The following is a 72,089-nucleotide window of genomic DNA, read 5'->3' on the forward strand; positions in this document are numbered from 1 at the left end:
AAGCTTTTTATGTATCTATTGATATAATCATATGATTTTTGTTTCTTTCATTATTGATATAGCCAATTATGCTAATACTCAATGATTTTTAAATTATCTATCCTTTGAATACAGAGAGGCTTGAAGAGACTTACATGAACTGATAAGTGAAATGAGCAGAACCAGGAGATCATTATACATTTCAACAACAATACTATATAAGGATCAATTCTGTTGGAAGTGGCTATCTGTGGCAATGGGAGGATCTAATTCAGTTCCAATTCATCAGTAATGAACAGAACCAGCTACACCCAGTGAAAAAACACTGAGGAATGAGTGTTGATTGCTTGAATTTTTGTTTTTCTTTCCAGATTATTTTTACCTTTCTAAATCCATTTTTTTCCTTGTGCAACAAGATAACTATATAAATATGTACACATATATTGTATTTAAGATATACTTTATCATGTTTAACATGTATGACACTGTTTACCATCTAGAGGAGAGGATGGAGGGAGGAAAGGGAAAAGTTGGAGCAGAAGTGATTGCCAGGGTCAATGTTGAAAAGTTACCCATGCATATGTTCTGTCAATAAAAAGTAATAATAATAATAAAAATCTATCCTTGATCTATTTCCCAATTCAATTGTTTTCTTTTTTGATGAGACATTTCACATTTTTTGACCAGTTGGCCCAGCTCCATTACTATATTTGAGCAGAGCGCTCCCAAATCTGCTATTCTGCTTTTGCTGCTGCCTTAGTTTGCTGGTGTTGGTATTGCTGCATGCAATGGACTCTACTCTCACCACCACCTCCATGCCATAAACCTTTCCTGGTGACAGGACCTTTTCTTGGGGAAGAGAGAGAGAGAGAGAGAGAGAGAGAGAGAGAGAGAAAGAAAGAAAGAAAGAAAAAAGGATGGGAGGATGGGAGGAAGGAAGGGTGTGAGGAAGAAAGGAAGGAGTAAAAAGGAGGGTGTGGGAGGGAAGGAGGGAGGAGAAAATGAAAGGAGAGGAGAGAGTGAGTGAAGAAAGAAGGAAGGAAGAAAGAAAACAATAAAGGGAGTAAGGGAGGGAGGGAGGGTGAGGCAGGAAAGGAGTCAAGAAATAAGGAAGAAATGAAATAAGGAAGAGAAGAAATACATCAGAAAAAAGAAGAAGAAAAGGAGAAGGAGAAGAAAAAGAAAAAAGGAAGAAGAGGAGAATTTACAAAGAAATGGAAGGAGGGAAGAAACTATTGTGTAATTAAATTACTGTCAAATAAAATGTTCATACCAAAAATACATTTCTCAGTTTTCATATTAGTACTGGAAACCCTTTTCATGAATTTGGCAGTAATTTCCAAAACTTACAATAAATGAATCCCTATTGTTCAGACTATGACAAGCTTTTAGACTGAACAACTAATACGAGTTCATATGAGAGAAACTCCTGCAATTTGTCCCAATGCTTTCTTGTGCAGCAATCAGCCTTTAGTGATCATTTGTACTCCTACGTGTATCTTTGCACCTATCACTATCTTATTAATTCTAGCATATGCTGCTTCTTTCTTCTGGAATTCTAATGAGGGTGAAATTCGTAAAGGAAACTGTCCCTCTGAGACTTAACTTTCAGGAATTAGGATTATAGTATTGAACTGCCAAGCCTTGACTATAAAAACCTGTTATTCATGCATTCATCTCTAATGCAGAAGCAATTAAAATTCCTATTCTGTATTTCTTCTCTACATTTCAGAAACCATCTAGTGGAAATGATTATGGACCCTTTCATCTTAGAAATTGGAATTTGTTTCCAGGACCATAGTAAATTTCTGATGAATCACCTGCTCTCCTATCTTCCAGCATAATTCTAGGAAAATAAATGTATAATTCTAATTAAGAGATCTTGATTTTATTTTAGATAGTGACAATGAATGTATAACTTTGTCAATTCACTTAACCTTTCTGCAAAACTCAAATTTCACCATGGAGAATGTAATGGTAATGATAATTATTCAAGTTATATAATGAAAGAGTCCTGATAAGCCAATAAAAATAAAAGAGAAATTCTTCTGAATTCCAAGGAATAACTTAATATTTCAATGAGCATAATTATTCCCACAAATGATGCAAATTACAGCTTCTCCATTGATTAGTATGTTATCTTTAAGTGTAACTGTAATTTCAAAATTCACCAGCCCACATCAAGTACTTATGTTGCACATCTCAGAACTTCTCTAGATCCAATTTGCCACTATGCATTTCCTTCCTTCCTCTCTTCATCTAGCAGATTATTACCATTATTTTGAAACTCAACTCTGACACTGTTACCTAGTGTGTTAGTTCTATTTTCCTGCTTTGCGTTATCTGGAGATTTGATTAAGTGTCTAGACATTTATAAGATTTCTGTTCACATACAACTTGCACACCATGACCTCTCAGATCAGTTTCAATGTTTTACATTCCGTGAAACCAAGATATAGGAGGAAATATAAATAAATGTATATTTCTTCACTGCACAAAATTAAAAGAAAGAGAATAAAGCTCAGAAATCACCCAGAATGTCCCAAGTAGTTTGAAGTAAAAGTGAAAAACCATGGTATAAAAAAGAGAGGTGACAAGAATAGTCTCACCTTGTGCAATGTAATAGCTAAATAAGGAACTGACAGTAATTAAAATGAAGACACATACTCTCAAATCTGTTCCCGATATAGATAAATCAACATAACATGGGTTACACCTTCCTCATTTACCATGCCAATATAATTGACAGAACAATACCTGAGGCTATCCCTATAGGATAGAATTTTGGCTCTTCCTAAGTGAGAAGTCTGAATTCTTAAAGTTGTCTAGAATATACTAACTTCAAAACAGTAACTATAAATCTCACCTTCCTCCTCCTCCCCGCCCAAAAAAAAAAAAAACAAAAAAAAAAAAAACTATGTTATGATTTATTCTTTTGTTACTTCTCACACTTTCATTTACTGTTCAAAACTTAAACTATGGTTCAAACAAATCCTTCACTTTCTTTTCATTATTTTAGGTCCTTTGTGTATGGTAATAAAATTCAAGATTTGAGGAGCATCTCAAAAGTATACATTATTTTCTATTATAAAATGCATTTCCATAAAATATAATTTCATTTCCATATTCTAGTCTCTCAGAAATAAAAGTGTCTCCTTGTTAAGGCTAGCTCTTTAGGATTTCCCCTTCATTTTATTCCCCTTCAATTTGTTGTACAGCTTCTCCCTTTAATTATGTAGTCATTCATCCTAATTTTCAGAATTTTTTCAAAAGCCTTTTTTTTTTCTTTCTTACTACCAGAGACAAACAGACAGACACAGAGAGAGATAGGCACAGATATACACACATGGAGATGCAAAGAGGCAGAAATGGGATGGGGGAAGGGAGAGCCAAGATGGTGGAGAGGACACACACATCTTCCTAAACTCTTCTTTTCCCTAAATCTATTTTAATGATATTTAGTCTTGGAATTAGTGCTAGACTGTGATAATCCACAAATATTGGGAGTACAACACATTACCAATAGAAGAGAATCTCTAAATTTGCCAGAAAAGATCTTATTTGCTCACAGACAGGGACAGAACAGAGGTAGACCAGGCACAGTCTCAGGAAGGTAATGAGAGCTTTGTCACACTGAGCAGACCAGAGAGGGGTAGGGTATGATCTCAGCCAGCAGAAAATCTGCAGGGAGAACATTACCACAGTATGAGCTACTTTGCCCTGGCAGCAAGCCAGTAGATCAAGAGAGAAGCTATAAACACAGGTGGTAAAGGTTATAACCCTGAAATGCTACATTCTCTTGGGATTTGACTATACTTGCTCAGCACCTGAAGTGATTCAGCATGATCCAGGCACAGCTGCAGTTGTTGGTCCCAGGCCAACCCTAGTAGCAACCTTTCCATTGCTGCTGATTTCAAGACCTGATTTCAGGTTCCAGTGCAGCCAGTGAGTATTGTCCCACTGACCCTTAACAGCCACTTCCTGTTGACACTAGAGCCAGCTTGGAAATACCCCACTGCCACTGATAAGCAAACCATAGTTTTTTGTTTGTTTGTTTGTTTGTTTTGTTTTTGTTTTTGTTTTTTCTTTTTTATCAAAATGAGCAAAAAGGCAAAGCACACTCTAACTATTGATAGCTTTTATATGGAAAGACAACAGACTTCAAACCCTGAGGAGACTAAAAAGAGTTAATCTCTAGATCCAAAGGTGAATATGATCTGGTCCCCATAATACAAGACTCTCATAGAAGAAATTAAAAATGATCTTAAAAGAAAGCTAAAAGAAAAATGGGGAAAGGAAAGGAAAGCTTTGCAAGAGGGTCAGGATAAGTCATTAAAAGATAGAGTGGATAAAGAAATGAAATCTCTGAAAAACATACTATGCAAATTGGAAAAAATAAACAACTCCCAGGAAAACAGAATTTGTGAATAGGAAAAAGTAAACAATTCCAAGGAAAACAGAATTTGTGAATTGGAAAAAGAAAATAACTTTTTAAAAATTAGCAAAATGGAAAAAATCCATAAAACAAACAAACAAAACTCATTTAAAAACTAAATTGGATAAATACAAAAAGAAATAAAAAAGCAAATGAAGAAAATAATTCATTAAAAATCAAACTTGAACAAATAGAAATGAATGACTCGAAGAGACACCAAGAATCAGTCAAGCAAAACAAACAAACAAAAAAAGTTAAATACCTACTTGGGAAAACCACAGAGCTGGAAAATAGATCTAGGAGAGGTGATCTAAGGATTATTGGACTCCTTGAAAATCAAGATGAAAAAAGAGCTTAAACACTATTTTTAAGGAAATCATCAAAGAGAACTACCCAGATGTAAAAGAAAGAAAAGGTAAAATAGACATTGAAAGAATTCATTGATTTCCTACTGAAAGAGATAGCAAAATCAAAACTCCAAGAAATATTGTGACTAAATACCAGAACTATCAGACCTAGGAAAAAATACTACAAGCAGACAGAAAAACAAACAAACAAACAAACAAACAACAACAACAACACAAAAAAACAAACAAACAAAAAACACAATTCAAATACCAAGGAGTCACTATAAGAATCAGTCAGGATGTAGCAGCATCCACATTAAAGGATCAAGAGCCTGGAATCTGATATTCTGAATGGCAAAAGAACTTGGTATGCAGCCAAGAATAATGTACACAGCCAAAATGAGCATTTTCTTCCAGGGAAGAAGATTGACATTCAGTGAAATAGGTGAATTCCATTTATTCCTGATAAAAAATCAGACCTAAACAAAAAAATTTGACCTCCAATTATTGAAATCAAGAGAAACATAAAAAGGTAAAAATCACTCTTGAGAACTGTATTTCTGTTATGAGTATACATAAAGGGTACATGTATAATTCAGTTTTATTGTTATAAAAAAGACACTAGAAGTGGAAAGGAAATTGTAGCAGAAAAAAAGAAAAGTGGAGGTAAAAAGAGGGAAACTACATATCACAAAGAGGCAAATGAAACCTATTATATCTGAGGTAATGAAAGGAAGGGAATGAACATAGTATGAATCTTAATTCTCATCAGAATTGACTCAAAGAGAAAATATTAGACATATTTGGTTTACGTAATAACTTCTCCCACCTTATTAAAAAGTGGAAGGGGAAAAATGAAAAGGGAAGGGTTAGGGTAAATGGAAGGGAATACAGAAATAGTAAGGAAAAGGTTTAAGAAAAAAGGAGGGATTTCAAAGGAGAGGGAGGGATTCTAAATAAGAAGTGCTACATAAGGCAAGTGGTATCCATAAGTCTGATACTGGGGAAGGGGGTAAGGAGGAAAGGAAAGATAAAAGCATAATTTGGGGATAATAAGATGGCAGAAAATACAGAATTAGTAGTTTTAACCATAAATGTGAATGGAATAATATACTCCCCCATAAAGTAGAAGCAGATAACAGACTGGATTAAAAGCCAGAATCCTACAATATTTTGTTTACAGGAAACACATCTGAAGCAGGGTGATATATACAGAATAAAGGAAAAAGGCTGGAGCAGAATCTACTATATTTCAGGTGAAGCCAAAAAAGCAGGATTAGCCATCCTGATCTCAGATCAAGCAAAAGCATAAATTGATCTAATTAAAAGACATAAGAAAGGGCACTATATCTTGCTAAAAAATAGCAAAAATAATGAATCAACATCAATACAAAACATATATGCACCAATTGGTATAACATCTAAATTCCTAAAGAAGAGGATAAGAGAACTACAAGAACCAATGGACATCAAAAGTACAATAGTGGGAGATTTCAAACTTGGACTCTCAGAATGAGAAAACCTATAATCCCTCTCTCTCGTATCCCACAATTCCTCTCTCTCATATATAAGAGACAGACAGAGTCTCTTGGTCAGATTTCAGCTGAATTACGCCAGAAGCCATCTCTACGAGGCAAGAGAGATCCATTCCATTTTTCACTTGGCTAGTTGGAGGACTGAAGGACAAACCTTTGGATTTGAAGACATTCGGAGGGAGCTCTTGGAACCAAGCAGAGAGATAGGCCTCTGAGCTAACCAGGCTATATTAGAGACAATAAAAGATCTGAACTTTTATCACCTGGCTGCCTTTTGGGTGATAATTTACTCTTAACTGAAACTAAGGCTACCTCCAGAAAACCTCCCTGAGAAACCTGTTTTCTCCCAAAGAGAACCATGTTTATATTATTTTAAAGAAGAAAAATAACACCCCAATTCACTGTTACATAAAAATTTTAAAAAAATAAAATAAAATCTTTTATGAGCACTTTCAAGAAACCTCTTTGGGTCTGAGACCAATTACTATCATTCTTCAAAATTTCCTCTTTGGATATTTTGTCCTTGTCTGAGTTGGTATTTTCATCTTCCCTGTCACTATAATAGCTTTCTGTGGTCAAGGTTCTTTTCCGTTTCTTGCTCATTTTTTTTTTCCTTTTTATTACCCGATTTTGAGATAGCTGCCAGCAGTTTCTTAGGTCAGCAAACATCCCCGCCTCTAGCTTCATGGTTTGACAAATTTGTCTTGACATACTGTCTCAAGTAGTAGAACCAAACATAAATTGGACCAAATCATCAATGTTCATCATGTTTTGGTGGCTTTAAAGGATGTCTGAACCTCTGTGCAACTCTGGCTCTAATTTTTATTTTATTACACTATTACTCATATACTTATCTTTGAAGCCAAATTGGCCCATTTGTCCAACACACCATGTTTTCTTTCCTTCCTCTGTTCATTTGTACAAGATCTATTCTATATCTGGTATATTGTATTTACTCAATCTTTGGAATCATTATATCTCATATTAAATCAGTTAAAAAAACTCACCTTCTATTTGGCCTTATTTTCTAAAACATATGTTATATACTCCAGTACCATTCAACCCTTTCTGGAATATTATTAGGATTATATATCTAGATAAAGCTGGATAGACCACAGAGTGATCTTGTTTAATCCCTTCATTTGATAATATACTGAGATTGTAAAAATTAAGTATGTTATCTTAACATTACTCTTCTAACTCCTTATTTACAACAGCATGTATAAGCTGAAATTGATTTTATATTGGATTATGATCTTTTCTCTATATATTACTTTAAAATTAATAAGGTAACAGTATGTGTATCTATCTATGTATATATGCATGTGTGTATGTATACATACACACACACACACACACACACACACATATATATATATATATATATTCTAATCATATTTAAAGTATTGTATTCAATTCTTAGTAATACCTTCTTAATGGTAAAGGCTAATTCATTTTTATTTTTTACTCCCCAATATTTAATACAGTGCTTTTAACCAAAAAGGTCTGCAACCCTTACTTATTCAATTGAATTGGATTAAATTGATTAAAAGAATAGAAGATAAAGAAAGTTGAGGACATCCAGCTGAGGAGAGCTAGTAAGGTATCAAAGGGAAAATGCCTTATGTAGCTTCCTCCTTAAAAAGGAAGAAAGAATTATATAGATTATGTGAAGGGAAAGTGTTTTAAAAAAAAGTGTAAGGGGGAGGTTGGATGGAAGGAGAAATACCATTCCAGCCTTTGGGATAGATTGTGTAAACATTCATGAAAGAAGACAGCCTCATCTCAGGGAAATGTCAATGGTTCCAGTTGACATTTAACCCTGTTCAAAGAGAAAATGTAGAATAATGGGAATAGTATTCAGGTTTCAGTCAGATAATGTGGGCTGAAATCATGATTCTGCCATGTACAATGTAAATATAGGGAAGTTGTTTTAAACTATCTTTGTCTTAATTTCTCAATCCATAAAATTATAGGACGCAGGTTGGATGATGTCTAAGGAAACTATTAAAAAAATTATCTTAGATGCTGTTTCATGTGAATACCTAAATATCTATTATTAACAGATGAGAGATATTATCTAATCATCTAAATTGCTTTCCAAAAAGCCTGAAGATGTGAATGCTTAAAACACTAAGAAATTTTTCTTTCTTATTCCTACCAGTAGAGTATTGTATTTTTTTTGTTATATGGAGTCACCTTCTATTTCTCCCCTCTGGGGGCTGCTTTGGAAAGTGTCCCAGTTTAGATGATATTTACTGATGTTTTAAAAGAGTTGTTTAAAATCATGTATCCTCCTCAAAGCACCAGTGGTCAGAACACACTTATTCATCAACATGTCAAGAAATAAAACTTAAAGTAAAATGTATCTTTACTCTTTATGTTTAGCTCAGGTCAGCACAATGGGTTTCAAGATTAAATGAAGTTTCAAAGAAAACCCAAAAATCATTTCAATAGCATGTGAAGAATTTTTGCTGTGAAATAGGAAAGTGTTTGAAGAGACATTTTCAGTAATTCTGTTCTTCAAGACATTTATTTTTGGAAAGAGTTAGGTTATTTTCTGGGAGAAAAATTCTATTTTTTTAAAAGAAATACAAAGAGTTAGATTTGACATTATGGTTCCAACTTGTAAGATACCAGAGAACTTTAGTAAAATGCACCAGAATCTTTAAATCACCTTAAAGTATTCAATTCTTATTTCCACTTGAAAAAATGAACTCTGTACTTTGGTTGCCTAGAAAATTTGCAATGCTTATTTGACAATCCTCTCTCAGTGTTATTATGTTGACACATGGTACCAATCGATCCTTTTTAAATTACCCATAAGTTAGAATTAGGGTATTCTCCCAAAGAGATATTAAAGAAGGGAAAGGGACCTGTATGTGCCAAAATGTTTGTGGCAACCCTGTTTGTAGTGGCTAGAAACTGGAAATTGAATAGATGCCCATCAATTGGAGAATGGCTGGGTAAATTGTGGTATATGAATGTTATGGAATATTATTGTTCTGTAAGAAATGACCAGCAGGATGAATACAGAGAGCACTGGTGAGACTTACATGAACTGATGCTAAGTGAAATGAGCAGAACCAGGAGATCATTATACACTTCGACAATGATATTGTATGAGGATATATTTTGATGGAAGTGGATTTCTTTGACAAAGAGACCTAACTGAGTTTCAATTGATAAATGACGGACAAAAGTAGCTACACCCAAAGAAAGAACACTGGGAAATGAATGTGAACTCTCTGCATTTTTGTTTTTCTTCCCGGGTTATTTATACCTTCTGAATCCAATTCTCCCTATGCAACAAGAGAACTGTTCGGTTCTGCAAACATATATTGTATCTAGGATATACTGCAACATATCCAACATATAAAAGACTGCTTGCCATCTAGGGGAGGGGGTTGAGGGAGGGAGGGGAAAAAAATTGGAACAGAAACGAGTGCAAAGGATAATGTTGTAAAAAAAAAATTACCCTGGCATTGATTCTGTCAATATAAAGTAATTATTAAATAAAAATTAAAAAAAAATGAAATTCTACTGAGAAAACAGATAAGCAGACTAAAAGTAGTAGTTTCTCTCACTCTCTCTCTCTCTCTCTCTCTTTCTCTCTCTCTCTCTCTGTGTGTGTGTGTGTGTGTGTATGTATGAGAAAGAGACAGAGAGAGAGAGACAGAGTAAAAGAGTGAGATAAGGGAGAGCTAGAGCAAGAGAGAAAGATTGGGGGAGGGGAGGAGAAATAGACAGACAGAGACAAACAGGCAGACAGAGAAGGCAACTTGAAAGTGAAAGGCACTAGAAATAGAAGGTAACAGGAAAGGACTAATAGAAGTTGATGTAAATGATCTGAGTCTTTAAAAAAGTCAGGCATGGCTCTTTTCAACAGATTTGATCTTGTTTTTGTTATTTTTTTAAAGCTTTTTATTGTTCAAAAGATATACACAGATAATTTTTCAACATTGACCCTTGCATACACTTGTGTTCAAATTTTCTTCTTTCCTCCCCACCTCTTCTCCTAGATGGCAAGTAAGCCAATATATGTTATACATGCTAAAATATATGTTAAATCCAATGTATAAACATATTTATACAATTATTTTGCTGCACAAGAAATATCAGATCAAAAAGGGAAAAAATTGGTAAGAAAACAAAATGCAAGCAAACAACAGCAAAAAGAGTGAAAATGTTGTGGTGAGATCCACGTTCAGTTCCCACAGTCCTCTCTCTGGGTATAAATGGCTCTCTTCATCATAAGATCATTGAAACTGGATTCAATCATGTTATTGTTGGAAAGAACCACATCCATCAGAATTGATCATCGTATAGTCTTGTTGCTATGTATAATGATCTGTTTCTGCTCATTTTACTTAGTATCAGTTTATGTCAGTCTCGCCAGACCTCTCTAAAATCATCCTCCTAAAGTTTCTTGCAGAACAATAATATTCCATAATACTCATATGCCATAACTTATTTAGGCATTCTCTGACTGCTGGGCATCCACTGAGTTTCCAATTTCTTGACACAAACATTTTTGTACATCCCTTTCCATCTTTTAAGATCTCTTTGGGATATAAACCCAGCTACACTGTTGGATCAAAGAGTATGCACAGTTTCATGACTTTTTGGGCATAATTCCAAATTATTCCCCAGAATTGATGGATCCATTCACAAATCCACCAACAATGTATTACTATCCCAGTTTTCCTACATCCTCTCTAACATTCTTCAGTATCTTTTGCTGTCATTTAGCCAATCTGAGAAGTATGCATTGGTGTCTCGTAGTTATCTTAATTTGCATTTCTCTGGTCAATAGTGATTTAGAGAGCCTTTTAATATGACTAAAATTGGGTTTCATTTCTTCATCTGAAAATTGTTTCTTCATATCCTTTGACCATTTGTCATTTATCTTTTGGAGACGAGAATGGCTTGAATTGTTTTTTTTGTTGTTGTTGTTGTTTGTTTGTTTGTTTTGTTTTGTTTTGTTTTGTTTCTGTTTTTGTTTTTTGGCTAAGGCAATTAGAGTTAAGTGACTTGCCCAGGTTCTTTCAGAATACAGATAAACTCTATTATATTCTTCTGATTTGCTTATTAATATCTCTCAATGTCTAAATCATGAATCCATTCCGATGTTATCTTGGCATTTGGTATTAGGTGTATGATCAATACCTAGTTTCTTCCATATTCGTTTCCAATTTTCCCAACAGTTTTTGTCAATTAATGAGGTCTTATCCCAAAGGCTAGTGTCTTTGGGTTCATCAAACACTAGAGTGCTATAGTTATTGACTATTTTATCCAGTGAACCTAACCTATTCAACTATTCAACTGATAAACTACTCTATAGCTTAGCCAATAACAATTAGTTTTTGATGACTGCAGCTTTATAATATTGCTTTATGTCTGGCACAGCTAGGCCACCATCACTGGAATTTTTTTTTTAATTAGTTCTCTTGAAATTCTGATCTTTTGTTATTCAAGATTAATTTTATTCCTATTTTTTTTGGTAGATCTGTCAAGTAATTTCTTGGGTATTTAATTGGTATGGCACTAAATAAGTAGATTAATTTGGATTGTATTGTCATTTTTATTATATTCACTTAGCTTACCAATGAATACCTCATATTTTCCCAAGAGATTAAATCTGACTTTATTTGTTTGTGAAAAGTTTTGTAATTGTGCTCATGTACTTCCTGACTTTGCCTTGGCAGATAGATTCCCAAATATTTTATACTTTGACATTTATTTTGAATGGGATTTCTCTTTGCATCTCTTGCTGCTGGACTTTGTTGCTAACATATAACAATGCTGATAATTTATGTAGATGTATTTTGTATCCTGCAATTTTGCTAGTTGTGAATTGTTTCTAGTAATTTTTAGTTAATTCTCTAGAGTTCTCTAAAAATACCATTATATGATCTATAAAGAGTGATAATTTGGTTCCCTTATTACCTAGTCTAATTTCTTTAATATCTTTTTTCATCTCTTATTGCAAAAGTTAACATTTCTAATACAATATTGAATATTATTGGTAATAGTGGGCAACCTTGTTTCACCCTGATCTTATGTGTAATGATTCTAGTTTGTCTCTATTACATACGATGCTTGCTGATGGTTTGAAATAGATGCTATTGATCATTTTAAGGAAAAGTCTATTTACTCCTATAATCTCTAGTGTTTTTAATAGTATGTTGGATTTTATCAAATGCTTTTTTCAATATCTATTGAGATAATCATATGATTTTTAATTGTTTTTTGATGTACTCAATTATGTTAATAGTTTTCCTAATATTGAACCAGCCTGGGATGCCGAGCCAAGATGGCAGAGAGGACACATGAGTCTTTCTGCACTCTCCTTTAACCTCAAAGTATTTTAATGAAATTCAGTCTATAAATTAGTGCTTGACTGTCAGAACCCATGAATATTAGGAGTACAACATATAACCAACAGAAGATAATCTTGAACTTCACCAGAAAAGGTCTATTTTTGCTCACACACTGGAATGGAACAAGGCTAGGCCAGGCACAGACTCAGGCAGATAGGCAGTGGGAGCATAGAGAACAGCTCACACTGAGCAGACCAGAGGTGGGTGGGAGGTGGTGTTCACCTACAGAAAAAAATGTAAGGGCAACTATACCACAGTGTCACTACTCTGCCCTGGCAGCAAGTCAGTCGATCAGCAGAGAAGGTATAAACACAGGGAATAAAGACTATAACTCCAAAACACTAGAGTCTCTCGGGACCTGGCCATACCGACACAACACCTGGAGGGACACAGCATGATCCAAGCACAGCCATAGTTGCTGTTCCCAGACACACAGTGCGTTTCTGCTACCACTGATTTCAGCCCAACAGCTACCCAGGGCAGCTGATGGATGCTGTCCTACTGCCCTGTCACTGCCACTTCCTGTTGTCTATAGAGGAAGCTTGGAAATACACCACTGCCCCCCATAAGCAGACCAAAACTTTTTTTTTTTTAAATGCGCAAATATGGCAAAGGCTCTAACTATAGATAGTTTCTATACCAAAAGAGAGCAGATTTAAAACCCTGAGGAGAATAAAAACAGCATGCTGTGTCTCTCGATTAAACCCAAGGTGGATATGATCAGGTAACCATCATATAAGGCTCTCATAGAAGAAATTTAAAATGATCTTAAAAGACAGCTAGAAGAAAAATGGAGAAAGGAAAGGAAAGCTTTGTAAGAGGGTCAGGATAAGGAATAAAACTCATTAAAAGATAGAGTGGAAAAAGAAAACAACTCCCTGAAAAACAGAATTTAAAAATTGGAAAAGATAAAAACTCCCAGGAAAACAGAATATGTGAGTTGAAAAAAGAAAATAATTCCTTAAACAAATTGACAAAATGGGAAAAAAATTCCATAGAACAAAACAACTCATTTAAAAATTCAACTGCATAAATATAAAAATAAATTTTAAAAGTAAATAAAGAAAACAATTCATTAAAAATCAGAATTGAACAAATGGAAATGAATAAATCAAGGAGATATCAAGGATCAGGCTAGCAAAACCAAAAATCAAAAAAAAAAAATGGTGCTCCAAATCATTATTGATCAGAGAAATGCAAATTAAGAAAACTCTGAGATACGACTACACATCTGTCAGATTGGCTAAGATGACAGGAAAAGATAATGCTGAGTGTTGGAGGGTATGTGGGAAAACTGATTCACTGATGCATTGTTGGTGGGGTTGTGAATGGATCCAACATTTCTGGAGAGCAATTTGGAACTATATTCAAAAAGTTATCAATCTCTGCATAACCTTTGATCGAGGAGTGTTACTACTGAGTTATATCCTAAAGAAATATTGAAGAAGACAAAGGAACCCATATGTGCAAAAATGTTTGTGGCTACTCTTTTCATAGTGACTAGAAACTGGAAATTGAATGGATGCCCACCAATTGGAAAATGGTTCTGACTGAATAAATTGTGGTATATGAATGTTATGGAATATTATTGTTTTATAAAAAATGACCAGCAAGATGAATACAGAGAGGCTTGGAGAAACATAAATGAACTGACGCTAAGTGAAATGAGCAGAATCAGGAGATCATTATATATTCCAGCCACAATATTATAGGATGATCAATTCTGATGGATGTGGCTCTCTTTAACAATGAGAGGATCCACATCAGTTCCAATTGATCGGTAATGAACAGAAACAGCTACACACAGAGAAAGAATACTGGGAAATGAGTATTGACCACAACATAGTATTTCCACTTTTTCTGTTATTGTTTGCTTGCAGGTTCCCTCCACCCTGACCCCCCCACCTCAGGTTATTTTTACTTTCTTTCTAAATCTGATTTTTCTCGTGCAGCAAGACAACTGTATAAATATGTATACATATATTGTATTTAATATATACTTTAACATATTTAAAATGCATGCAACTACCTGCCATCTAGGAGAGGGGGTGGATGGAGGGAGGGGAAAAGTTGAAAGAGAAGTTTTTGCAAGGACCAGTGTTGAAAAATTACCCATGCATATGTTTTGTATATAAAAAGCTATAATAAATCAATAAATAAATGAAATTAAAATCCTTTTTAAAATATTAAACTATCACTGCTTCCTGGTATAAATCCTCCTTGGTCATTGTATATTATCTGGGGGCTAAATTTCTGTAATCTCTTTTCTAGTATTTTATTTAAGATTTTTGCATCAATATTCAATACGGAAATCGGTCTATATTTTTCTTTCTTTGTTTTCACCCTATGGGATTTTGGTAACAGCACCATACTGGTATCATAAAAGGAACTTGGTAGGACTCCTTCTTTCAACATTTTTTCCAAATAGTTTGTGTATTATTGGAATTAATTGTCCTTTGAATGTTTGGTAGAATTCATATGTACTGTATTGGTCAACCTGCCATCTGGGGGAGGAGGTGGGGGAAAGGAGGGGAAAAATTGGAACAAAAGGTTTGGCAATTGTCAATTCTATAAAATTAATCATGCATATAATTTCTAAATAAAGAAATTATAATAAAATAAAAAAAAAGAATTCATATGTACATCCAACTGGCCCTGGAGATTTTTTATTAGGGAGTTGATCAATAGCTTTTTCTATTTTTTTCTAAAATGGGCCTATTTAAATAATTGATTTCCTCTTCCATTAACCTGGACAAATTGTATTTTTTTAGATATTCTTCATTTCACTTAGATTATCAAATTTATTGACATATAGTCAATATAGTTAAGCAACATAACTTCTAATTAGTGTTCTAATTTCCTCTTCATTGGTGGAAAGTTGTCCCTTTTCTGTTTTGAGACTAAGTTGATTTTTTTCTTTGCATTTTCTAATCAAATTAACTAAAGTTTTATCAATTTTGTTGGATTTTTCATAAAACCAACTCAGTTTTTTTTTTTTTACATTTAATTTTATTAATCTCCCCTTTTATTTTCAGAATTTCAAATTTCAGTGTTTGAGGTCTGTTCTCTGTCTCTCTCATAAAAGCCTTCTATTGTGAGAGTTCTTTTTTTTTTAATTCATTTTTTTTTAAGGCTTGAAGTCTATTGAATGCAAAGAAATGATAGCTGTTTTAATTTGCCCTGGGATAATTCTGCTAATTGATTTCCATAGCTGGGTAATAGCGGTTAAATCTGGTATTCTTGGGGAGTGGGAAAGGGGGAAAGGAAGGGATTAGTGGTTTACAATTTGTTTTTTACAAAAGACAAACCTGCCAAAGCACCTGCTTGCAACAAGGACAGAGTGGCCTAAAAGGCTCACAGAAGATTCTGGGGTGTATGGAAGCTATAACACTGAATCTCTGCTTCAGCTTCTTGCTCTTGTCTCCCTATATTGTGGTGTGGGTTCAGTATATTTGCCCTCTGCCCAATTGAAACAGACCTGTTCTGAGGTTCTTCCAAGATATCTTCTTTTAGAAATGTGTTGTACTCCAAATATTTATGGATTCTTTGACTTCAAAACTAGTTTAGAGGCTTAATCTGCTGTTGGTTTGAGAGAAGGTCAGAGGAGGTCACAGAAAGTCATGTCTGCTCTCTGCCATCTTGGCTCCACCACTCCTTTAGAATTTCCTGCAAGATAATGTCTAGGCCCTTTTCCATCATGGCTTTCAGGAAGTCCAATGATCCTTAGATTGTGTCTCATTGATCCTTTTTCCAGGTCAGCTGTTTTCTCTAAGAGGTTATTTCATATTTTCTTCTATTTCATTTTTTTTTGGTTTTGTTTGACTGATTCTTGAAGTCTTATTGAATCATTTACTTCCATTTGTTCAATTCTAATTTTAGTGTATCATTCTCTTCATTTACCTTTTTTTAAGATCCTTTTGTATTCAATGAATTGTTTTGTTCATTGCATCTTTTTTTTTTCCATTTCACAAATTCTGTTTTTCAATGAATTGGTATATTTTATCCTATTTTAAAATCCTATTTTATAAGGATTTATATGACTTTTCCATTTCATGAAATTTATTTTTAAGAAGTTTTCTTCAGATGATTTCTGTTTGTTTGTTTTTTTTTTTCTGATTCCATATTCTCTTGCAAAGATCTCATTTCCTTTCTTTATTTTTCTTCTGTCTTTTAAGATTCTTTTTGTAATCTTCCAAGAAAGCCTTGGGACATAGGGACCAGTTCATATCTCCTTTTGGGGTTTCATCTGGAGTTGACTGACCTTTAAGAATCTCTGAGTTTGAGGTCTCTTTTCTGTCTCCATAAAAGTTGTCTATGTTCATTGTTAATTTTGCTTTTTTGCTCATTTTTTGAGGATTGAGCTCTGCTCTTAAGGCAAAGGAGTGACAGCTGCTTTAGTTTGCCTATGGGCTTGGTTTTTCTACCTGACTTCTGGTGCTGGATAATCAATGCCAAGAGCCAAATTCTTCTGGGGCTCCATGTTTATTTTGAGCTGTTTTATTAAAAAATCTGCCAACACCTGCTTGCAACCAGGGCAGAGTAGCCTAAGCACCTCACAGAAGATTCCTTGGTGCTCAGAAACTGCAATGCTCTGGCTCCCCTCACCAGCTCCTTGCTTTGGTTTCCATGTGCTGTGGTCTGGGCTCAGCAGACTTTCCCGTTTGAAACAGACTTGTTCTGAAGTTCTTCCAAAGTATCTTCTTTTGGAAATGTGTTATACTCCAGATATTTATGGGTTGTGTCACTCCAAAACCAGTTTAGAGACTTAATCTACTTTGGTTTGAGAAAAGGTCAGAAGAAGTCACCGAAAACTGGATCTGCTCTCCTCCATTTTGGCTCCCCTGCTTCCAATGATCTTGCATTAAAGAAAGCCATCTATACCCAGAGAAAGGATTGTGCAGACTGAGGGTGGATGACAACATAGTGTTTTCACTTTTTTGTTGTAGTGTGCTTGTAGTTTGTTTTCTTTCTCATTTATTTTCCCTTTTGATCTGATTTTTTCTTGTGCAACATGATAATTGTGAAAATATGAATAGAAGAATTGAACATTTTAACTTATATTGAATTACTTGTCATCCAATGCAGAGGGTGGGGGAAAGGAAGAGAGGGAGAAAGAATTCAGAACACAATATTTTGCAAGGGAAAATGTTTAAAACTTTCTATGTATATGTTTTGAAAATAAAAATAAAAAGCTTTAAATAATAATAATTACTAAACAAACAAAAAAAAAGAAAGTCAGGGAAAGTAAGAGCTTTGAAATATTCATGATATGAAGGACAGCCAATGTAAAACTATGGAGATGTATTATTAACTGTCATATTTAAGAATAGTTTACAAGCAAGTAAATTCTCAGAAAATTTAAAAGATAGGGGAAGCCTAGTATATAAAGTATTTTAAAAGCTCAGAGAATTTTCAGTTGGTCCTAGATTTAACAGGAAGTCACTGGAGTTTATTAAGCAAGGAGGGGGACCTTTAGGCTAGCCCTGTATTTTAGGAAAAAAAATGATTTTGATAACTGATTAAAGAATGGAGCGACTTAACTGCATTCTCTTATCTAGAGACAATTTACAAGGGTTTTAGAATAGTCCATGTAATCCTGAAGTAAGATTTTGATTTGTAGGAAGTCAGAGAGATGTCATTAATTTAGTGTACAGCAAGATATTATTTTATTTTAATATATGTTAGTCCCCTTGGTTAACCTCTTCCTGCTTTCAGGAAATCTTCCTGCCAAAAGGGGACAAGGCCACACCAATCCTTCCGGCATCCCTTATCTGTATCTTGACTTGGCATATTTGGAGAGAAGTGAGAGAAATGTTATCCCATCATTGGGCTCCTCAATTAATGCCCTGACCCTAAAATTCTTAAAAGACCCCAGTCTAAGCCAGGACTTGTAGTATAAGAAAATTTATCACCTTCCTAAATGTATTTAATAATAATCAATAACCTCCGATTTAGTTAGATGCTCCCATCCTAATGATATTGAATTCTTGGCTATCATTATATGCAGTTTTCTCCATTTTTCATTACTATCTTCTTTATTCCTAGAGCTATCTATGGCTATATCTATCCATATGTATTTATATACAGATGCATATAAATATAAACATATAAAAGTATGTATAAATGAAACATGTTATAAAGATAAAATAATGATTTGGTAACAAAGTGGATACAGGGTTACTAAGAGTGAGGAAATGAGGATAATATACACTGCAGACTGAATGACTGTAAGTAAGGTATCTTATATGGTAGTAGGAAATTTGGGAAGAAAGGATTTTTAAAGGAAAATACTGATGTATATTTGGATATTTTATATTTGACATGCTAAGAGATATCTTATTTGAGATCCAGGATTATAGTTCAGAAATAATTGTTGAGATATAGATATAAATATAGATATAGATATAGATATAGATAGATATGACATCATGTAATGGACTGAAGCTCAAATTGATGCACTGAGGTCCCAAGCATGTGAGACTAAATAGTAATTGGACCATACTCTATTAATATATATGCTTGGAGAAAGAATGGCCCCCGCCCACTCTTTGTGCAAGTCCTGATGTGTTGTATAGGTAATGACTATTTTGGTGGGTGAAGGCAGAGGGGCAGAGAGAGAAGTGGAAAGAGACTGCTGGCTGGCTTCTTGTCGCAGCTGCTCACATTGCTATTGCGATCCCCCTTCACCTCTGCTGGCTGGGTCCTGTTGCAGCTGCCCATATTGCTATGGCAATCCTCCTTCATCTCAAAAAGAAAAAAGATTGAAGATTTTCCCTAACCTGAATTCCTAACTGGCTGATTTTAAAATATGCGGTCATCACAACATCATCATTTTCAAAAACATCATAAATAAACCCATAGAGAGGATAAGCTACACAACACAATAAATTAATATAGTGTACAAAGAGTCTTCAGCACAGTATCTTATGGCAGGAAGAGAGAGGAGCAATATGGATAGAAAAAAAAAAAAAAACAGTTAAAAAAAGTCTTATATAAACCTAAAACAGAGGAGTAAGTGATCAAATCCTGTGTCAAATGCTATATAAAGGTCAGGAAGGTTAAGAATTCATGTAATTTTTCAGTTCTTACCTCCCCAAACAATAGTAAGAACTTAAATGTTTACTGATTGAAATAGCCTGAAAACTACTTAACACAAGGGATTATTTATTTTTATATCTAAATATCTCTTAGTAGAAAAAGCAAAATACATTCCAAGTGAATCCTCCATAACATATTTATTAATATGGGAAATATTTGATTATCTGTCCAACATAATTTATATCATTTTATCTATCTATCTGTTTATCTAACTAAATCTCTATTGGTATGCTAGTTTGGGTTTTTTTCTGTATTCCAAAGCCAGAGAGAAGTTTAATTTTGTATTGGCCATTTATTCATTATTCATATCTCTGTTCCTTTCTATTAAAATATAAAATCAATAATAGAGTACTAATATAAATTTAAAAAACTTTTTCCTCTTTTTTCAACTTATAATTGTACCCAGAAATAAATAATAATAGAACAGAATAAATAATGCATGTTTGTTGTGTGTCTGAGAAATATTTCTGGAAATGAAAAAAATGTGGGAAGTCAACAATTAGGACACAATCACAACAATCAGTGTGTAAATGGTTGTGATAGAGCAATTAGCAATTGAGAATGCCAAGAAGCACATTATCTATAAACATTAACCTAACTTGCAACATTGTACAGTGGTGAGCAAATTATCACACTAGAAGAACAATTAAATTTTCAAAAATTAATATTCCTGCTATAAAGAAAAATAGAATACATAAAGGGAGTAATATAAAAGAGGTTGGTCTTCCTACCTCCGATGTCTTTTTCCATCTATATACAATACTGATTTTTTTCTTGAAGTGTAGCTCTGATCATGTTGTCTTCTGCTCAATAAATTCTAGAGATTGCCTTTTACTTCCAACATCAATTATATTTTTTTAGTCATTAAAAATCATTTATAACCTATTTCATTCCTACTTTCCCAGTATTCTTATAACTTATTACCTTCCACATTCTTTATCATCCAATAACATTGGCTTCCTTACTATTTCTCACAAAAGAAAAGGCATCCCATGACTTTCCTTCATTCCTATAATTCTTTTCACTTAGAAGAAAGCAGATTAGAATAATTCTGAAATATCACCTCACATAGCTCATTTCCCTAGAGTTGAAAATGAAGAAATCATAGAAACTACTTTAGCATTGTTGGAAATGTTGAAGGGATCTCAGTAACTATCTCCCCCTTCCCCCGACAAAAATAAAAAAGATCTCCTAGTAACACAGTATATATCTGTCAGAACTCTGATTGAAGATCATCAGTTAAGATAAAACAATCACTCTTAATGAGCTCATTCCTATTATTGAGCAGTTCTAAATATTAGGAAGCTATTCGACTTCCGGGGGTGGAGCCAAGATGGTGGAGCAGGCACACACGACTCTCTAAGCTCCTCTCATTACCCTCATAACCAACTATTTAATACAGCCTCAAAAACAGCTCTTCACTGCTTAAATTCATGAAGATTAGAAGCACTACAATGTACTAGCCGAAGTCTATCTGGAAGCTTGCCAGGAAAGGTTTGTCCTGAGGGGCCAGGAACAGACTAGCACAGGCAGTGAGAGGCTAACGGCCTGAGCAAACCAGGGGCGGGGGTGATCTCTGAGGCTAAAGAAGTTATAGAGAGGACTCTGCTATAAGCTAACTGCTCTGCCTTGACTACAAAGCAGCAAACGGGCAGAGAAATTAAAACCTAAAACAGAGGGTACTCTAAAAAACACCAGAACCTAAGGAGATCTGACTGTAACCCCTCAAACCCGGAAGTGACTCAGACAAACTTTACTGTAGCCCTGTGGCCACATCCTGTAGTTCAGGGCTTTTGCTGGGGCAGTTACTAAGCTGCATGGCAGGGCAGCACAGCCTGGGCAGCCTCTAATCTGCAGAATGGGGGGCTCAGCCTGGGACAATAGAACCTCCTCTGCTGATTGCACTTCCAGGCTGACACTTCTGGTCCCTGCAAATCCATTCACTGCTCAGCTGCTAATACCCATAACCCCAGGGCAGGGTTTGGCTTGGGGCAGTGAAACTCTCACTGCTAAGTGTCTAGCCCCAGGGCAGTTGTTATCTCACACAGCTGGGTTCTTTGAAGGGCACTTTCCCAGCCCAGCCCTGCAGGCCTGAGTTACTTTTGGGTGGGGAACTCTTTCCCAGAGCACTCCAGTACCTCACTGCTTTTTGTAGCCGGTCAACAGGACAGCTACCCCATCAATATACCTTTCACTGCTCTGCAGAAGAAGCTGGTAACCTCCTGGCTCTGAAGGCAGACCTTACAGGTTTTAACAAAATGAGTTAAAAAATCAAAAGAACGATTGATAGATTCTACACAGAAAGAGAACAACTTTTCAACCCTGAAGAGACTAATAGCAGACAGTCTCCAGGCAATTGTTGGTCTCCAATAGAAAAGACTCTCCTAGAAGAGACTATTCAAAACCTTAAAAGAGAGCTAGAAGAGAAATAGTGAAAGGAAAGAGAAACTATGCAAGAGAGCACAGAAAAGGCACATAACTCACTAAAAGAAAAATTTGATAAAGTGGAAAAAGAAAACAACTTCCTGAAATGTGAATTGGAAAAGGTAAAAAACTCCTAAGAAGTGCAGGGAAAGAGAATTTGGAATTGGAAAAAGAAAATAACTCACTAAAAAAAAAAAAAAAAAAAAAAAAAAAAAAAAAAAAAAAAAAAATTAGTGAAATGGAAAAAATTTCCATAGAGCAAAACAACTCAATTGGACATATACAAAAAAGAAGTAAAAAAAGCTAATGAAGAAAATAACTCACTAAAAATCAGAACTGAACAAATAGAAATGACTGATTCATTGAGACATCAAGAATCAATCAAGCAAAACCAAAAAATGAAAGATTGGAAAAAAACGTCAAATATTTACTTGGAAAAACAACAGACCTGGAAAATAGATCTAGGAGAGATAACCTGAGGATCATCAGACTACCAGAAAATTATGATGAAAAAAAGAGCCTAGATACTATTTTACAGGAAATCATCAAAGAGAACTGCCCAGAAGTAATAGAATCGGAAGGGAAAATAGGAGTTGAAAGAATTCATCGAACATCTTCTGAAAAAGACCCTAAAATCAAAGACTCCGAGGAATATTGTGGCCAAACTTCAGAATTTTCAGACTAAAGAAAAAATTTTACAAGCAGCCAGTAAAAAACAGTTCAAATACCGAGATACCACAATAAGGGTCACGCAAGATCTGACTGCCTCAACATTGAAGGATCGAAGGGCCTGGAATCAGATATTCTGAAAGGCAAAAGAACTTGGAATGCAGCCAAGAATAAATTACCCAGCTAAGCTGAGTATTTTTTTCCACGGAAGAAGATGGACATTTAATGAAATAGAGGAATTCCATCTGTTTCGAAGGAAAAAACCAGACTTAAACAAAAAATCTGATCAACAACAGGAATCAAGAGAAGTAGAAAAAGGTAAAAAGAACTCTTGAGAACTGTATTTCTGTTGTGGATATACATAAAAACCATTTGTATAATTTGATTTTGCTGATATAACATAAAAAAGGGAAGTAGAAATGGAAAGGGGATAGTGTCAGAAAAAGGGAAGAGGGGAGATAAAAAGAGTGAAACTACATGCGACAATGAAGCAAAGGAAACCTATCATATATGAGGGAACTTAGAGAGGGGGAGGAACATTGTGTGAATCCTATTCTCATTAGAGTTGGCTCAAAGAAGAAACAATTGACTTATTTGTTTTACACAGATTCTTCTCTCACTTCATTAAAAAGTGGGAGAGGAAAAGGGAGAAGGAAAAAGAGTAATAAGGGAAGGGAACAAGAAAAGGGGAAGGGATTCAAAGGGAGGAGGGAGGGATACTACAGAGGGAGAGCTGTGCGACGCTAGTGAGACCAATAAGTTTAATACTAGGGAAGAAGGGAAGGAGGGCAAGAAAAAGAAAAGAATAATCTGGGGATATTAGGATGGCAAGAAATACAGAATTGGTTATTTTAACCGCAAATGTGAATGGGATGAATTCTCCCATAAAGAGGAGGCGGGTAGCAGACTGCATCAAAAGTCAGAACCCTACAATATGTTGTTTACAGGAAACACATTTAAAACAGGGAGATACATACAGAGTAAAAGTAAAAGGCTAGAGCAGAATCTATTATGCTTCAGGTGAAGTCAAAAAAGCAGGGGTAGCCATTCTTATCTCAGATCAAACAAAAGCAAAGATTGATCTAATTAAAAGAGATAAGGAAGGAAACTATATCTTGCTTAAGGATACTATAAACAATGAAGCAATATCAGTATTAAACATATATACACCAAGTGGTATAGCATCTAACTTCCTTAAAGAGAAGCTAAGAGAGTTGCGAGAAAAAATAGACAGCAAAACTATAATAGTGGGAGATCTCAATCTTGCACTCTCAGATTTAGATAAATCAAATCATAAAACAAGAAAGATATTAAAGAGGTAAATAGAATATAAGAAAAATTAGGTATGATAGATCTCTGGAGAAAACTGAATGGTGACAGAAAGGAGTGTACTTTCTTCTCAGCAGTTCATGGAACCTACACAAAAATTGTCCCTATATTAGGACATAAAGACCTCAAAATTAAATGCAGGAAGGCAGAAATAGTGAATGCTTTCTTTTCAGATCACAATGCAATAAAAACTACATTCAACAAAAAGTTAGGTGTAAACAGACCAAAAAGTAATTGGAAACTAAATAATCTCATCTTAAAGAATGATTGGGTGAAACAGCAAATTATAGACACAATTAATAATTTCACTCAAGATAATGAAAGCGATGAGACATCATATCAAAATTTATGGGATGCAGCCAAAGCAGTAATAAGGGGAAATTTTATATCCTTAGAGGCTTACTTGAATAAAATAGAAAAGGAGAAGATCAATGAATTGGGCCTGGAACTTAAAAAGTTAGAAAAAGATCAAATTAAAAACCCCCATTCAATTACTAAACCTGAAATTCTAAAATTAAAAGGAGAAATTAATAATATAGAAAGTAAAAAAAAAAAAAAAAACTATTGAACTAATAAATAAAACTAAGAGTTGGTTTTATGAACAAAACAATAAAATTGATAAACATTTGGTAAATCTGATTGGAAAAAGGAGAGAGGGAAATCAAATTGGCAGTCTTAAAAATGAAAAAGGAGAAATTTCCACTGATGAAGAGGAAATTAAAGAAATAATAAGGGGTTACTTTGCCCAACTTTATGCTAATAAATTTGATAACCTAGGCGAAATGGATGACTACCTCCAAAAATATAGGCTTCCCAGATTATCAGAGAAGGAAGTAAATTGCTTAAATAGTCCCATTTCAGAAAAAGAAATAGAACAAGCAATTAATAAACTCCCTAAAAAAAAAAATCCCTGGGACCAGATGGATTTACATGTGAATTCTACCAAACATTCACAGAACAATTAGCCCCAATGCTTTATAAACTATTTGAAAAAATAGGGAATGAAAGAATCCTATCAAATTCCTTTGATGACACAGACATGGTACTGATACCTAAACCAGGTAGGTTGAAAATAGAGAAAGAAAATTATAGAACAATTTCCCTAATGTATATTGATGTTAAAATCTTAAATAAGATATTAGAAAAAAGACTACAGAAAATCATCCTCAGGATAATACAGCACGATCAAGTAGGATTTATATCAGGAATGCAGGGCTGGTTCAATATTAAGAAAACTCTCAGTATAATTGGCCATATTAATAATCAAATTTACAAAAACCATATGATCATCTCAATAGATGCAGAAAAAGCATTTGATAAAATCCAACATCCATTCCTATTAAAAACTCTTGAGAGTATAGGAATAAATAGACTTTTCCTTAAAATAATCAGGAACATCTATTTAAAACCAGCAGTAAGCATCATATGTAACGGGGACAAACTGCAACCATTCCCAATAAGATCAGGAGTGAAACAAGGTTGCTCACTATCACCGTTACTATTTAATATTGTATTAGAAATGCTAGCTTTGGCAATAAGAGTTGAGAAAGAGATTAAAGGAATAAGAATAGGCAATGAGGAAACCAAATTATCACTCTTTGCTGATGATATGATGGTATACTTAGAGAACCCCAGAGACTCTACTAAAACGTTATTATAAACAGTCCACACCTTCAGCAAAGTTGCAGGATATAAAATAAACCCACATCAGTCATCAGCATTCTTATATATCACTAACAAAACCCAACAGTTAGAGTTACAAAAAGAAATTCCATTTAAAGTAACTACTGATTGTATAAAATATTTAGGAATCTATCTGCCAAGGGAAAATCAGAAACTTTATGAGCAAAACTACAAAACACTTTCCACACAAATTAAGTCTGATCTAACCAAATGGAAAAATATTAAATATTCGTGGATTGGGCGAGCAAATATAATAAAGATGACAATACTACCTAAATTAATCAATTTATTTAGCACTATACCAATCAGACTCTCCAAAAACTGCTTTGATGAACTAGAAAAAATAACAACAAAGTTCTTATGAAAAAAACAAAAGGTCAAGAATTTCAAGGGGATTCATGAAAAAAAAAATCAAATGAAGGTGGCCTAGCTGTAACAGATCTAAAATTATATTATAAAGCAGCAGTTACTAAAACTATCTGGTATTGGCTAAGAAATAGACTAGGTGATCAATGGAATAGGTTAGGTTCAAAGGACAAAACAGCCAAAAACTTTAATAATATAGTGTTTGACAAACCCAAAGACACTAGTTTATGGGATAAGAATGCATTATTTGACAAAAATTGCTGGGAAAATTGGAAATCAGTTTGGCAGAAACTAGGCATTGACCACACGTAACACCGTACACCAAGATAAGGTCAAAATGGGTTCATGACCTAGGCATAAAGAATGAGATTATAAATAAATTGGAAGAGCATAGGATAGTTTACCTCTCAGACCTGCGGAAGAGGGAGGAATTTATGACCAAAGAAGGACTAGAGCACACTATTGACCACAAAATAGAAAATTTTGATTATATGAAATTGAAAAGTTTTTGTACAAACAAAACAAATGCAGACAAGATTAGAAGGGAAACAATAAACTGCGAAAACATTTTTACAATCAAAGGTTCTGATAAAGGCCTCATTTCCAAAATATATAGAGAATTGACTAATTAATAAGAAATCAAACCATTCTCCAATTGATAAATGGTCAAAGGATATGAACAGACAATTCTCAGATGAAGAAATTGAAACTATTTATTGACATATGAAAATATGCTCCAAATCATTATTAATCAGAGAAATGCAAATTAAGACAACTCTGAGATACCACTACACACCTGTCAGATTGTCTAGAATGATAGTGAAAGATAATGTGGAATGTTGGAGGGGATATGGGAAAACAGGGACACTGATACATTGTTGGTGGAATTGTGAACACATCCAGCCATTCTGGAGAGCAATTTGAAACTATGCTCAAAAAGTTATCAAACTGTGCATACCCTTTGATCCAGCAGTGTTTCTACTGGGCTTATACCCCAAAGAGATACTAAAGAAAGGAAAGGGACCTGTATGTGCCAAAATGTTTGTGGCAGCCCTGTTTGTAGTGGCTAGAAGCTGGGAAATGAAAGGATGCCCATCAATTGGAGAATGGTTGAGTAAATTGTGGTATATGAATGTTATGGAATATTATTGTTCTGTGAGGAATGACCAGCAGGATGAATACAGAGAAGACTGGCGAGACTTACATGAACTGATGCTAAGTGAAACGAGCAGAACCAGGAGATCATTATGTAACTCAACAACGATACTGTTTGAGGATATATTGTGATGAAAGTGGATCTCTTCGATAAAGAGTTAATTCAGATCAAAGATGGACAGAAGCAGCTACACCCAAAGAAAGAACACTGGGAAATGAATATAAACTGCTTGCATTTTTGTTTTTCTTCTCAGGTTATTTCTACCTTCTGAATTCAATTCTCCCTGTGCAACAAGAAAACTGTTTAGTTCTGCACACATATATTGTATCTAGAATATACTGTAACCTATTCTACATGTAAAGGACTGCTTGCCATCTAGGGGAGGTGGTGGAGGGAGGCAGGGGAAAAATCGGAACAGAAGTGAATGCAAGGGATAATGCTGTAAAAAAAAAAAAATTACCCTTGCATGGGTTCTATCAATAAAATTATTAAAAAAAAAAGAAAATAAAAGAAAAAGAAAAAAACTATTATTAAAAAAAGAAATCTATTCCTGATATCAGCCCTAAACTTCACAATTCATTTTGATCTTTTTAGCTTCAAAAGCAAACTGATGACTTATATTGTACTTTCAGTTCATTAAAACATGCAAACCCCCCCCCCCCAAACAAATGCTACAGTTGTACATGTAAATTTTACATTTTTGGATAGCAAAACATAAGACTTTACATTGATGTCCACTGCATATATATATATATATATATATATATATATATATATATATATATATATATATATATATATATATATTTGGAATCTACCTAATGCTTCTAGTATGTCTTTATTGAATAAAATTCCATCTTTTGGCTTAGAATACATATTCTTTCCCATGCTAAAAATTTTTATTCTGTGCCTATTGATGTGTTTTGGTTTTTTTAGCATTATTAAGTATATTTTGTAGAAGGTATTTTTTAGTGTACTGGATGAATTTGTCTTTAATATGCTTTGTTGTTTTAATTCTTTTTCTAATTATCAAAACTTTCTTTATCACACACATAATCAAAATAAAAAATATGAAATGTTTATTTTTTGTATGTGTGGTTGCAGTGTTTTTGGTTTTCTTCACTTTATCATAGATGTGATAGTAAAAGTTTAATTCATGTTGAGAAAAAATTGAAAACAAATTCTATAAGAAATAAAATAAAGAATGGAGAACAAGAATAACAACAAAAAGAGGATGTGATTAGATCTTGGGGAACATCAATCTAAATTCTTGTGCCTTCAGTCTGTTCACAATTTCAAAGTTATCCCATGTATACCTTGTTTGTACATAATAATTTCAATATTGTCTCTCATTAGACTATGAGCTCCTTGAGAGAAAGTTTTGTCTTTTTTTTCCCATTCTGTGTATCCCAGAACTTAATACAGTCCATGGCACATAGTAGGCACTTACTAAAAAAACAAAACAAAAAAAAAAAAAAAAAAAAACCCTCACTGACTGACTGTAGATAATGAAAGCAATCAGAAAAGGCATCAGAGAAGGAGCTAGAGTTTGGTTAAACTTTTGTAAAGAGGAGGCATTTTTAATAATGAAATGAAGTTGAGTAATGCAGATGGGCATTTCTCAGTAAAACTTAACAACAACAACAACAAAATGGCAAATTAGGAATCTTGGTACACTATCATAACAGAGGAACTGTAGGTGGTGGATTTCTTAAACTCCATATTTCTGAGTGGCATTGGATTAAACCACCAGATTTTCTACATGAGGTTTTGAGTTCACTATTACATGTGGGATAAAGAAAACCATATTGTCAAAAGAGGATATAACTTGTCTAGGTCAGAAATAGAGTTGCAAATAGTCCTATGCTGATCAGAATGAATTTAGGTCTGTCACTAGCTCTACCCCTGCCACCCTGGCTACAGCCCCAGCAAGGCATGCATGTTCCTGTTTTAGAGAATCAATTTATCCATCTGTACCAGTTTCCTCATATTTCATATGAATGAGGTAGATTACATGTAATGGCTATGTTTCAAGATAGAATATAGGACTTAGGGTCTGAATTTATGGTTCTAGGATATTTTTCCTCTAAATATTCTTCTAATCAATCATTTAAAAAGAATTTATAAATACCTAATATTTTCCAAGGACTAAGGTCACAAGAAGAAACATGATATGAAGAAAAAAAGTGATGTACCTGACCTTAAGGAAATTACATTATACTTGACAAGATTTTATATCTATATCTATCTATTTATATACATACACATACACAAATAAGCACTTATTAACCCTATATCCTTTCCTCTTTTTTTCCCTCCTTCTCTTGCTCTCTCTCTCTCTCAGCTCTAATATAAAGCAGTAATCCTCAAAACAATCTCCCATTAATGCACAAAAATATTTATGGGGAACCTCTGGAATGAATTTCAAGTATTTTTATACCAAGAAATACAGTAAGGGGCTACAGAAGCCCAGAGAAATTTGCAACTAATCCTATAGGCATAGTTCCAAACTGATCTCCATAATGACTGGATCAATTCACAACTCAACTGATAGAGCATTAGTGCCAGTTTTCCTGTATTTATCATATTCCCCTTCTGCCCCATCTGATAGGTGTGAGGTAGTACTCCAGAATCATTTTAATTTGCTTTTTTCTAATCAATAGTGGAAGAATGATTTGGGGCATTTTTACATATAATTACAGATTCCTTTGATTTATTCAAATGAAAACTATCTGCTGGTATACTTCTATCAATTGGAGGATCATATTTGATCTTGTCTAAGATTCTGTATTATTTTTGTGTCTGGGACCAAATTGAATGTTTCAGTGTTTCCAAAAAGTCAGACAGTTCTTCATTCATAGAACTTTTTCATTTCTTTTCCTAAGAGGGTTTTCTGCTCCCAGAGAGTAATTCAGAGAAAATTAAAAAAAAAAAAGACTTCCTGTCACTGGTCAGGTCTTCTGTTTAAAAGGTATTAGTGAAGAAAAAGAAAATGGCTTTCAACAATCAATTGTAAATATACTTCTTACTTTTCTTAGACTCCTTTCCTAGGGGATAAAAACACAAGTCCTTCAGTGAGAAATTTTAACTCTAGCTTATGATAATTAACAACATCTTTATTTTTGAAACTAAATAATAATCAATCAGTAGATAATTGTCTCATAATCACAAAATTTTTGACTTTTAGTTTTCCCAGCTATCAGTATCAAAGTACTCATGCTAGTCATATGTAAATTATCTGCTATAAGACACTGCTACCATTTTACCCAGAACTAGTGCTTTGCCTCTGCAGGAAGCTACTTTAATTTTCATCAAATATAAATGTTTACAATTATTTATCATTACCAAATAAAATTGTCAAATTCTCAAAGGGGCATCCAATCATATTTTACAAAATTAATATGCACATAATATACATACCCACACACATATAAATATGTTAATTGTCATTGTTCAAAGTCCACAGCATTTAAAGGTATTATTGGTCAGAAGGTGCCTTGTGTTGAAACTGCAACATCTATGTTCTACGTAATTGGACTTGCCTGCCCAAAAAAGCAAGGGCATTCACCAGGTTTCTTCTTGAGATGTTCTTCTTTTCCTATAAATGAATAAATCTCTTCATTTTTCATATGATTTTACACATAGGTTCAGGGTGAAGCATATAAATAATATTGACAATGCCATGCTTTAATGTCTATACTTTCCCCTTTTGTCTTCTAGTGTCTTAGCTGTGGAATACTGACTGCATTCACTTTTTAGACACTTGCATTTGAATAAAAATTCATTGTACGTAATGATTAACATAATTTGATACAATTAGAGGTGCAAACATTTTAGAAGCAATCCCTAATAGGAGGATCAAAAAGTGCTACATTCCTTCAGCTCATCCCACACAGATCCCTCAAAAACCAGCATTTTAGCTCTGGAAGAAAATAGTTTCTGGGTGCCAGAAGCCAACTTGTGAGTTAAGTCTGTTAATTAATTTATTTTGAAACCCCTGTGGTTTAGTTAATTGAGGTGACTTAAGTTCTTTGAGATGCTTCTTCAGCTGACAGAGCTTGTTCTTTGAAGTGTTACTTTGAAGTAGCTTGAATGCCTCTCTGAACTTTCAAATGGAGAGTCTCAGAAGATTGTGAATTCTTCAGTGAAGAGACAGATGGGAGAAACTGAAACTTCAAAAAATGTCCTGGTTGTAGAATAAATGGTGATGATTTGACTGACAATATTCAGTCTTAATAATTTCCTTTATTCCCTCCATCCTCTGCCAAAATACACAGGCCTTTGGAGAAAATAACTGGTTATATGATATGAGTGATGCTGAAATTTAAATGCATCTAATCTTATTAAATAATATTTCTCATAACATTAGTTAATTGTATAGTTATTTAAGGAACTGATTTTAAAAGTTATTAAAGGGGTTGAGCCAAGATGGTGGAGAAGGCACATGCGATTTTCTAAACTTCTCTCATCCCCTCACAACCAACTATTAAATTCAGCCTCAAAAACAGCACTTGACTGCTAAAATGCATGAAGATTCGAAGCACACAACTTACTAGCCAAAGATAATCTAAAAGATTGCCAGGAAAGGTTTGTCCTAAGGAGCCAGGAACAGACCAGCACAGGCAGGGAGAGACTATTGACCTGAGCAGACTAGAGGCAGGGGTGATCTTTGTGGCTAGAGAAGTTATAGAGACAACTCTGCTATAGGCTAACTACTCTGCCTTGATTACAAAGCAGTAAACCGACAGAGAAATTAAAGCCTAAAACAGAAGGTATTCTAAAAAACGCCAGAACCTAACAAGATCTGGCTATAACCACCCAAACCCGGAAGTGACTCAGGCAGACCTGTAACACAGCCCTGCAGCCACATTCTGTAGGAAGAAGTTTTTCTGGGGGCAGGTACAAATCTGCACAGAAGCGGGGCACAGCCCAGGGCAGCCTGTAATCTGCACAGTGGAGGCCTCAATTGGGGCAATAAAACTTCCCCAGCAGACTGTGCTTCCTGGGGCAAAGACAAAAAAAAAAAAATGATCTCCAACCATAGGACTCAAGAGAAATAGAAAAAGGTAAAAGAAACTCTTGAGAACTGTATTTCTGTTGTGGATATACAAAAAGACTACATGTATAATTTGATTTTACTGATATAACATTAAAAAGGGAAGTAGAAATGGAAAGAGGATAATGTCAGAAAAAGGGAAAGGGGTGATAAAAAGAGGGAAACTACATCCCACAATGAGGCAAAGGAAACCATCATATCTAAGGGAACTTAGAGGGGGGAAGAACATTGTGTGAATCTTACTCTCATCAGAGTTGGCTCAAAGTTGAAATAATTGACATATTTGTTTTACAGAGAATCTTCTCTCACCTCATTAAAAAGTGGGAGAGGAAAAGAGAAAAGGAAAAAGAATAATAAGGAAAGGGTACAAGAAAGGGGAAGGGATTCAAAGGCAGGAAAAAGGAATCCTAAAGCGGGAGAGCAGCGTGACACAAGAGGGACCCAAAAGTTTAATACTAGGGAAGGGGGTAAGGGGAGCAAGAAAAAGAAAAGCATAATCTGGGGATATTAGGATGGCAGGAAATACTGAATCTGTAATTTTAACCATAAATATGAATGAGATGAACTCTTGCATAAAGATGAGGTAGATAGCAGACTGCATCAAAAGTTAGAACCCTACAATATGTTGTTTACAGGAAACACATTTAAAGTAGGTAGATACATACAGAGTAAAGGTAAAAGGATGGAGCAGAATCTATTATGCTACAGGTAAAGTCAAAAAAGAAGGGGTAGCCATCCTTATTTCAGATTAAGCAAAAGCAAAGATTGATCTAATTAAAAGAGATAAGGAAGGAAACTATATCTTGCTAAAGGGTACTACAGGCAATGAAGCTATATCAATACTAAACATATATGCACCAAATGGTATAGCATCTAACTTCCTAAAGAAGTTAAGAGAGTTGTAAGAAGAAATCCACAGCAAAAGTATAATAGTGGGAGATCTCAATATTGCACTCTCAGAATTAGATAAATCAAACCACAAAACAAATAAGAAATAAATTAAAGAGGTAAGTAGAATATTAGAAAAATTAAGTATGATAGATGTTTGGAGAAAACTGAATGATGACAGAAAGGAGTATACTTTCTTCTCAGCAGTTCAAGGAACCTACACAAAAATTGACCATATATTAGGGCATAAAGACCTCAAAATTAAATGCAGGAAGGCAGACATAGTAAATGCTTTCTTTTCAGATCACAATGCAATAAAAACTACATTCAACAAAAAGTTAGGTGTAAATAGACCAAAAAGTAATTGGAAACTAAATAATCTCATCTTAAAGAATGGATGAAACAGCAAATTATAAACACAATTAATAATTGCACTCAAGATAATGACAATGATGAGACATCATACCAAAATTTGTGGGATAAAGCCAAAGCAGTAATAAGGGGGAATTTTATATCTTTAGAGGCTTACTTAAATAAAATAGAGAAAGAGAAGATCAATGAATTTGGGCTTGCAACTTAAAAAGCTAGAAAAAGACCAAATTAAACCCCCCCCCAATCAATTACTAAACTTGAAATTCTAAAATTAAAAGGAGAAATTAATAATATTGAAAGTAAAAAAAAAAAAAACTATTGAATGAATAAATGAAAAAACAATGAAATTGATAAACCTTTGGTAAATCTGATTAGAAAAAGAGAGAGGAAAATCAAATTAGTTTTCTTAAAAATGAAAAGGGAGAACTTTCCGCCAATGAAGAGGAAATTAAAGAAATAATAAGGGGTTACTTTACCCAACTTTATGTCAATAAATTTGATAACCTAAGCAAAATGGATGATTACCTCCAAAAATATAGGCTTCCCAGATTATCAGAGGAGGAAGTAAATTGCTTAAATAGTCCCATTTCAGAAAAAGAAATAGAACAAGCTATTAATCAACTCCCTAAAAAAAAAAAAAATCCCCAGGACCAGATGGATTTGCATGTGATTTCTACCAAACATTCAAAGAACAACAAGCCCCAATGCTATATAAATTATTTGAAAAAATAGGGAATGAAGGAGTCCTACCAAATTCCTTTTATGACACAGACATGGTACTGATACCTAAATCAGGTAGCTTGAAAACATAGAAAGAAAATTATAAACCAATCTCCCTAATGAATATTGATGTTAAAATCTTAAATAAGATATTAGCAAAAAGACTCCAGAAAATCATCCCCAGGATAATACACCATGATCAAGTAGGATTTATACCAGGAATGCAGGGATGGGTCAATATTAGGAAAACTATCAGTATAATCGGACAGATTAATATTCAAATTAACAAAAACCATATGATCATCTCAATAGATGCAGAAAAAGCATTTCATAAAATCCAACATCCATTCTTATTAAAAACACTTGAGAGTTAGGAATAAATGTACTTTTCCTTAAAATAATCAGTAGCCTCTATTTAAAACCATCAGTAAGCATCATACGTAATGGGGACAAACTGCAACCATTCCCAATAAGATCAGGAGTGAAAAAAGGGACACCAATACATTGTTGGCAGAATTGTGAATATATCCAGCCATTCTGGAAAGCAATTTGGAACTAAGCTCAAAAATTTATCAAACTGTGCATACCTTTGACCCAGCAGTGCTACCACTGGGCTTATACGCCAAAGAAATACTAAAGAAGGGAAAGGGACCTGTATGTGCCAAAATGTTTGTTACAGCCCTGTTTGTAGAGGCTAGAAACTGGAAAATGAATGGATGCCTATCAATTGGAGAATTGTTGGAATCTTTACTAACTGCTAACTAGAGTTGATCTAATCATACAAGAAGATGTTTTGGGCAGAACCTGAAACAAGGTACTAAGTAGAACTAATTAATACAAGGCTTGTGTTCACACCTTTACTCATTAGAGTTCAATGAGTTCACACCTCCCTTGAAGCTCTTTGGGCCAGAGAGTACTATTGGAGAAAACCCATAATCCCTCTCTCTCGTATCCCACAATTCCTCCCTCTTGCATAAAAGAAACAGACAGAGGCTCTTGGAGAGATTTTCACCGGAATGACATGAAGAGTGGTGCTGGCTCTGGAGGCAGCCAAAGAAAGCAGAGGCAGAAGCAAAGGACAAAGCGGCAAGAGCTCTTGGAACCAAGCAGAGAGATAGGCCTCAACTAACTAGGCTATTTTGGAAGGAGAAAATAAACGTTTGTATTTTTACCAGCTGCCTGTATTTGGGTAATTATTGATCTGAACTGATACTAAGGCTGCCTCCAGAAAACCTCCCTGAGAAACCTGCTCTCTCCCACAGAGAACCTTTATATTATTTTAAAGAAGAACAAGAACTCAACATTTTGGCACCCAAAGTGGGGCTGATTCAGATCCTGATCCAGTGGAAAAGTCTTCTTGACCCAGAGGGTGAGTGCAACAAAGAAATTTTGTTAAAAGAATTGAAGTAGAATTTCATCTAAGATGGAACAGATGTTTAGAAAACAGCCTTCTGTTTCTGTTCAAGGAAAATGTTTAGAGAGCACTGTCAAAATTATGGAAAGACAAGGTTTAATTATAATTTTGGAGCAGATCACTGAACTTTTAGAAACTGTTAAGTACATGTGTCCTTGGTTCTCTACAGAAAAGGAATTAGATTTAGATGAATGGAAATTAATCGGAGAAAAACTGGGTGAATGCTACAGATCTAATTCAAACTCAATGCAGTGGACATTAGAAAGAGAGGATCTTTTTTATAACAGAAATGGACCTGACTCAATTTCCAAAGACATAATTAATACATATAATGTAATACAATTGGCTATAAGAAGTTATTTAAATGATAGAATGATGAAACGGAAAGTACAGGAGGAAGAAGTGCCAACTTTACTAGGTGAAAAGGAGGACGAATCAGATGAGAATGGAGTTAATTACAATTCTGAGTATGATACTTCACAACAGGAGGAATTAGGTGATTCCACATCTCATGACCCTCCCCCCGCAATTAATCCTTCATGGGTGGAACAAGGGGGAGGGAGAGAGACAGAAACACAGTCAGCTTCTCTTGTAAAGCAGAATTTGAGAAGATTAGGTAAAGCATTAATTAAAGCAAAAAATGAAGGAGAAGATATATCTGATTTTATAAATGCATATCCTGTGATTGAAGAGCTCAACTCCTCAGGTCAAAAAGAGAGAAAATACATTCCTTTTAATTTGGGAAAAATTAAAGATTTGAAAAAGGGTTGCACTCTTTATGGGGCTACATCATCTTATGTGAAGATGTTACTGGATAATTTGTCTTATGAAATCTTAACCCCGAATGACTGGAAATCCATCGCTAAAACATGTCTTGAACCAGGACAAAATTTATTGTGGCTTTCAGAGTTTCATGAATTATGTAGGATTCAAGCCCAACACAATAGGCAAACAGGACAAATCACTTTTGACCAACTAGCTGGTCAAGGTCAGTATGCAGAGAGTTCAGAACAGATTTATTATCCCATAACAGTATATGAGCAAATTTTTAAGGCTGCAATAAAAGCTTGGAATTCTCTCCCTGGACAGAAAGATGGAAATAATGCTTTCACAAAAATAGAGCAAGGTCCCAATGAACCTTTTGCAGATTTTGTGGGACGTTTGCAAACAGCTGTAATAAGAACCATTGGAGATAATGCAGCAACAGAAATAATGACTAGACATTTGGCTAAGGAAAATGCCAATGAGGTTTGCAAAAGAATTATATGGGGGCTAGACAAAGATGCTCCTTTGGAGGAGATCATAAGACGCTGTGCCACAGTGGGCACAAATGCTTATTATGCCCAGACTATGATGAACATGGAAAGACAAGGTCCTTCTTGGCAGAGGAATTCTGGAGAAACTCGTCGATGTTTTCAGTGCAGAAAAGTTGGACATTTGAGAGCTCATTGTAGATATAGAAATAGAGTAAGAAGACAGGGTGAGAAAAAACCCAAAACCCCATGTCCAAAATATAACCAAGGCTTTCACTGGGCCTCTGAATGTAGAGTGACCCAGAGAAATGAGAGGCAGGGCCTAGTTCCAAAGTATCATTCAAAAGATAGGTGGGGCATGATAGCAGCTGAGTTTACACCCAGAGAGACTTTAGAAATTCAGGACTCTGATGTCATCAACCAACAGAAAAGCAATCAGGATTACAGTTGGGGAGAATATAGGTTTTTTAACCCAACTGGGCAGTGTCCAGTGCAAACAGCTCCAATGTAATTACCAGATGATGAGGAGAAACCCCATATTTGGTAAATAGAAGGGAATTAGATTAACTGCTTGGGGAAGAGGATCTGCTTATATTTCCACAGATGGAGAAAGAATCAGATGGCTGACTATGAGACTGTTAAAAAGACTTTTAAAAGCTTCAGGAATCATTGGATTTCCTAACACAAGATGAAACTGTTTTAGTTCTTGAAAAACCAGCAAGAATCATTGGGTTCCCTGAGATGAAAAATTGTTGATGAGATCTTTTGCAGTACTTCAGAGCTTACAAGAATTATTAGATTCCTGGCACATGAACTAATGGACAATGGATTGCTTATGGACTATTTCTAGGACTTATGGACATGTGTAAATCTTCAGGTTGATTCATGTAGTTACATTACTACTAGCCTGTGTTATATTGCTATGTGCTTATGTAAATTATGTATAATGCCTCCCATATTGATGGATTTATGTATACCATGTATATCGGTTACAAAGTTCTGGCCCATATTGATGGATTTATGTGTACCCCTTCAGAAACCCACTAATCTGATTAGATTTCCTATTTCCTTTGATGTTTTCATCTAACAAAAGAAAGGGGGAGATGTTGGAATCCTTACTAACTGCTAACTAAGTAGAGTTGATCTAATCTTACAAGAAGATGTTTTGGGCAGAACCTGAAACAAGGTACTAAGTAGAACTAATTAATACAAGGCTTGCGTTCACACCTTTACTCATTAGAGTTCAATGAGTTCACACCTCCCTTGAAGCTCTTTGGGCCAGAGAGTACTATGGGAGAAAACCCATAATCCCTCTCTCTCGTATCCCACAATTCCTCCCTCTTGCATAAAAGAAACAGACAGAGGCTCTTGGAGAGATTTTCACCGGAATGACATGAAGAGTGGTGCTGGCTCTGGAGGCTGAAGAAAGCAGAGGCAGAAGCAAAGGACAAAGCGGCAAGAGCTCTTGGAACCAAGCAGAGAGTTAGAACTCTAAGCTAACCGGGCTATATTGGAAATAATAAAAGATCTGAACTTTTATCACCTGGCTGAGTTTTGAGAAGAAAAAGCTCACCACATTTTGGCGCCCGAACAGGGACCCCACATTTGAACCACAACAGAGAATGGTTGGGTAAACTGTGGTATATGAAAGTTATGGAATATTATTGTTCTGTAAGAAATGACCAGCAGGATGAATACAGTGAATCTTGGAGAAACTTACATGAACTGATGCTAAGTCAAATGAGCAGGACCAGGAGATCATTATTTTCTTCAACAACAATACTGTATGAGGATGCTTTCAGATGGAAGTGGATTTCTTCGACAAAGAGATCTAATTCAATTTCAATTGATCAATGATGGACAGAAGCAGCTACACCCAAAGAAAGAACACCCGGAAATGAATGTAAACTGTTTGCATTTTTGTTTTTCTTCCCGGGTTATTTTCACCTTCTGAATCCTATTCTTCCTGTGCAATAAGAGAACTGTTCAGTTCTGCACACATATATTGTATCTAGGATATACTGTGACATTTTTAACATGTACAGGACTGCTTGCCATCTGGGGGAGAGGTTGGAGGGAGGGAGGGGAAAAAGTCAGAACAGAAGAGAGTGTAAGGGATTATGTTGTAAAAAATTACCCAGGCATGGGCTCTGTCAATAAAAAGTTATAATTATGAAAAAAAATAAATTTAAAAATTTAAAAAGTTATTAGAGCTTAGGATGCTAGAAATAGGCACTATTTTTTGGTTGCTACTGCTATAGGAAACTTTTATTAAGCAAATTATTAAATATTCATCATTATCTTCTAAAACAGAGGTGTTGAATCTGAGAAAAGACACAAGTAGCTAGCAAAGTTCATACTTCTTTTTTCTTATATGTAAATTGGGTATAATGAAAGCATCTACCTCCCAGGGTTACTGTGAGAATAAAATGTGATTATTTGTAGGCACATTCTAAATTGAATTATATATGTATATATATAGTAAAATATATCCATATTAAGACTGTAGTTGTGGAAGTACAATATGAATTTGAATCAAGGCTTCTTCTGTTATTTGATTACCTTCTCCCCATCCCCCCATGCATACTCACATTATTTTTTTTTGAGGCAATTGGGGTTAAGTGACTTGCCCAGGGTCACATAGCTAGGAAGTATTAAATGTGTGTGACACCAGATTTGAACTCAGATCCTCCTGACTTCAGGCCTGTTACTCTATCCACTGTAATCTACAATGCCCCTACACACATATACACATTAAAATTTAACTTCTGAGACAGTGTTTTTATATTCTGAAACATTTCACTCAATTTTCCTCTCATGTAAATATTGTTTCACTGGTTGGAAAAGGACATTATTTAATCATTAAGATATTTGGTTGCCTTTGAAAGAAATTTATTCTTTTCTTTAAATTAATACAGAACTCAAAATGTTTAATTTTAGCTAAATTTTGTATGGAATTTAATTAAATTAACTGCCAGATTACATCTTGTTGAACATTCTTCATATATTATATAGTATAAACAGCACTGGACTTGTTCCTAGTCTGGCTCTGTTGCTAAGCAGCTTTGTGACTTAAAGCAAGTGCCTCTCTTAGACTCATTTCCCTAGGGCTTGGTTGATATTTTTTTTTTCAGAAAGCATCCAGAAAACAATATTCTATCAAGGAAACTTGCTGCAATTGTTTTAATGTTACTATTTTATTTATTATTTTAATATTACTATTTCCCATTATTTATTTTTTCTCCTTTCTGTCATCATTTGTCAAAAATGTTTTGCTATTGACCAGTCTCTCCCCCAGCATGCTCTTTCTTTTACCACCCTTTCCCCTTTTGACATCACATTCCCCTCCTATTTTCCTGAAGGATAAGATGGGTTTCTATACATTTATTGGACATGTATTCTATTTTCTATTTGAGCCAATTCTGATGAGATTAAGATTTACTCACTCCCCTTCTTTTTCTCCTCTTCCTCTAAACTGTTGAAGCTTTTCCTTGCCTCTTTTTTATGGCAGGTAATTATGTATATATGCCTTCATATTCAACTCACATCTGTGTCCTCTATCTACATACACTCCTTCTAATATCCATAATAATGAGAATGTTCTAATGAGTTTCAAGTGTTATGCTACCATGTAAGAATGTAAACTGATAAAACTTTATTAATTTGCCAGATCTTGTGTTATATTGACTGTAACTCCATTGTGCTTGAATTGTTTCTTTCTGCATGATTGCAATATTTTTTCCTTGAACTGGGAGTTCTGAAATTTGGCTCTAATATTCCTGGGAGTTTTTATTTTGGAATCTTTTTTCAGTAGGTGATTGGTGGATTCTTTCCGTATCTATTTTCCTCTCTGGTTCTACAATATCAGGATAATTTTTCTTGATAACTTCTTGAAATATTCACCCATTTTTTAATCATGACTTTCAGGAGAACCAATAACTTTGAAATTATTTCTCCTGGATCTATTCTCCACATTAGTTGTTTTTCCAAAGAAATATTTCACATATTTTCTATTTTTTTGTTTTGATTTATTGTATTGTGATTTCTCATAAAAACATTGCCTTCCATTTGCTCAATTCTATTTTTTGATGAATCATTTCCCTCAGTGAGCCTCTGTAACTCCTTCCTCAATTGGCTAATTTTTAGGACATTTTCCTTCTTGTTAGTTTTCTGTTATTTCCTTTTGTATCTCTCTCAATTATGTCCCTAATTTTTCAATTTTTCTTCCATCTCTCTTACTTGATTTTCATAGTCTCTTTTAAGCTCTTCCATGGCCTGAGGCCAATTCTTACTTTTCTTAGAAGCTTTGGATATAGGAGCTTTGACATTGTTTTCATCTTCTGAGTGTATGTTTTTAATCCTCCTTTTCACCATAACAACTTTCAATGGTTACAAACTTTATTTGTTTTGTACTCTTTTTCTTAGCCTATTACTTGCCTTTCAATTTTTTGTTAAAGAAGGGTTCTGTTTCAAGTGTTCAGGGAAACTTCAGGGGAAGCTTTGTGTAGCTGTTTTCTGAAATCCTTCTAAGAATTTGACCACATGCACTTTCCTACCCTTCAGGTGTTAGGTGGGTCCTTGGCTTTCTAGACCTATGAGATATAGTCTGTGGCTCTCTTAAAGGGACTTCTCTAGGACTGTACATCAGACTCCCATCACATAGCCACAAACCCTCTCCACTGACCTTCTAAGTCCTCCCTAATGTATCCGTAGACTGAGAAGTCCAGAAGCATCTAGCACTGATGCTGATTCAGAGGTCCCACATCCTTGATGTTAAGGTCCCAGCTGGAACTGGGGCTGGGACTGAGCTTGCTCTGGGACTGCACACTGACACCCTACTTTGGTTCCACAGACCTTTTCTGCTGACCTTCTGGTCCTCTTTGGTGTCTCGAAGCTGAAAGGTCTGGAAGTCACTAGTATTGCCACTGATTAAGAGGTCAGTCTGGGCTGGGCTGGGGCTGGATTCAGGGTTGCACCAGCACTACCACCATGGTGTCACAGACCTTTTGTACTGAGCTTCTATGTTGCCTTTGAAAGAAAAACTATTCCAGCCCATCCTTTTTTGGTGTTCTGATGCTGGAAAATTTGTTTACATATCTTTATTTAAAGGAATTATAAGAGAAATTCAGTTTTGGGGACAAATTCAGTAAATTCCTGTCTTTAATCCACCATCTTGTCTCTCCCTCCTATGGAAATGCTTTTAACTCACTGCTGAGTGAAAACCACTTTTGTATATTAATAATAAATTAATATCTAATATTCTCAAAATACATTTTTCTAGACAAATTATACAAACTATTTGTTGTTAATTTGTTTATTGACATTTGAGGGGATGACAACTGATAATGCATGGGAGAATAAAATATTCAATGGAGATAGTGAACAAAAGAACTAGACAAAAGCTCTTAATTCCTCAGATTTATTGCTTAAAGAAGAATGAAAAAATTTGCCATATCTGGGGATTCAGAATTCTCATGTGAGTACATACTGAGAAACTAAGTCAAATAGAATTTGTGCATTGAGTGATTTCTTCCTCAGGAAAATGAATGTAAAGTCTTGGAAAGCAGGTTTATCTTATTTTGTTCATATATTCTCTAAAGTTTAGCACATAATGAATCCTTAATATATTTTAATTTATTTATTTAGTTCATTTATCAATATCTGCAATTTTTAAAGATGGTAATTATTTTTGAAAATTTTATAGAATTCTTTTTAGGACAATCATTTCTAAATATACCTTGCTAGTAGTCAGTAAGCCTTTCCTTCTATCAAATAAAAATTATATAATTACAATGTTTCACAATATATGCAACATTGTACAGAAATAGTTGCCCATCTCTCCTTTAAAAGAAGGCATGGGTGCAGCTTGGTCATTACAATTAAATGTGTTCATTTTCATTTTACTACTTTTTTGTGCATACATTATTGTAAAATTGTATTAAAAGGGTTTCGAATCTTATAACGATTCTTTCCATTTTTTTTATTTCTCTATATTCTACATTTCTTATGAAATACATACATATATATGCATACACATGTATACATATACATTTCCTTTATATATTTTTTTTAAATCTTGACTATATTAATATATATATTTTTTTGGTATGGGTATTCACATGCATGTGCCATAAGAAGTATAAATATAAACATAATTAAATGTGTGCCCACTATACACAGTATATGCAATGGAATATATTTCTACATATTGGTTTATATATGATTAATGTGTGTATGTGTTTAATATGTTGGGGTTATCCCAATCCCATAGGTTCAATCAATGGGTACCAGTTCCTTGATATCAATTCTTCTAGTAATAATTCATTTTGTATAAGAATTTATATTCTCTTATTTATCTTTTGTCATCTAGAAAGAAGATTTGTATTGCTGAATCAAAAAAAGCATTTTACTCTCTTTGTCATCATGTTTTATCATTCTTTCTAAAGAAAGGAAAGGGCAGAGAGGAGGCACACAGCTGTTGATAGCATAAAATATTTGGGAATCTACTTACCAAAGGAAAGTCAGGAATTATTTGAGCAAAATTACAAAAAAGTTTCCACACAAATAAAGTCAGACTTAAATAATTGGAAAAATATTAAGTGCTCTTGGATAGGCCGAGCGAATATAATAAAGATGACAATACTCCCTAAACTAATCTATTTATTTAGTGCTATACCAATCAGACTTCCAAGAAAATATTTTAATGATCTAGAAAAAATAACAAAATTCATATGGAACAATAAAAAGTCGAGAATCTCAAGGGAATTAATGAAAAAAAAAATCAAATGAAGGTGGTCTAGCTGTACCTGATCTAAAATTATATTATAAAGCAGCAGTCACCAAAACCAAATCGTATTGGCTAAGAAATAGATTAGTTGATCAGTGGAAAAGGTTAGGTTCACAAGACAGAATAGTCAACTATAGCAATCTAGTGTTTGACAAACCCAAAGATTCCAACTTTTGGGATAAGAATTCATTATTTGATAAAAACTGCTGGGATAACTGGAAATTAGTATGGCAGAAATTAGGCAAGGATCCACACTTAACACCATATACCAAGATAAGATCAAAATGGGTCCATGACCTAGGCATAAAGAACGAGATTATAAATAAATTAGAGGAACATAGGATGACAGGAAAAAATAATGATGAATGTTGGAGGGGATGCAGGAAAACTGGGACACTGATGCATTGTTGGTGGAGTTGTGAACGAACCCAACCAAATTACCCTGGCATGAATTCTGTCAATATAAAGTTATTATTAAATAAAATAAAATTTAAAAAATAAAATAAAATAAAATCAGATATCTGTATTAATGTATATATGTATATGTATACACACACATAAACATACTTTATATTTTTGTGGTATATATACACATACACATATATATGTCTGTATATATAAATATATATTTATGCAACTGAATGATGTTAGCTGAAATATTCCTAACCTTTATCTCTGACTTTCAGACTTTACAGGCAACAAATCCAAACATAATATTTCTAGAATTAAGACCTTGTAATAATTTCTATGTTGAATGTAGATAAAAGATGGAAATGTTATATCAAAAAGAGTTAATGGCTATATGAGAGAAACCAGAACATTGATTTTTTTTCCTCACTACACAATCCCAAAGGACAAGCCTTAGTTACATATTATTTTTCATACTACTGAATTTCCTTACTATTGCTTTCTAGCTCTTATACAATCATCCCTTCCACATTGAGACTTTCCCCATTGGAGTTTCAATATATCATAAGTCAACATCAGACATTTAATAGGAATATTTTGGAACTTTTGTAGAAGCTATATATGAAGACCAGCAGATGATACAGAACCTATGACCAAATATTTTACCCAGATTTTTAATGAGGTACTGTAAACACCTCATAAAAGAAGAAAGAAAAAAATGCAAATTTCTTCTCTTGTATGAAGGGAAGACCAAAAAGATTTCCATCAAAATTTTCCTGATCAGAACACCCAACACATTGTTGGTGGAATTGTGAACACATCCAGCCATTCTGGAGAGCAATTTGGAATTATGCCCAAAAAGTTATCAAACTGTGCATACCTGTTATTTGTTACATTACTACTAGCCTGTGTTATATTGCTATGTGCTCATGTAAATTATGTATAATGCCTCCCATATTGATGGATTTATGTATACCATGTATATCTGTTACAAAGTTCTGGCCCATATTGATGGATTTATGTGTACCCCCTCAGAAACCCCCTATGTTTTAAAACAAAAGAAAGGGGGAGATGTTGGAATCCTTACTAACTGCTAAGTAATTAGAGTTGATCTAATCTTACAAGAAGTTGTTTTGGCCAGAACCTGAAACAAGGTACTAAGTAGAACTAATCAAGACAAGGCTTGTGTTCCCACCTTTACTCAAAGTCCACACCTTAAAGCTCTTTGGGCCAGAGAGCACTATGGGAGAAAACCCATAATCCCATTCTCTCAGAAGGTTCAGATATAAGGCGAGACAGCCATTCCAGAATACATTTTTTCCTCTTGGCTGGCTGATCGCGCTAGACTCGAGAGAAACGACTCTGCTGCAGAGAACACTTTTGACGGACTTCAGTGGAGCTACGCCAGAAGCCCTCTCTCCGCGGCAAATTGGTGGCTGGGCTCCCCAGAAGGAGATAAGAGAGATCTTCCATCTCTGTTGGAGGCAGAAGAAGGCAGAGGCAGAGGCTGAAGGACAGAACCTTTGGATTTGGAGACATCCGAAGGGCTCTAAGCCTCTAAACCGGCTGTGCTCTGAGAACAAACTCCAACATTTGAACTCTTAACACATACCCTTTGATCCAGCAGTGTTTCTAGTGGAATTATGCCCAAAAAGTTATCAAACTGTGCATACCTGTTATTTGTTACATTACTACTAGCCTGTGTTATATTGCTATGTGCTCATGTAAATTATGTATAATGCCTCCATATTGATGGATTTATGTATACCATGTATATCTGTTACAAAGTTCTGGCCCATATTGATGGATTTATGTGTACCCCCTCAGAAACCCCCTATGTTTTAAAACAAAAGAAAGGGGGAGATGTTGGAATCCTTACTAACTGCTAAGTAATTAGAGTTGATCTAATCTTACAAGAAGTTGTTTTGGCCAGAACCTGAAACAAGGTACTAAGTAGAACTAATCAAGACAAGGCTTGTGTTCCCACCTTTACTCAAAGTCCACACCTTAAAGCTCTTTGGGCCAGAGAGCACTATGGGAGAAAACCCATAATCCCATTCTCTCAGAAGGTTCAGATATAAGGCGAGACAGCCATTCCAGAATACATTTTTTCCTCTTGGCTGGCTGATCGCGCTAGACTCGAGAGAAACGACTCTGCTGCAGAGAACACTTTTGACGGACTTCAGTGGAGCTACGCCAGAAGCCCTCTCTCCGCGGCAAATTGGTGGCTGGGCTCCCCAGAAGGAGATAAGAGAGATCTTCCATCTCTGTTGGAGGCAGAAGAAGGCAGAGGCAGAGGCTGAAGGACAGAACCTTTGGATTTGGAGACATCCGAAGGGCTCTAAGCCTCTAAACCGGCTGTGCTCTGAGAACAAACTCCAACATTTGAACTCTTAACACATACCCTTTGATCCAGCAGTGTTTCTAGTGGGCTTATACCCCAAAGAGATACTAAAAAAGGAAAAGGGCCCTGTTTGTGCTAAAATGTTTGTGGCAGCCCTGTTTGTAGTGGCTAGAAACTGGAAAATGAATGGATGCCCATCAATTGGACAATGGTTGAGTAAATTGTGGTATATGAATGTTATGGAATATTATTGTTCTGTAAGAAATGACCAGCAGGATGAATACAGAGAGGACTGGCGAGACTTACATGAACTTATGCTAAGTGAAATGAGCAGAACCAGAAGATCTTTATATACCTCAACAACAATACTGTATGAGGATGTATTCTGATGGAAGTGGATTTCTTCGACAAAGAGATCTAACTCAGTTTCAATTGATCAAGGATGGACAGAAGCAGCTATACTCAAATAAAGAACACTGGGAAATGAATATAAACTGCTTGCATTTTTGTTTTTCTTCCCAGGTTATTTATACCTTCTGAATCCAATTCTCCCTGTGCAACAAGGAACTGTTCGGTTCTGCACACATGTATTGTTTCTAGGATATACTGTAACCTATTTAACATATATAGAACTGCCTGCCATCTGGGGGAGAGGGTGGAGGGAGGGAGGGGAAAAATCGGAACAGAAGAGAGTGCAAGGGATAATGTTGTAAAAAATTACCCTGGCATGGGTTCTGTCAATAAAAAGTTACTTAAAAAAATAAAAAATAAAGAAAGGAAACAGTTCTCAATTCTAACAATAGCACATTAGGGTTTCCATCTTTCTAAAATGCCTACAGAAGTAAATATTTTCTTTTTTGTTGTGTTTTTTTTTTGCTGATTTGCTGGGTATGAAAAGAATCAGCAAAATTGTTTGATCTGAATTTCTACTAGAATTAATGATCTGGAATAGTTGTCCACATCATTGTAAATATTTTTTTTGAGAACTAATAGAATATATATATATATATATATATATATATACACATACATATAGACATACATACATACACACATACATATATGTATATATGTATGTATATTTTGACTTTTGAATTATTAGAAAATGATTTAAGTTAATATGTTGCTTTTAATTCAGCCTTATATAATGAGTCTTTTAGATAATATGACATTTATTCAATGCAAAGTTTTCCTGAACCCCTTCACTCCAACAGTTTCACATTTTGCCTTAGCAAAATTATGTAAGAATATTTTTTTCAATTTATAAATGTAAATTGTGAAAATTATACATTTTAAACCATTTATCCTTGTCTGGTTGTAACTATAGAAGCACACCAATAGCAAAAAGTACATCATTCCATGTTCTTCCCAATAAAAAGGTGGGAGATATACCACATAATGTGATATATAATGTAAATGTTATTTTAAACCTATAGCTTTCCTAAACTATTTTGCTTTTCTCCTGACAAATATTCTCAAAAAGGGAGATCATTCTCAAAAGATTTGTAATTTGTTATGGAGCAAACACTGAGTTATTCTTGAATTATTTTTGCTTTTGGTATATGAGCCATTCTGATCAAATTTCCCATGTTTTAACTAATGCCAAATTGGTTTGATTTTTGCTGATTTATGATATTCCTTGAATTCTGACTTCTTTTTTAATAAATTAAATATTTTTATATAAAGGTATTTCATATAAGAAGCAAAAAGCTTTTTTTAATATATTTTAGTCCATTTTGTTGCTGTCTTTTATTATTCTGTTGTTTGATCTCTTCATATCAAAAGTTAAGATTATTAAGCTGATTTATTCTTGCCTTTGATTATTATATAAAGTTTTATTCCATTGCTCCTCAGGCTAGTATATCCTATTGCTGAATCTGTGCCTCCACCCCATCCTCATTTCCAATACTATTGTACCTAAGGACCTCTAATTCTCTTCCCTATAAAGAAGATGTAATCCTGCAGGAATAACTTTTACGGAGGGACCATCTTTCTATTATTCCTGCTCCTACCAGGTAATACATATCGTAGTGGTCTTATCTCTAATGCTCATCTATTCCCCCTTGATTACTAAGGGAATGCTCTTTAATTGAATCAATTTAGTTCCATTTTTAGGATGAATCACACAATCCATGTCCTTTCATACTCTAGCACCTCTATTTTCATTAAATTCATTTTTCCATTTCCTCCCTGCTATCATTTTAAGAGTGAAGACATCATTCTGCTTACTTTTTGAATCTGTTTAATGTATTTTTAGCTCCTCTCCATATTTTACCTCAAATTATTTTAATAAAATAATTATTTCCTGACAAAAGTTTTTGTTGACTTCTTGGAAAATGTGGGATTTTATCTGTGTAAGATTAATTCAGTCATTTCTTTATTCTTTAACCTGGCCATTTAAAATCCCTTAGATTTTATACACACACACACACACACACACACACACACACACACACACACCACATCCCTTGATCACTCTTTTTTTTTTCTTTTACATTTTAGGGAAACTTATCTTAATAGTTTAGAATATGATATAATTTATTATATTTAATTTGTCTTGATTGACATGGCTTAATATTTCTTACATTTCTTCTGTCTTTTCTTAAAATTTATTCTATTACAATATTTTTAAAAGCCTCTCAGAAATACAATAAATTTTAGAATGTGATGAGAGCATTAGCATTAACTTTAAAAAAAAGAGATAAAAGAAAAACAAATATAGTAATCAAGAAAAAAAACTAAACATGATATAATAAATTTTATCATATTTCTAGTCTATTTAAAAAGCAATGTTATCAAGATATAAAATGGTATTGATCAAGATGTGTGTGTGTGTGTGTGTGTGTGTGTGAAATTTAAAGAGGTTTTAAATAGGTAAAGGGATGGAGGAATGACTGAATTAATATTTCATAGACAAAATGTCACACTCTTCAATAAGTCAACAAATGTTTTATCAAAAAAGTATTTCATCACATTGCTAGGAGGTTAGGACAAATGAGAACTGAAGATTAATGAAGGGACAGTTGAGAGCTGAGTTCAGCTCTGGCCTTAGATACTTATTATTATCTGTGTGATGACTGGCAAGTCAAGTTTGTTTCCTCATTTGTAAAATTTGCTAAAAAAAAAAAAAAAAAAAAAAGTAGAACATCATCCCAGTGTTACACCAAGAAAACCCTAAATGTGGTAGCAAAGAATTGAGTATTAATAAAACAAAACAAACTTCTGAATAACATTTTTATACAAAGGTGTATAAAATTCCTTTGTTTTATTGAAAGATTTATTTCTGTTCACTGAGGATTATGCACAGTTTAGGAAAATGTTTTTGGAAGGGTTGTTTATTAAGCATTTTTTTTTAATTTTATGTTTAGTACTGAGTAGCAAATCTATTTTATTTAAATTAATGTATTTTCATTTTTGAAGATATCCAGCCAGTTTCTTTATGTAACTTGTTATTTGACATGTTTGAAAATAAAAATCTGTGACAAAGAAAAATTGAGCTACAAACTAATTAGTTAGTAAAGGTAATAATTGCATCCAAATGGGATCCAAGATTCCTCAGTAGCCAGAGATATATCTTATGGTCAGAGCAGCTTGTTACATAATTGAGTACATAAAGTATCAGTAATGTAAAATAACCTAAAACTGTGATTGCAAACTCTTACAGACTCTTTTACTGAGATCTATATAATCAAATTTAAATTGTATTCATAAATATTGATTAAAATGATTAATTAAAACTTTTAATCACTTTTCAATCAATAATTAGCAATTTAAATTTCATGTGTGGATTTGTGAAAACTAAATTTTCTGTTTTCAAAATGAGTGTTAAATCTCTTCAGATGTTATGAGATAGTTCAAAAGTTTTAGCCTAAATGTTGATTTTTTTCTCTAGTACTGAAATGTAAATTTTATTTTTCTAACTATATTTAAAAGCTGCATCTATATCTATTTCTACATACACACAGAGAGATCTCTCTGTTTCTATGTATCTATCTATATCTTTATCTTGTCTTCAAGGTCACTTGTCTTGTTTTATATGAAATTCATGTGTTCTTTGAATGTCTTTTCTTTTGATTCTTTTCTGTAAAAATGTCTTCTATTTACCTAAGTTGTTGAACTTTGGGGGAAATTTCTGGTTCCAAAACATAATTATGAATTCATATAATCAGAGTTCCAAGAATCACATTGTTTTCCTTTTCCTTTTCTTCCAAAGGATTTAAGAAATTATATACTACTCAAAACCCAAGTTACTAAGAACAAGTTTCTTCAGTTGTCCATTTGGACAATTGAATTTTAGAATAAAAACTATTTTTTTCTTGAGTTTTAATTGTTTTCACAGCTACTGAATTTTAGAAAAAATATAGTAGAGTCCTAATGATATTGAATTATTTAGGTCTTCAAAGAAATAAACAACTCTAATATTTCTAACAGTCACAAAAGTACAGAAACTTAGAGGTACTGGAATTTGTGAGCCCAACAATTTAACTTAAACACAAACAAGATGTTCTTCTATTTCATAATCAGTGAGTGGTCCTTAACTCTTAAAGTGAAGAGCCCCAGTGTGGAGTGAAATTACTTACCTTACATGTTTCCCTATTGTAATGAAAAATATTTTCTCTCCCATGTAAAATATAAGAACAATTAACACAAAACAAAGCAATACAATATAATTGGTCAAATGATTTCTCTCATTATCAAACCAAACATTTGGCTTGAGGCCCAAAACAAATATATTTGTAATTTCTCTTATGTGACAATCAACTAGTTAAAGGCATATAGATTGTCCTGAGAAAGATTAAATATTATTGTGACCTTCTCATAAGTCAGAGAGGTAAGTCATGGAAAAATCAATAAAAAATAGTTCTTATATTCAGTGAGATTACCGTTTAGTATAATTCTGTTGAAAAGAAAACTGGATTATGTATCAGGAGAGAGAGATTTTAATTTTGCCTTTGACAACAACTGTTTACATAAACTCTCCATTACCTGTTTCACTGTCTGAAACAATGTCTAGTGTAGTGTTATGTTAACAATAAACAATTAAGACACTAAAAATAATTGGATTTAATACAATAATTTCTAAACTCACATATCTCATCTAATATTCTATTTTAAACCAATTAAAAATTATTCTATCTCATGCCTCTATAAAAGAACTACATGGTTCTTTACCAGTCTTGCCGCCTCTACTATCCTAGGTTTGTCTCTCCCTTCTTCAGACCAAATTCTGTGTTTATATGAATATTTAAGTAGGAGAAAGCTATGCCTCTGTTTGGTCCAAGTGGGGGTATTTTCTTCCATGTGCTTATTACTACCCCTTTATTTTAAACTCTTGGTGATCTATTATAATCCCTCAGCCATCCTTTCCCAGTTCTACTAATTTATAGAAAAAAGAATTCCTGAAACATGTGTTCTATTTTTTTTTCTTTTAGTGCAAAAGCAGATACAGACTCAGTGGCTGTGGTTGTAGAATTTTGAGTGTTTGCACTCATAAACATGCAAACTCCTCTTTCCTTTAAGCAGTTCTTGCTGTGAATGCGGATTTTCACATGGTCATTGAAGGAGTTCACAAAAGTATAGAGAAGGAAATGAATTATTCTCTGTCTTCCACCTCCCTCTGCTGTTGTCATGAACCATGCTTGGCTACTGTATTTGAGATAAGCAGTTTTTGCTATGAAAAAAATGTTCTTTGCATCAGTGTTCATAAATTATTTTGGTTGTATTTTACTAGAGTACTAGATTGTAGATGAAATTTATTTTTGCATTGATTTTAATGAATAATCCATTGTGAAATCCATGCTATTTGCTGACTTAAAGGTTAGAAAATATCCTTTTGATAGGAAGGAAGGAAGGAAGGAAGGAAGGAAGGAAGGAAGGAAGGAAGGAAGGAAGAAAGAAAGAAAGAAAGAAAGAAAGAAAGAAAGAAAGAAAGAAAGAAAGAAAGAAAGAAAGAAAGAAAGAAAAAAGAAAGAAAAAGGAGGGAGGGAGAAAGGAGGAAGAAAGGGAGGGAAGGAAGGATGGAAGAAAGAAACAAGGGAGGAAGGGAGGGAAAAAAAGGAAAGGAATGAAAGAAAGAAAGAAAAAAGGGAAGAAGTGAAGAAGGAAAGAAGAGAGGATAAGGAGGGAGGAAAAGAAGGAAACACAAGTACAGGATTAAAACATTCTTAGTTTGATAAATGCCTGAAAATAATTCTTGAGTACTTAGAGAAAATCCTTGTTTCTTGTCTATTGCTTTAATTTAAAAAAACAACAGGCTAAAGAAAGAAGGCAAGTGTCTTTGTGACCTAATTCAATATTCTAAGAGATGAGCAGCACAATGATTTCAGTTTTTTTTTTTTTTTTTTTTCTGGAGAGGCTACCATCTTATCTGAAGAGATGGAAAGCATCACAAAGCCCACAGCTCTTGCCTAGCAGACAATGTTTTCATGAAAGCTGCTGACTCATTTCAGTGAGTTATGATATTTTAAGAACATTACTCAGTTGTCTGGGTGACAAAAAACATACTCCAAAAGAACAGAAAGAAAATGAGGACATGTGAGTGATCCAGAGTGAATTATGCTTGCAGTATTGATGTTATAGCAATTCCTGATTCCTCATGCAATACAAAGGTTATTGAAAAATAGAATTGTGTTCCCTAGGATGGATATGCAGATTGAAGCAAAACAATCACCCCATTCAAAACTATGGCTATGAATGAGAACTTCCCAATCAGTAGACATATTTTTCATCCAGCTTTCTCAGTATAAAAATTGTGCAGAAAATGCTCATATTGAATATGAAAAGCAAGAATTTGTGGCCTTGTAAATTTTATACCAATAGATACTAGCTTTCTCCAAAAACAAAGCAAGAGGGAAAAAAAACCTTTTTGTTTTGCTAAAAAAAGAAATATCATAAAATCCAGTTCTTGGAAACTCAATTCAATTCAGTTCAATTCAATGCAATTAGGAAATAGTATTTTGCAGCTTAGGCACCAAAGCACTGAATGACATTGGGATAGTAGAAAGGTAGAATAAGATAATATCCATATTCTCATATAATTTAAAATTTAGGAGAGGTAGAAGACATAAGTACAGATAACTAGAATATATAACTATTATTGTTATTAATAAGAATATAACTGGATACTCTCTTCTGGAGTAAATGTTTCAAGAGAGAGGGGAAAGACTTCTGCAGAAATTTTCTGAATTTCATATCTAATATACTTAAAGAAAGAAAAGCTAAAAAAATAACTCAAATGATCCAAATAGTACCAAATAGTACCAAAATACAAAAATACTCACATAGTGTAGCACAGTAGTTTTCAAAGTATGGTCTAGAGAATCCTGGGGATCTCTGAAATCTTTTAGAAGGTCTACAAATTCAAAAATAGTTTTTATTTCCAATATAGCAAATGTCTATAAATATAATCCAGATAAACAAAAACGCTTTGGAGATATCCTCAATAATTTTAATAGGATAAAGATACAGTAGCAGATTTTACAATGGCAATTGGTTTGAGTACTTGTGACCTGAAGTTGCTATTCTTCCTTTGTCATAAAATCTGCTATTCTTCAAAATAATAATTTTCTAAATAAATGCCAGCAATCTTAAGCAAGGATGACATTAAAACCAGAGGCATCAGATTCCTGGAAATGACTTTTGGATAAGAGAACTAATCACATGCAAGAAAAGACAGTATAAGGAAATGCAATAACAAAGTTGGAAGGGGAAAAAAAAAAACAGATGTTGTGCTGAATTTAATTCATTGGAATCAAGTAACTAATTTGCTTACCATCTTCTAGTACTTTGAAATGCTTCCTTAGGAAGGCAAGAGTGGCAGTGAATACTTAAACTGGATACTTCCAGATTTTAGTGATCTACCCAAGGTGCAGTTTGGTACAACAAATGCAATCCCAGTTGGCATACAAAGGAGGCAATGTTACAATAACATTAGCATAACATATAGCTACAAATGACAGGCTTCTCAGGCAACAAACTCAAAAATGTGAAATTAGCCATGATGGTTTCTTCTGCTTTTCATAATACAATTCAAAAGTCTAGGTATGTATATGCACTGTTGTTGCCAAGACTGTCATGAAAATGGACCTTTCGTAAGAATCTGAGTTTATGTGCTATCACATGGTTGGGATCAAATTTTAGATTCTAGTTTTATATCAGAGGCCTATATTTTAAAATGACTTCATTTTGTTGTCATTTTATATTTTAATATTTTTTTCAGTTAAGAAGTTGATTACATTCCAAAATGCAAAAAAAGGGGAATATCTCTAATACCATTTAAGCTTAATGATCGTGGGTGAATCAATGAGTAATTTCCGTATCTGTCAAATAAAGAGTAATCAGAAATTAACCTTTGAAATATTTTACAAATTGAGTGCCATACTTAAATTTTTATCATAGCAATGCATAATTATTTATTTGTAATCAATCTAAAATAGCTGGATATCCCCAGATAATCCCATTATTTTGAAAATGTATTTCTTGTTTTTGTAAAGGATTTTCTCTCTTTTCTTTTCTTTTCATTTATGAAAACTCTTCATTTTTCAAAACATATACATGAATAATTCTTCAGCATTTACCCTTGGAAAATACAAAAAGGAGAGAGGGAAATCAAATTAGCAGTCTTAAAAATGAAAAAGGAGAACTTTCCACTGATGAAGAGGACATTAAAGAAATAATAAGGGGTTACTTTGCCCAACTTTATGCTAATAAATTTGATAACCTAAGCGAAATGGATGACTACCTCCAAAAATATAGGCTTCCCAGATTATCAGAGAAGGAAGTAAATTGCTTAAATAGTCCCATTTCAGAAAAAGAAATAGAACAAGCTATTAATCAACTCCCTAAAAAAAAAAAAAATCCCCGGGATCAGATGGATTTACATGTGAATTCTACCAAACATTCACAGAACAATTAGCCCCAATGCTTTATAAACTATTTGAAAAATTAGGGAATGAAGGAGTCATACCAAATTCCTTTGATGACACAGACATGGTACTGATACCTAAACCAGGTAGGTTGAAAACAGAGAAAGAAAATTATAGACCAATTTCCCTAATGAATATTGATGTTAAAATCTTAAATAAGATATTAGAAAAAAGACTACAGAAAATCATCCTCAGGATAATACAGCACGATCAAGTAGGATTTATATCAGGAATGCAGGGCTGGTTCAATATTAGGAAAACTATCAGTATAATTGGCCATATTAATAATCAAATTTACAAAAACCATATGATCATCTCAATAGATGCAGAAAAAGCATTTGATAAAATCCAATATCCATTCCTATTAAAAACTCTTGAGAGTATAGGAATAAATGGACTTTTCCTTAAAATAATCAGGAACATCTATTTAAAACCAGCAGTAAGCATCATATGTAACGGGGACAAACTGCAACCATTCCCAATAAGATCAGGAGTGAAGCAAGGTTGCCCACTATCACCATTACTATTTAATATTGTATTAGAAATGCTAGCTTTGGCAATAAGAGTTGAGAAAGAGATTAAAGGAATAAGAATAGGCAATGAGGAAACCAAATTATCACTCTTTGCTGATGATATGATGGTATACTTAGAGAACCGCAGAGTCTCTACTAAAACGTTATTATAAATAATCCACACCTTCAGCAAAGTTGCAGGATATAAAATAAACCCACATAAGTCATCAGCATTCTTATATATCACTAACAAAACCCAACAGTTAGAGTTACAAAAAGAAATTCCATTTAAAGTAACTACTGATTGTATAAAATATTTAGGAATCTATCTGCCAAGGGAAAATCAGAAACTTTATGAGCAAAACTAGAAAACACTTTCCACACAAATTGTCTGATCTAACCAAATTGAAAAATATTAAATACTCGTGGATTGGGTGAGCAAATATAATAAAGATGACAATACTACCTAAACTAATCTATTTATTTAGCGCTACACCAATCAGACTCCCCAAAAACTACTTTGATGAACTAGAAAAAATAACAACAAAGTTCATATGGAAAAACAAAAGGTCAAGAATTTCAAGGGAATTCATGAAAAAAAAAATCAAATAAAGGTGGCCTAGCTGTACCAGATCTAAAATTATACTATAAAGCAGCAGTTACTAAAACCATCTGGTATTGGCTAAGAAATATACTAGTTGATCAATGGAATAGGTTAGGTTCAAAGGACAAAACAGCCAATAACTTTAATAATATAGTGTTTGACAAACCCAAAGACCCCAGTTTCTGGGATAAGAATGCACTATTTGACTTACATGAACTGATGCCAAGTGAAATGAACAGATCCAGGAGATTATTATATACCTCAAAAACTATACTGTTTGAGGATGTATTCTGATGGAAGCAGATCTCTTCGATAAAGAGAGCTAATTCAGTTTCAATTGATCAAGAATGGACAGAAGCAGCTACACCCAAAGAAAGAATACTTGGAAATGAATATTAACTGTTTGCATTTTTGTTTTTCTTCCTGGGTTATTTATACCTTCTGAATCCAGTTCTCCCTGTGCAACAAGAAAACTGTTCTCTTCTGCACACATATATTGTATCTAAGATATACTGTAACCTCCTCAACATGTAAAGGACTGCTTGCCATCTGGGGGTGGGGATGGAGGGAGGGAGGAGAAAAATTAGAACAGAAGTGAGTGCAAGGGATAATGCTGTAAAAAATTACCCTGGCATGGGTTCTGTCAATAAAAAGTTATTAAAAAAAAGAAAAAGAAATGTTTTTGTTCAAACAAAACTAATGCAGACAAAATTAGGATGCAATAAACTGGGAAAGCATTTTTACAGTCAAAGGTTCTGATAAAGGCCTCATTTCCAAAATACATAGCGAATTGACTCTAATTTATAAGAAATCAAGCCATTCTCCAATTGGTAAATGGTCAAAGGATATGAAGAGTCAATTCTCAAAGAAATTCAAACTGTTTCTAGCCATTTGGAAAGATGCTCCAAGTCATTAATAGTCAGAGAAATTAAAATTAAGACAGCTCTGAGATACCACTACACACCTGTCAGATTGGTGAGAATGACAGGGAAAGATAATATGGAATGTTGGAGAGGATGTGGGAAAATTGGGACACTGATACATTGTTGGTGGAATTGTGAATACTTCCAACCATTCTGGAGAGCGATTTGGAACTATGCTCAACAAGTTATCAAATTGTGCATACCCTTTGATCCAACAGTGTTACTACTGGGTTTATATCCAAAAGGGATTTTAAAAGATGTTTGATGATTTCAGAAAGCCTGGAGAGACTTAATGAACTGATGCTGAGAGAAATGAGTAGGACTATGAGATCATTATATACTTCAACAACATGTTGACAATCAATATGATGATCAATTCTGCTGGCTGTGGCCCTCTTCAACAATGAGATGAACCAAATCAATTCCAATAGAGCAATAATGAATTGAACCAGCTACAGCTAGCGAAAGAACTCTGGGAGATGAATATGAACCACTACATAGAATTCCCAATTCCTCTATTTTTGTCTCCCTGCATTTTTGATTTCCTTCACAGGCTAATTGTGCACTATTTCAAAGTCCGATTCTTTTTGTACAGCAAAATAACTGTATGGACATGTATACATATGTTGTATTTGACTTATACTTTAACATATTTAACATGTATTGGCCAAGCCCTCATCTGGGGGAGGGGGTGCAGGAAGGAGGGGAAAAGTTGGAATAAAAGGTTTTGCAAATGTTGATGCTGAAAAATTACCCATGCATTTATCTTGTAAATTAAAAGCTATATATTAATAAATAAATAAATAAGTAAATTTATTCCATCAAACAAACAAACAAACAAACCAAGAATCTACTGTGGTAGCTTTCATATGAAAGGAAGTTGCAATATTTCTTGAATTTCTTGTTTAATTTTTCAATAATTATATTTATTGTTTGTTTTTTTCCTGTGAAGTCTGGATTTAGAATCACATATTCTGTTTTCTCTTATCATCACTGTTCAATGATCCTTGCTTTAGTAGTGAAACATAATTTCATATCTTTTGGTGATGATGATGATGATGATGATGCTTAATATACATGTACCACTTGTTGATTTGCAAAGTGCTTTACAAATATTATTTCAGTTTCTCTTAACAACCATGACATAGGTAGGTTCTTTAGCCTAATGTTTTTTTAATGGAAAACTGAAGCAAATGTAGGTTAAGTGACTTTCCCAGTTTCTGACAGCTATTACATTTTTGAAATATGTAATATTTCAGGTTTAACAATCTATTGTACCAACTAACTGCTTAGTGGCATGAGGATAAAATAGGATTCTTTCTTGCTTCTATCCCATAAGATCTCATATAGCTTTTAAGCAAGAAAATACAATTAAATATGCATTATGAAAATGATCTTAGGAGGTAAGGCACAGAAAAATAACCTTAAGAAATTTACTCTGAAATATATAATTAGAAAACTAATACAAAGTAAGTCCACAATAGCAATATGCCCTTTTCTGTAGAATTTGATGTTTGGATGCTATTCAAGAATGTTTAATTTGTACTAATTATACAATGCCATTACTTATAAAATAGCCTCAAAGGATAGCATTTTAAGGCTTCCTGTTGTTTATTTTTTTCTTTAGTAACTCTCTTATTTATGATTATAAGTTTTCTAGATACTCAGTATAGTTTGCTGTCTCTTCTCTCTCTCTCTCTCTCTCTCTCTCTCTCTCTCTCTCTCTCTCTCTCTCTCTTTCTCTCTTTTTAAGCTACTATAGGAGAAACCATAAAATCAGTTTGTAACACATTTCAATTTCCCTGTCCCTACAATGTTGATGTTCTTTCTAGTAAACTAGCTCAAGATTTTTCTCCTTTAGGTATTTCAGCTTTTTTGTGTTCAGTCATGAGGGAAACAGAATTCTCTAGCTCATAATTTACATATGTAATCCCTTCCTCTTTTCCATAATAAATTTAAATAGCACTTTTCTTTCCTAGTCTATGGGAACCTTATATTTGTCCTATGACAAATATTTTAGTGTAACTGAGGTCTGAAGCCCATTGGTAAGCAAAAATTCCCCTTCACTTGTAGATATCAATGCTCTTTGTATAAGGCATAGGGAAGTGTTGGTGAGAAGAGGAGAGAGAACTCTTGAATGTCTGAAGGTTGCTCAGGCTCACCAGTCTTTCATCTCTCCAGAATTCCAGCTTTGAGAGAAAAAATGAAGAATGTTATTCCTATCTCCATTTTGCAACATTAGAGTGTTCATGGACTTTCCCTTTGGGGGAGGTGTGGGGTTGTCTCTCAATTAAGCTAAATTATCTTCATCCCAGTGGGAGATCTCTATCCAAAAGATAGGTGGCCATGAGAGTGATGATTGTGTTGTATGTTCTATAATCTCTTATGTAAATATTCTCTGATCTCTGTTTTATAATTGAGTGGAATAAATGGGTCTCTTTACTACTTACTATGTGTTGTCATTACTGATGATAACCCTATCAAAATAGGGACGAAGCTTGGGGATAAGAAATTTACTTTTAACCTGAAAACTGTATCTCCTATATTAACAATATAAGGGTAGCAAATAAAGAAAACTCTAGCCTGAAATCCTTTCTTACCAGATATGTAAAGCCTCTGACTTCCTACTGATAAGAATTAAAGTATTCATTTGAAAAGGGCAGGGAAAGAAGAAGCTAGGGATAACTTTTATGACTTCTGAGAAAGTGAGAGAGAGAGACTGACAGAGAGGGAGAGCAAGAGTGGAACTAGTGGAAGAGAAACAGAGAGAGACAGACAGAGACAGAGACAAAAACAGAGAGACTGAGGGACAGAGAGAGACAGAGAGAGAGAGAGGGAGAGAGAGATTCCCATGAAAACTAAACAAAAAGAAAAGCAGAAGAGTCTTGTGAGATAAGATTACATTGGCAAGAGTTTGGCTAGATTTCTGGCACTAGTACATGTTAATTTGTTGCCTGATTTGTTTTATCTTAATGCAAATTTGTTTTGTTTGTTTTTACATTATATAATTTTCAGTGTCTTAATTATTGCTTGTTGTTATTGAATTTTAATTGCCTGTATAACAATTTCACATGACTCACTGGGAAGAAGGGCTGTTTTATGAATAGCATTATTAAACTCTTAAGAGGAATACAGATAATTAGTTTGTGTAACTGGGAATTTTCCCACAGAGTTATATACACTTAAGTTCATATACACTTAAGTTCAGATCCATAATATGATTTATCCTAATATCAAAATTTTTATGTTTGTGTTGTATAGCTAAAGTAAGAAATTGGAAAGAAAAATATAAGTTTATACTAAGGATTAGAATAATCAACAATATGGACACTGGTTAATGGTTGTATAAAAATATTTATCACATTGGGCATTTCAGTCTTTACTTAATTTTTCAGATTAACTGAATGTTTTGTCAATTATTGTCTAATTTGACTTTAGATAGGATAAATTGAGCTTACTCTCTTTACATTCCTCCCCTCCTCTCTACTGTGACTAAATGTCTCTTACATGATACCTATTATTCTGTATATTGATACTGGTTTTAGGAAAAAGTTCTTGCCAATCCTTTTCAGCCAAGACCTAGGCAAGAATACAATAAAACTTACAGAATTTTCCCTAAGATTTCCAGGATATAGAAATAAGCCAGGGAGTTCTTGAAAAGCATGATCTCTTTTTCTGGATCAGATATCCATTCAAAACTAAAAAGCAGACTCTCTTAGTGGCAAAAGTACCTCTCCAGCTTTGTTTTTGAATCTTAGACCTGGGTCTGTGATGCCCACAATTGCAATAACTATCTAAGTTATTAGATAGATTATCTAATATCTAAGAATTTGCCAATGAAATAATCTTTCAAATGTATCAAATCCTACTCTTATAACTGTATCACTAATAACATATCTTGCTTTCAGGGATAATTTTCTGGTCACTGATTTATTAATTGTACTATATCCTACCTTCTTCCTCCACAGTCTGCTTTTATACATTCTTAGAACATGCTCATCACACATCTTTTCACAATTTTGTTGTTTTGTTTATTTCCTTCACCTGAGAATAACATTCTCTTCCTCTCTTGCTCTTTTCAAATATTATTTATTTCTAAGGGTCAGCTCAAGTTGTTATAATATGAAACATACGGAAGTGGACTAAAAGAAGCAAAATTTTAAATTCAATTTGGCTACTTACTAGTTGTGTAAATTTGGGCAATTTGTCATACTTTTCAGGGTCCTGAATACCTAATCCTAAAATGAAACTATTTAATGAAATATTTCTAAAGTTCATTTTATCTCTCAATCTATAATCCTAATTCATATCAATTTTAATGTATTTCCCCTAATACTTGAAACCAATACATTATTCTTGTTGCTTAGCTTGGTAAAAATATATTTTTATTCATATTACTACAATGAAAGAAGAAAATAGGTGAAAATAAGCTAAGGTAGTAGAGTAGAGGTAAAAACCCAGAAAAAGGTCTCTCAACATTCTCCTTAAAACAATTTTAAAACAATGGCTCAAATTAAATTTTGAAGCAACTGTGTAAACAAAATATCAGGCTAAGACTTTTTTTTATAGTCTCAGATAACTAAAGAGTTTGGCAAAAGAGGACTATGACAATGAAGTGGAGGGCAGTTTGGAATTGATGTGGGTGCAGCACCAGACTTAGGAATGAAATAGTTGCAATAGCAGCAACAACAGCTTTGGGAGTTTGTAGATCATAGATAATAAAGGGATTGTACAACTAGTCAAAATGAGATTATAGGAGATGATTTGATGGCACTTGGTTTGACTGATAATTATTAATAATACTATTGTTCATATACAGTTTTGTGTTGCAGTTCAAGGATAGAGAGGAGAGTTTGTGGTCTCTAATAAGAGAGTGGGAGGCATGGTCATGATTTCAGACCAAGAGGAGTGCTAGCACTTGCACCTGTAATAAAACAGAGGCCACTATTTTTTTTTTTTCCTGCAGTAATTGGAGTTGCTTGCCCAAGGTCAAATTTGAACTCGGGTCCTCCTGACTTCAGGGCTGGTGCTCTATTCACTGCACCACCTAGAGGCCCCTGGAGACTACTTTTGTATTAAAATCAGAGAACAGAGACTTCACTTCCTGCTAGATCTCAGCACCTTAAAAATACTGAACATGACTAGTTTTGTAAATCACAGTACAAACTAGACTGAGGTTGAAAAAGTGTCCCCTACCACAACCATTTACAAGTGAACAGAATTCAAATTCCAAAGTCAAGAAATAGACTTGAAGGGACAGAGCCAAAATGGCAGAGAATACACATAATTCTATGTGACCTCCTCTGACCTTCTCCCAAACAATAGATTAAGCCTCTTAACTAGTGTTTGAATTACAGAATCCACAAATATTTAGAATACAACACATTTACAGAAGCACTTCAAAACAGGTCTGTTTCAAACAGGCAGGGGAACAGTCTGCCAAGCTCAGATAGCAGTTCTGGGAGACCAAGGCAAAAAGGTGGGGCAGGAGTAGAGCATTGCAGCTTCCACACACTTAGAAATCTTCTGTGAGCCTCTTAGGCTACTCTGTCCTGGTTGCAAACAAGTGTCAATAGATTTGCTATAAAAGGCAAATTATAAAACACTGAGCCACCTGAAAGAATACTAAGCCTACCTGTCATTATCCAACACTGGAAAACAATCAGCAGAACTGCCCCATGGCAAATTAAAGCAGCTGCTGCTCCTTTGTATTGAACAGATCTTAAGCTTTAAGAAAAATGAAAAAAAAGAAAAAGAACTCTCACCATAGATAGCTTTTAATGAAAGAACAGACCACAAATCCTAAGCTTTCTAAAGGCAAAGCAACTACAGATGAAACCCCCAAAAGAGACATGAGCTGGTCTCCATTTTACAAGGCTTACTTGGAAGATTGCACAAAGAATTTGAAAAGATTATTAGAAGAAAAATGGGGACATGAAATGAGATCATAACAAGAAGTAATAGAAAAAGCATATAATACCCTACAAAGGAGATACGAAAATAACACCAATTCACTGAAAATCAAAATTTGTGAAATGGAAAAAAATGCAATGAACAAAAAAAATCAAAAGGAGCTAAAAATGTAACTGAAGAAAATAAAACACTAAAAATTATAATTGAACAAATGGAAGTAAATGACTCAATAAGACTTCAAGAATCAGTAAAACAAAAACAAAAAATTGTAAAAATAGAAGAAAATATGAAGTATCTCCTAGGAAAAATAACTGACTTGGAAAATAGAACTAGGAGAGACAAACTAAGGATTATTGGACTTCCTGAAAGCTATAATAATAATAATAATAAAAATAAATCTAGACCTTATCTTACAGGAAACCATAAAAGAAAACTACCCTGATAGTTTAGAATCAAAAGGTAAAGTATCCATCAAAAGAAATCACCAATCAGCTCCTGAAAAAGACCCCAAAATTAAATCCCCAAAGAAATATCATGGCTTAATTTTAGAGCTATCTCACCAAGGAAAAGATATTGCAAGCAGCCATGAAGAAACAATTTAAATACTGAGAAGTCACAATTAGAATTATCCAAGACTTAGCAACTCCCACTTCAAAGCAACAAAGGGCTGGAATCTGATATTCTAAAAGTAAAAGGAACTTAGATTAACCTATCCAGCTAAAATGAGCATTATCTTTCAGAGAAGAAGATGAATATTCAATGATATAGGTGAATTTCATCTATTTCTACTGAAAAGACCAGATCTGAACAAAAAATTTGATCTCCAAATACAGAACTCAAGAGAAACATGAAACGGTAAAAGAAAAGAAATCTTGAGAACTTCATTTCTATTATGGGAAGACTTAGAGACGGCAGGTATAATTTGATTTCATTATGATAATATGAAAAAGAAACTAGATGTGAAAAAAGGAGGTAAAATAAAGAAAATTACATCTCACAAAGAGGCAAAAAATACTATTATAATAGAGGGGGGAAAGGGAGATGGATGAGTATTGTGTGAATCTTACTCTCACTAGATTTGGCTCTCAGAGAGAATATCAGATATACTTGGTTTCACAGAGCAATTTGTCCCATCTTATATGGAAGTGGGAGGGAAAGGGGAAAAAGAAAGGGAATATCTAACAGAAGGGAAAAACAGAAGTATTAGGGGAAAGGTGTAAAAGGGGGCATGGGCTCTAAAGAGGGAGCACTGTGTGAGGAAGGTGGTCATCTAAAGCAAAACACTAGTGGGGAGGGAAGAGGGAAAAGAAAGAGAAAATTATAATAAATAATGATAAATAAAATGGCAGGAAATACAGAATTAGTTATTCTAGCATGAATGTGGATGAGATGAACTCTCCCATAAAACAAAAGCAGATAGCAGAATAGATTAAAAGCTGGAATCCTACAATATGTTGTTTACAAGAAACACATTTAAAACATAGTGATACGGGACTTCCGGTTAAGATGGCGGAGAGGAGGCTCACAGTTGCATAAGCTCCGCGCTTTCTCTCACTATCCACTTCATTACAAGCCTCTGAATCAATGCTTGACTGAAAAAAACCCACAAATAGTTACCAAGAGAAGCCATCCTTGAGATCCGCCAAGAAAGGTCTTTCTTTACTGGAGGGCTGGGGCGGTTTTAGATCGGGCGCAGGCGGCGGGCAGCGGCAGTGAGAGCACGGGAGCAGACTGGAGAGGGGGTGGGGAGTGATCGCAGCTGTCTCTGCGGGGAGAGCTTCGCTACAGGTTTGGAACCTGCAGCAAGTCAACAGCCCAGCAGAGAAGCTAAAAACACCGGGGCTGAAGAACACAACCGCAAACAGCTGGAGTCTCTCAGGACCTGGCCGCCCCCCCCCTTCCCCCCCCTCAGTGACTCAGCACGCTCTGGGATCTCAGAGCGCAGGCGCAGCACAGTCCTGCTAGTGCCTCACTGCTGCCACCTGCAGTCTGTAGAGGAAGCTCGATAACACACCCAGCCCCCCCCCCAAAGAAAGACTCCAGTTTTTTCTGTTTTTCTTTGGTAGTTTGTCTCTGATTAATAGACAGAATGAGCAAGAAGCTGAAGAGGACTTTAACCCTAGACAGCTTCTACACAGATAGAGAGCAGACTCTAAATCCTGAGGAGACTAAAAACAGGCAGTCCCCAGGTGATTCCCCAAAGGAGGAGATCGTCTGTTCCTCAGCACAGATGAACCTCATAGAAGTGATTAAAAAGGCTCTCACAAGGGAGCTAGAAGAAAAATGGGGAAAGCAGAGTGAGGCTTGGCAAAAGGAGAAGGAAGCTTGGGAAAAGGAGAGGGAGGCTTGGCAAAAGAGCCTGGAGAAGTCAGTTAAAGAGAGAGTGGATAAAGAAGTAAAATCCTTGAAAAATAGGATTAGTGAACTGGAAAACAAAATTGGCGAAATGGAAAAAAATTCCACAGAACAAAAGAACTCAATTGGACAATTAGAGAAAGATTTTAAAAAAGTGAGTGAAGAGAATACTTCACTGAAAATCAGAATTGAACAAGTGGAATTGAATGACTCGAGGAGACAAGAAGAATCAGTCAAGCAAATCCAAAAAAATCAAACAATGGAGAAAAATGTGAAATACCTTCTGGGAAGACAACAGACCTGGAAAACAGATCCAGGAGAGACAATCTGAGAATCATTGGACTCCCAGAAAAACATGATGAAAAAAAGAGCCTGGACACTGTCTTCCAGGAAATTATCAAAGAGAACTGCCCAGAAGTCATAGGAACAGAGGAAAAAATAAACATTGAAAGGATTCATCGATCACCCACTGAAAGGGATCCTAAAATCAAAACACCAAGGAATATAGTGGCCAAATGCCAGAACCCTCAGATGAAAGAAAAAATATTGCAAGCGGCTAGAAAAACCCAATTCAAGTATCAAGGAGCCACAATAAGGATCACCCAGGATCTGGCAGCATCCACATTAAAAGAGCGAAGGGCCTGGAATATGATATTCCGAAAGGCTAAGGAACTTGGTATGCAACCAAAAATAACTTACCCAGCGAGAATGAGCATCTTTTTCCAGGGAAGAAGATGGACATTCAACGAAGTAAGCGAATTTCATCTATTTCTGATGAAAAAACCAGAACTTAACAAAAAGTTTGATCTACAAATATAGAACTCAAGAGAAATCTAAAAAGGTAAAGATTAATCTTGGGAACTATATTTTGACTATATAGATGCATAAAGAATACATGTATACCTTGTTCTAGAAATTGATGTGGAAAGGACATTGTACCAGAAAAAGGGTAAAGTGGGGGTAGTACATCTCATGAAGAGGCATAGGAAACCTATTATATCTGAGAGAAAGAATGGAGGGGGATGAATATAGTGGGTATCTTACTGCCTTCAGAATTGGCTTTAAGTGAAAAATCTTAAGACATATTCAATCTATGGTGAAACTTCTCCCATCTCATTGAAAAGTGAGAAGGGAAAAGTGGAAAGGGAAGGAATAAGCTAAGCGGAAGGGAATACGGGAACTGGGAGGGAAAGGGGTAAGATAGGGGGAGGAACTCTAAGGCGGGGGGAGGGACACTAAAAAGGGAGGGCTGTGAGAAACAAGGGGTGCTCACAAGCTTAATACTTGGAAGGGGGGGAAAGGGGAAAGAAGGGAGGAAAGCATAAACCAGGGTTAACAAGATGGCAAGTAATACAGAATTGGTCATTCTAACCATAAATGTGAACGGGGTAAACTCCCCCATAAAGAGGAAGCGGTTAGCAGAATGGATTAAAAGCCAGAATCCTACAATATGTTGTTTACAGGAAACACACCTGAAGCGGGGAGATACATGCAGGTTAAAGGTAAAAGGTTGGAGCAAAATCTACTATGCTTCAGGTGAAGCCAAAAAAGCAGGGGTAGCCATCCTGATCTCAGATCAAGCTAAAGCAAAAATTGACCTAATTAAAAGAGATAAGGAAGGACACTATATCTTGCTAAAGGGTAGCATGGATAATGAAGCACTATCTATATTAAACATATATGCACCAAGTGGGGTAGCATCTAAATTCTTAAAAGAGAAACTAAGAGAGCTGCAAGAAGAAATAGACAGTAAAACTATAATAGTGGGAGATCTTAACCTTGCACTCTCAGAATTAGATAAATCAAACCAGAAAATAAATAAGAAAGAAGTTAAAGAGGTAAACAGAATACTAGAAAAGCTAGATATGATAGATCTCTGGAGAAAATGTAATGGAGACAGAAAGGAATACACTTTCTTTTCAGCAGTTCATGGAACCTATACAAAAATTGACCATATATTAGGACATAAAAACCTCAAAAACATAGTGATACATACAGAGTGAAGGTAAAGGGCTGGACCAGAATCTATTATGCTTCAGATGAAGTAAAAAAAAAAAAAATTAAAAAAATAAAAAAGCAGGGGTACTTAATCTTAGATTAAGTAAAAGCAAAGAAAGATCTAGTTAAAAGAGATAAGGAAAGAAACTATTTTACTAAAGGATATCATAAATAATGAAGCAATATCAATACTAAACACAAATGCACAAAGTGATATAACATCCAAATTCCTAAAGGAGAAGTTGAAAGATGCAAGAAGAAATAGACAGCAAAACTATACTAGTGTGGGATCTCAAGAAGAAATAGAAAACAAAATTATACTAGTAGGGGATCTCTAACTTGCTCTCTCAGAACTAGATAAATCAGACCAAAAAATAAATAAGAAAGAAGTTAAAGAGGTAACCAAAATGTTAGAAAATTTTGGTATGCTCTTTGGAGAAAATTGAATGGGGAAGGAAAGGAGTTTGCTTTTTTCTCAGCAGTTCATGGAACTTATATAAAAATTGACTATGCGTTTGGTCATAAAAACCTCAAAATCAAATACAGAAAGGCAAAATTAGTCAATCAATTTTTTTTTCCAGATCTGGATGCAATAAAAATCACATGCAATATAAGGCAAAGAGAAAATAGACCAAAAATTAATTGGAAATTAAATAATCTCATCCTAACGAATGAATGGATGAAATAGCAAATCATAGACACAATCAATAATTTTATCCAAGAGAATGACAATAATGAGACAACAAACCAAAATTTGTGGGATACAGCTAAAGTGGTTAAAAGGGGAAATTTTATATTCCTAGATGAATATTTGTATAAAATAAAAAGAAGATCTATGATTTGGGCTTACAACTAAAAGAAGGTTAAAAAAAGAACAAATTAATAACCCTCAATTAAATACCAAATTTGACATTTTTTAAATTAAAAGGGGAGATTAATAAAATTGAAGATAAGAAAATTATAGAGTTAATAAATAAAACTAAGAGCTGGTTTTATGAAAAAGGCAACAAAATGCAAAGATCTTTAATTTGATTAGAAAAATTAAAGAAGAAAATCCAAATGCTAGTCTCAAAAATGAAAAGGCAGAACTTTCCAGCAATGAAGAGCAAATTAGAGCAATAATTAAGAATTATTTTGGCCAACTACATACCAATAAATTGGATAATCTAAATGAAATGGAGGAATATTTACAAAAATATAAGTTGCCCAGATTAACAGAAGAGGAAATAAATTATAAAATAGTCCCATTTTAGAAAAAAGAAAAAGAACAACCTTGTAATCAACCCTCTAAGAAAAGATGCTCAGAACCAGATGGATTTACATATTAATTCTATCAAACTGTTAAATATCAATTAATTCCAATACTGTATAAACTATTTGAAAAGATAGGGAAAGAAGGACTCCTATCCAATTCTTTTTTATGACACAGATATTGTGCTGATAGCTAAACCATGTAGGGTAAAAACAGAGAAAGAAAATTATAGACCAATTTTCTTAATGAATATTGATGCAAAAATTCTTAAATAAGATATTAACAACAAGATTACGGAAAGTCATCCTGAGGATATCATACTATGACCAAGTAGAATTTATACTACAATGCAGAGCTGGTTCAATATTAAGAAAACTATCAGCATAACCTACTATATCAATAAGCAAACTAACAAAAATCACATAATTATCTCAATAGATGGAGAAAAAGAATTTGATAAAATCTAACACTCATTCCTATTAAAAACATTAGAGAGTATAGGAATAAATGGGCTTTTCTTTAAAATGATCAGTAACATCTATTTAAAACCATCAGCAAGCATCATATGTAATGGGGACAAACTAGAACCATTCCCAAAAAGATCAGGAATGAAACAAGACTGCCCACTGCCACCATTACTATTCAATATTTTACTAGAAATGTTAGCTTTGGAAATAAGAGAAGAAAATGAGATTAAAGGAATTATCATTTTTTACAGATGATATGATGGTATACTCAGAGAACCCTAGAAAATCAACTCAAAAACTACTAGAAACAATTCATAATTTTAGCAAAGTTATAGGATGCAAAATAACCATCAGCATTTTTATGCATCACCAACAAAATCCAACAGCAAGAGATACAAAGAAAAATTCCATTTAAAATAACTGTTGATAGTATAAAATATTTGGAAATCTATTTCCAAATCTATATCCAAGAGAAAATCAGGAACTATACTAATACAACTACAAAACACTTTCCACACAAATAAAGTCAGACCTAATTAGTTGGAAATATATCAAGTGCTCATGGGTAGGCTAAGTGAATATAATAAAACTACCTAAATTAACCTACTTATTTAGTGTCATACCAAACACCCAAGCAAATATTTTATAGATCTAGAAAAAATAGTAACAAAGTTCATCTGAAAGAACAAAAGGTCATGTCTTTCAAGAGAATTAATGGAAAATGCTAATCAAGTTGGCCTTGCTATGCCAGACCTAAAACTATATTATAAAGCAGCTATCATCAAAATCATTTGTTACTGGCTAAGAAATACAGTAGTTGATCAGTGGAATAGATTAGGTTCAAAGGACAAAATAGGCAATCACTTTAGCAATCTAGTGTGTGACAAACTGTATGACCATCAGTTGGAGAATGGCTGAATAAATTATGGTATGTGAATGTTATGAGATATTATTGTTCTATAAAAAGTAACCTACAGGAAGATTTCAGAGAGGTCTGGAGAGACTTACATGAACTGATGCTAAATGAAATGAGCAGGAGATCATTGTATATGACAACATCAATATTATACAATGATCAATTCTGATTGATGTGGCACTTTCCAACAACAAGATGATTGAAGTTAGTTCCAATAATCTTATGATAAAGAGAGCCATCTACACCCAGAGAGAGGACTGTAGGAACTGAATGTGGATTACAACATAACATTCTCACTCTTTCTGTTGTTGTTCATTTGCATTTTGTTTTCTTACTCATTTACTTAATATTTTTAATCTGATTTTTCTTGTGCAGCAGTAAATTGTATAAATGTGTTGAGACATATTGGATTTAACTTATTTAACATATATTGAATTGCTTGCCCTCTTGTGGAGGAGGTGGGGGGAAGGAGGAGAAAACCTGAAACACAAGGCAATGCAAGGGTCAATGTTATCAAAGTATCCATGCATAGTTTTGAAAATAAAAAAGCTTTATTTTAAAAAAAGAAAGAAAGAAAGAAATAGACTGGGAAAAAATGGCAAATGGCAAAAAAATACTTGAGCAAAAAAAAAAAATCTACCAAGGGATAAAAACCCAATGAATATGAGAAATAGATCAAGTAAAGATAATTTTAAAATTATTGGAACATCTGAAATTTATAATTCAAAAACAAGTGCATAGACACCGTCTTTCAGGAAATTATCAAGAAATATTGATTTGAGTAATATTTTTATGAGGGTAAAATAGAAATTGAAAGAATTCACCAATCACCTGAAAGAATTTCCAAAAATGAAAATTTCAAAGAACATTATAGCCAAATTTCTGAGTTCCTAGGTGAAAAAAAATGTTGCAAGTAGTTAGAAAGAAATAATTAAAATATCAGAAAGCCACAGTTAGTTTCACACGAGATTTACCAGATTCTACCTTAAAGAATCAGAGTGCTTAGAACATAATATTCCAAAAGGCAAAGAGACTAAGAATACAACAGAAAACAACCTAGTCAACAAAACTAAATAAAATAGTTATAAAAAGAGGACTTTCAAGGGTTCCTGGTGAAAAAAAAAAAGCTAGATAGAAAATCTAGCATCCAAACTAAAGATTCTCTGATTTGCCTGATCTGTTAAATACTCTTGGTAATTTCCCAGAAATTGATTTTCATGCAACTTCTAACAGTAATAATAATCATTATTTTAAAAATAATTTTCATTTTGAACATAAGTATCATAAATAAAAAACAAATTATTTTATATTCAAAAAATAAGAAAGAAGATTTAAAGCCAAAAAGTCAAACCAATGTAATGAACTCACCATGTAAAATCAATGAAGAGTAGCAGAAATGATTATTTTAATAGTGTATTCTGATCAAATCTTAGTTTGTCTTTACTAAATCATGACCTAGTTATGATCTCTATCAAGTTGTTACAGGCAGAGTTTTCCTAAAAGAAAATTACATAATATGGAAAATAGGAATAGTGAGAAATGTATATGTTTATATTCTCATAGATATGTATATCTATAG

Source organism: Antechinus flavipes, chromosome 2 (assembly GCF_016432865.1).
Source record: "Antechinus flavipes isolate AdamAnt ecotype Samford, QLD, Australia chromosome 2, AdamAnt_v2, whole genome shotgun sequence".
NCBI classification, from domain to species: Eukaryota; Metazoa; Chordata; class Mammalia; order Dasyuromorphia; family Dasyuridae; genus Antechinus; species Antechinus flavipes.